This window comes from Rattus norvegicus, chromosome 15 (assembly GCF_036323735.1).
Source record: "Rattus norvegicus strain BN/NHsdMcwi chromosome 15, GRCr8, whole genome shotgun sequence".
In the NCBI taxonomy this organism is placed as follows: domain Eukaryota; kingdom Metazoa; phylum Chordata; class Mammalia; order Rodentia; family Muridae; genus Rattus; species Rattus norvegicus.
In genome coordinates, this window is record NC_086033.1 from 9,951,400 (window position 1) to 10,007,228 (window position 55,829).

Consider the following 55,829-nt stretch of genomic DNA (forward strand, 5'->3'; position numbering starts at 1 on the left):
GCTTGCTGACAGTAACCTAGTGTGGCAGGTCCTGAGGAAGTCCAGCCAGTACCTATCCAATGCAGATAGGGAACCTAGTGGGAGAGCTGGCTGAATGACTGGAGGAGAGGAAGGCAATTGCAACCCCACTAGAAGAACTGCATAGGCTGGCCTGACCACCAGATCTTCATCCACGTCCACGTTTACCTGCCAGCTGCTGGGTCTCGCTGTTCTTCCCTACAGACCTAATGGATGCTATGGTGGTTCTATGCTTAGAATTCCAGCCATTGGAAGGTGCATGCAGGAGGACCTGGAGTGCAAAGTCATTTTCAGTTATATAATGATCTAGAGGCCAGCATCCATGAGATTCTGTCTTAGGAAATAAAAATAAACAAATAAAAAAAAACAAACCAAAAAGATCTTGTCATGTTTCTCAGGCTAGCATCACATGCCTAGAGTCTCTTGCCTCAGTCTCAGGAGTTGGGAGATACATACCCAGCTGCAGTTTGTGGGTGGGTGGGTGGGTGGGTGGGTGGATGTCTGTCTGTCTGTCTGTCTGTCTATCTATCTTAGGTACCTACCTATCCATCCATCTACCCATCCATCCATCCATCCATCCATCCATCCATCCATCCATTTTATTTTTTTCCTGACAGGGGTTCTCTATCTATATATTTTAATTTTTTCCAGACAGGGTTTCTTTATGTAATAGCCCTGGCTGTCTGGCTGTGCTGGAACTCACTCTGTATATCAGGCTGGCTTCAAATTCACAGAGGTTGGATTCAGTGCTGTGATTAAAGGCACGTGCAACTATGCCTCAGATGGTAACTTCTGAGGACGGCATCAATTCATTCAGCTGAGTCGTGGTTAGAAGACAGCATGGCTAATGGAATAAACACACACCTGCTTGAGTAGTCTGAGAATCTAGAGGCTGAGCCACAGACACCACGGTGTTAACAGCTGAGGCTTGGTGCAAAGACAGCACAGTGGCAAAAGCAATTCCCATTGCAGCCTGGCACTCTGGGAACAACCTGGTGCGGATGCTGATTCCCGTGGCCATTAGTGTGTGATCATAGGCTGTGCTTGGAGTTCTCCGTCTTTGATAGTAACTGCAGACCTCTGGAGGAAAGAGTCAGGCTTCTCCATTTATTTATTTTTTTATTGTAGGGTATTGCCAGTTTATGTGTGTGCCACAGCCTTGCAATGCACGCAGAGGCCAGAAGAGGGAGCTGGACTCCCTGCAACTGGGGTCAAGCTACCGTGTGGGCACTGGGACTCAAACTCAGGTTTTCTGGCCGAGTGCTGCAAGTCTGCAGTCTTAGAACACTGGAGGCGTAGGCACAGGTTTTAGTTTTACCTATATTATTATTGATGGGTCAGGCTTATTTTCCTGGGAAATATTTTCAATTTTGATTATTTTAAAATTTAAATGTGTGGTTTCATATACTTTTAAGTTTGTGTGTGTGTGTGTTAGAAAGGCACCTCATGTGTTCTGGGCTTGAGAATTAATGTCCTGTCCTATCTATCTATCTATCTATCTATCTATCTATCTATCTATCTATCTATCTATCTATCTATCTATCTATGTATCTGTTTTCAGAGCAAAAGTGGATGGAAAGTGCCCAGAGTTCCTATGTACCTTCTGTCCCCACAAAGATGAGACTTACCGCACAGTCAGCATCCTGCTCCACAGTGGCACACGAATACATTGTTACCACCAAAGCCCTCCTTAACTCCCGATATCAGACCTCCCTGTTATTTTGACAGACACATTCGCAAGCATTCAGTGCAACAGTGTCTTACAGAATGAGCTTCCCAGACCTCTCTACTTCCTTTGTGCTCAGTGTATTAAACTCTTTTCTGATGCTGCCTAGCAACCAGTGATCTTTTTCTTCACCTACTTGTAGTTTTGCCACTCACAATGCCATGTAGCTGTGATCTCACACTAGATAGCCCTTTAAGAGCACCATCCACTTGTGATTTTTCTTTCTAGACTGTTTGCATTATTTTACTTGAGGTAGATAGTAGTTGATACCTCATATGCAAAGGCAAGGTGCAACAGAAGCTGGAAACTTGTACTGACATCACGTGGGGAGGATAAAGCCCAGAGGCAAGGAAGTAGAGGACGTCTAGGTCAGAGACCTAATTGAGACTCAGGCAGAGTCCTTACATGTCTGAGCAGATTAGGGGAAGACCGTGGAGTTTTTTTCGGTGTTGAGGCAGAGTCGTAGGGTCTGTTTATTGTTTTAAAAATAACTGCTGGGGAGAAGAGACTGCTGGAGTCGACTCCAGAATTGTAGCAGCCCAGGATAGACAGGATCTAGGCTCACAGCCAATGCCCCCACCCCCGGCGTGTGTATGGGGAGAACAGCAGAGGGTAGACTAGCTCAGTTTGCTAAGGGTGGAATAGAGTACAAAAAAGTATAAAAAGAGAGAGCATGCTAGAAACTTTTAAATTGCTGATTTCAGGTTGATTCGCCAACATAAAAGATTGGCAGGAGGTGGGGGAACGTTCACATGTAAACTTGTTTATCTTACGACACGCTCCAACATTCTATACCGAAATATTTCAGCGCAAACTGAGATGCATTTTGCCACGGTCATACCCAAAGCCTAAACTTTACATCTTACTGTCCATCTGTAGGCGCCGACATCTGTAGTGCATTTAAAATGTATACCTCAAAGCACATCTTCCTGGATTCACCTGAGCACATATATTTGTTTCCATTTTCAGTTTGCTAGAAATTTTACGCGCAAGGTGAAATGCACCAATCTGTAGCATACACTTGCTGAGTTCTAAAAATGCGTGTACCTGTCCACATTCTAAAATGAGAGGTCAAAAGGCATAGCTAAGTCGATTTATGGATATAGGAATCCAGAGCTGAGGTCTTCTCAGGAAATGTGAATTTGAGGATCACCACAACACAGGTTTATTTAAGCGATGAGCTTGGATGGAAACACCTTAGGGGACAGCAGGAAAAGAAAGGGTCGGTGACTCCGGAAGCTCGGCGTTGAGAGCCTTGGGCAGGAGACGCTAGCCAAGCTCAGAGTCCTGGAAAGCTTGGCGGCAGTAACCTTGTGGGACCGCAGAGATGACCAGATTGGCTTGTGATGGGGAAGAGCAAGAAGCGGGGAGGGAGCGAAGAACCGCTAGCAACCAGAGATCCACCAGCGAGAGGCACAAGGGGCTGACAGAGTAGCCGGGAGGGAAAGAGGGTTGAGGCGAAGTGGGCGGGGCCAGAGCCGGGAGGAAGGCCGGGCCAGACCGGGCAGAGGGGGGCGAGGCTCGAGCAGAAGCATCAGAGGGGGCGGGGCCGACGGGGCCCAAGTCCAGGGAGGGAGGGGGCGTGACCAAAGGAGGGGGCGGTGCCGGACGTAGGGAAAGTCCAGAGCAAGAGTGTGAGGAATGGAGGAAAAAGGAGAGGGCGGGTCTAGGGAGGAGCTGGTGAGTTCACGGATTGGAAGGAGAGGTCAGGAACGCGCATAGTGGGCGGAACCTGCAGAGAGGAAGCGGGCGGAGCCAAGAGTAGGAGCGGGAGAGTCGAGGAGAGAGGAGCGGGCGGAGCTGGAGGTTGGAGCGGGAGGCCTGAGGAGGAGGAGCGGGCGGAGCTACCGCACTGCCCGCGGCGGCGGCGGCGGCGGCAGCGGCGGAGGAGGGGGTGTGCGCGGGTCACATGGTTGAGGAGCCCTCCCCGTCAGCTGCCGTGCCCGCTGCCGAGCACTGCCACAGGAAGCCGCTGCGCCGCGCTTGTGCCGTGCGGCCCGCAGGAGCCGCCCGCACCCGGTGCTCATGAGGCGGGCCCGCGAGCCCCACCGCCTGCAGCCCCGGGCGGCGCGGTGAGGGCCGCACCCCGCTGAGCGCCATGGAACTGAACGCGGGTAAGAGCGGGAGGGAGGCTCGGGGCGCAGGATCGCGTGTCTGTGCGTCCGTCTCGCGTGGGGCTGCTGGAATCCCGCGCTCGGGCTCCCCGCGCGCCGGCCGCCCCCCTCACATGGCCTTGCCGCACGGGCCACGTGCACGGTGTGTTTACGTTCGGCGGCGCGGGCGCCGGTTGGCTGCGCGAGCGTGTGACGCGGCATTACATAATGCGCGCTGGGCGGTGGCGGGCGGAGACACGTGAGGCCGCGCGGTGACCCACATTCCCCGGGGCTGGAGGGACACGTGGGGGCGGCGCCGCTGGGGAGCCCACAGTCTGCGCGAGTCCCCGCCCCCGGGGCCTCCGCCGTGACGTGGCCGTGGTCCCGGGTCTCCCGCTGCTGTCCACTGCGGGACCGGCTGCGCATGCGCACGCGCCACAAGTTCGGGAGTCTGTCCCGCCGCAGTGCGCGCTGCAGCCGGCGCGTCCCGGGGTGACCCCGGCAGGGCTGACCTTGCTAGGCAGGGAGTGCGTGGGTCGTTCTCGCTCAGAGGCCTGAGGGAGTCGTGCAGCACCCTCCGGATGGACGGCGTGTACAGAGCAATCCGCCTCCAGGGGGGCTTAGCCCAGAAGTCCTTTCAAGCATGGAGGGGAGGGGCTTTTCTGCATGCAGCTCCCTGTGATCAGAACACTGGTGATTTAGGATTTAACAACCTTACATAAAAGTTTTATTTACATTAAAAATCTTTTAGCTTCGCACCCAAGTGTTTGAGGCAGATGGCCGCAGAAAGTTGCAGAAATGCCAAAAGAACAACAACAAAACCCAACCGTTTTTTTTTTTTTTTTTTTTTGTTCTGGACCGACTTTGTCTGAAACCAAAGAAAGATAGTACATTTCTTGCAACATGGTCATACCACCTTCCCAGCTTCTCTTTAGTCGACCCCAGTGATGGCCTTTATACCTGAAGCAAATGAAGTTTTCATTTGGAATTTTTTGAGTTCTTTGCACTCTTAAAAATCATTCTTGTTCTAACAGATGTTTTATGACTTTTTAGACCACTGGTCAAAATAGTTTCATGATCGATATGATTGCCTATAGTTTTTCCTAATCATTGCTGCATATAAATATTCAGTCACCATTCATGGGGGTGAACCTTTTTTTCCACTCAAAATTGAGGTAGATTCAGCCAGCCTCTTCTAACCCTGCCCTCCACATGGATTCTTCAAGCTTTGTAACTTGATAATGTAATTGGATCAGTTGGGTTAGGTTCCTCTGATTTGAGCCTTTGGAGGACAAGATTGTTAATATTTAGTCTTGATTTTGGGAGCTCCAAAATGTGAACATTTTTTTTGGTGACTGTTGATTGCTTTTTTCCCCTGCCCGTCCCTGTTGCCCTCTGGGATGTAGGAAGTGGGTACTGTGGAAGTGGTTGGGCATTTTCCATGGTTCAAGTTGGGTTCTGTGCTTTGGACCCTGTTGTAGATTAATTCTTTGCAGCACCCCTCGCCCCCCACCCACACTTTGGCGTATTGCTCTGCTGACTTGGGGGCAGCTAGGAACCTTTTCATGGGAAGTATATGAAATTAGTTTTCATCCGTTGTTCAGAAATTGTCACCTGGTCTGAAATACATAAATTTGCAGTTAGTCATGAGTTTCTTCTTGATCATTTGACAATGAGTTTAGGTTACAGTTTCTGCCTTCCAGATGAAGCTGATAGCATTCCTTTTACCTTTGTTTTGAGTGTTGTAAACATTATCTTGTTGGCAAATTCAGTGGTATCAGTTGACACTTTGAACCATAGGTCATTTATCATACTGCCCTATGAATCATGGCATGCTGTCTCTGCTTCCCGTGCTTGACTCACAGAAATCCACTCTGCATTTTTGTCACGGAAGGATCTCGATCGTGTATACTAAACTCTCCAGAGTATTATAAAAGAGATGTCATTGCAGCCATTTCACAACCACAGCTTTGGCTCACATTTTGAAAATTAGGAAAATGTTCCTGTATGGTGTATTCTTAGGTTTCAGTTTGGTGGCAGAACATCAGAGGGACACACAGACAGAGGCTGCTCTTTGGAGAGAATCTGCAGGACAGTGGCCCTGGTCATGGGTGGAGTAGAAAGTGTTGGAGCAGTTAGTGAGGTGAGTGGGCTCAGAAGAGAGTTTGAAAATAACATCTACAGAGAAAAGCCCTGGACCTGTATTAAGGGACAGCAAAAGACTGGGCAGAGGAGAGGTGGGTAATGAGGAGAGGGGTAGTGTCTTTCCAGTACTCTGATAGCTTGCTCCCAGCACAGAGATGGCAGAGTAGTCATCACAGTGTCTTGTTAGTAATTTCCCTGGGTCAGGCCATATGCCCCTCATGTTAAGTCATGAAAGAAGGTACTGTTGTCAGCTTCCTAAAAATGAAAGGCTGTGTAAATTAAAGTTAGGTAACTTACCCAGGCAAACGGTTTAGTGAGACATGGAATCTACAAAGGCCACGTCACTGCTGTGCTGTAAGGGAATGTTGGCAAGTCCTTCTGCAAGGGGTCGCATATCAGATATCCTGCATATTAGATATTTACATTACAATTCATACAGTAGCAAAATTACAGTTATGTAGCAGCAACAAATAATGTTATGGTTGGGGGGGTCACCACAATGTGAAGAACTATATTAAAGGGTCACAGCATTAGGAGGGTTGTAAGCCACTGACTTAGAGGATCTTTAAAGTATAGGGATCTGTTGTGTGAGGTTGGAGACAATGTGTAGATCCACTCAATAAAGAAATAGGCTTGTGGCTGAGAAAAGGGTCAGGTGCCCCTGTCAGCGTCCCTGATGTCATCATTTTGCTGGTTCCCTTCTTTTAACCCTGTTGTTAGTGAAGCTAGCTTACTTTGCAGACCCAGATTAGCTCTTGTCTCCCCTCCTCTAGTGCTTTACATAGAAACCAAAATACTGCTAGTTTATCATATTAAGACCTCCTTTTTGTAATCCTACTGAAAAGTATAATCTATCACAGGATACATCATTTAGCAGTGGATGCGTTATTTACCCCTCCTGACCTCTGCCCTCCCTGCTCGTGGAGGGCCTCAGCCTTCTGCCCTTTCTTGGGTACCACTGCTCACAGTTCTTCACTTCATCGTTAAAGCTTTTTAGGAGGGAGACCAAATTGCTCCAGAGCCATGGACCCGCAGACACACCTGTGAGGAGGAATTACTAATAAATGAGGCACAAAACAGGAGAGTATAGTTGTGACTTGGTAGTGAGCCTCCTTTCCAGGAGGGTAGATAATCCCAGAGGAGGAGAGAGTGGACCCCAGCCCACAGGAGGGCACTGACTCCTGGCTTACATGAAGTTGATGCCTGGGTAAGCCCTGACTGGGAACCTGGCCCAGCTCCACTCCCCTTCCAGCTAAAAATAGAGAGGACTGCTGCCCGAGTTAATTTTAGCTCAAGGCTCTGAGAAGTGCATTCTGCTTGTTTCTGGAAGTGTTGGGATTTGCTGGATCAGGGATTTTACATTTCTTGCTTTGTCATCAGAGACTGTGTGCACAAAAAATATGATAACCTCTTTTATGTACACTTTCATTTTAAGTCTTGCAATTACTGGCAGATATTTCTGTTTTATGGGTGATGACTCAGGGTTGGTGAGGTGGAAAGAAACTTGCTTGTTCAGGTCTTCTCTGTAAGAGTGATCTTGTGTACTCATTCATTGGGTGGCTGGGTGACTTTTGTATCTGGTTCTGCTGCTTACTAGAATTCTGCCTCCTTACTCAGTGTTTTTCAGCTCCAGTTTCCTCATTTGCAAATGGGCTAATGGAACTTGGAAGGCTGAGATGTGACCTGGAGATTGAGTAATTTTATGGTTGGCTTTAGTACTGCCTGAGGACTTAAGAGTTTCACTTTTCTTTCTTCACAAGAGGAGCTGCTCAGTAAGCTTTACCTTCTAGGAAGTTTACATTTAACCTCCACTTTGCTCACCGGATTAGTAGATAGGTGTCTAGAGGAGAAAAGGAAAGAAAATCAGTATTGAAGATCTTACCAGAAGAGGCAGCTGCTTCTGGATGGGTCCCAGAGACTTCAAGGTGTTGAATACAAGCACTTGAACCTGCTAGAGACTGGAGATAGATATGACCTGGATTGGTCCAGGACATTTTCTTTTCTTTTCTTTTCTTTTTTTTTTTTTTTTTTCTTCGGAGCTGGGGACCGAACCCAGGACCTTGCGCTTGCTAGGCAAGCGCTCTACCACTGAGCTAAATCCCCAACCCCCAGGACATTTTCTTATGTTTTATTTTGGAGCTTTTGTGAAGGAAGTTTTAAAACTTACCACGGCCCAAGCAGCACTTTTGACTAGTTTTAAGTAATCTGGATTTGCTCAGATTTCTAAATTTATTTAGTGTGTGTGGTATGTGCAGTTGTGCAGAGGTCAGAGGAAGATGCTGACTTTCCTCCATTGCTGTCCTCCTAATTCCCTTGAGACAGTCTTTTCTGAACACAGAGCTGCAGACCGCCTGTCCCTCACACAAGTGCCGTCACTCCATGCCATGCTGCTGCCTGCACATGCCTCATTTGCTTGGCTGGCTGGCCAACCGTCCTGAGTCATCCTCCTGTCTTGAACCCTTCCTCCCAGTCCTGAAGTCACAGAGTTACATAAAACCACACCTGACATTTTATGTGGGTGCTTGGCATCTTAGCCTGCCCTACCCTGACCCCAGTAAGAACTGGCCTTGGACTTGGGATCTTCCTGCCTCAGCTTCCTGACTTCTGGCATTATGCTCTAAATGTTTATTTCTCAGCAGAGGTACTCAGAAGACCTCGGGAACTTCCAGTGTTGGTCCCAGGAAGGTTTTCAAGAGCCTAGTTTTTAATCTTCTCAGGTTGTGGGTATGCACTGAGTGCCTAAGGCTGTATTTCTTATAGACGCAGAGTGAGATGCTCCACTGGGAACATATTCTTCTTGGTGTCCTACTCTGAGCAGAGACACCTGTAAACCCAGTAGCAGTTTGCTAACCCTGGAGTTTGTGATGTTTACTTCAGATCTCCTAAGTCCTCTGCAGACAGCTGGTGCAGTGAATAGGCTTCAAGGCTCTCACTGAGATACACGGTGTTTCAGTGGACTGCACAGTTGTGTGTAGCAGACTGCAACCTCTGTCACTGGCCAGTTAATGCCCCCTGCTTGTTTTGTTTTAGTTTTGAGGCACACTTGTCATGTGTAACTCAGGATCCCTCTTGCCTTGCCTCTCAAGTACTGGGACTTAGGGGCATGCCCCACCATGCTCAACTTGCCAGTTTGTGTTTGAATTTTCTGATTGTAGCCATTGTTAAATTTCTATAGACAAAGAGCTTGTGAAAGTGCCCATTTCTGAGGCCATATTGTCCAGTTTGGGCAGGGACTGGGAAGAGTAGTTTACACTCTCGACCATCGAGCATCTTTTCAGTTTCTTACCTAGGTCACTTGCCTGAAAGGCAGGATAGCAAGATCCACGTTTGCTGCTGCCCTCCAGATCAAGAGGTTGCAGTGATCATTTCAGCCTCTCCATGGTTTTGATGCAGTAGAACTGGGGTGGGCTTGAGAATGTACATTGCCAACAAGTTCGCAGACAGATGCTGATGCTATTGGTCCAGAATGATTGACTAGGGACCACATTACAAGAAAAGTACAAGTTGTGGGGTCCTAGCTGCCCTTTGGGTAGATGAGAAGCACACATCAAATAGCATGTGGGTAGTGGGCCTGACCAGGAAGAGCAGATTTACACCTCCAACCTTTACAGATGTCAGACATGGGTTTAATGGGTGGCATGGGGATGGAGTTTCCTACATTAATGTGTGTGCATATATGCATTTGCAATATATAATGTATGTGATTTGTTTGAGAGAGGTTCTCATGAAGCTCATCTGGCCTCAATTTGATATGTGCCTGAGGATGACCTTGTACTCCTCATCCTCTTAACTTCCCATGTAAATGGAAATACAGGCATATGTCATCATGCCTGGCCTAGTAAATTATTGCTTTTGTCTTAAAAGTGAAGTGTAGAGGCTGGAGAGATGGCTCGGTCATTAAGAGTATATCCTGTTTTACTTAGACGACCAGATTTTGTTCCCAGCACTCATATTGGGTTGTTCATAACTGCCAGTAGCTCTAGCTGATCTATGTCTTCTTCTGGACTCTGTGGACACCCATGCGTACTTGGCATACATTCATGAACACAAACTCAGGCACATAAATGAAAAAAAGAATCTTGTGAAATGAGTGCAATTTTAACATACTAAGAAGTTCCCTAGCCAAGGAGACACTTGTCTCCTCTCCCAGAGAGCTGTGGTTGTGCCTTTCTCCTCAGAGGTTTCCAACGTGCATGTGGGTGATTAGTGTGAATATACAATAGAGCGAAGTGGCTGCAGGTCCTGTGCCTTCTTTTTCTTGTCTGTAAATGAAAGTATCTGGATGTGAAAGGTTGTTTGAACCTCAACTTTTTGTTGTGTAGTTTGTTTATATTGTATTATTACTATATTATTGTGCATATAGGTGCAGGTGTGTTTCTGTGTGTATACGTGTTGGCATGTGCACAGGTATGCATGTATGTGGAGGTTGGAGACTGGTGTGTGGTGTGTCCCTTGATTGCTGTCTACCTTATATAGTTAAGGCAGGTAAGTCTTCTTACAGAACTGTGTGGGCTATTCTGATTCCAGGGATTCACTGTCTCCTCCCATGCAAGCACAGTGATTACAGGCAGGCCATATGTCCACCTGGCATTTATTTTAAGGTGTGTATGTATGCACCTATGTACTTACAGTATGCAGGGTTCCCTGTGGAGCCCAGAAGTGGGTGTTGGCTTTCCTGGAAGTGGAGTTAAAGGTGATCGTGAACAGTCGATGTGTGCACTAGGAACTGAATTTAGGTCCTCAGCAAGAGCAGGGAAAGTGCTCTTGATGGCTAAGCATCTCTTTAGCTTTTTCTACCTGTCTTCTTCCCTGGGTTCTAAGAATCTGAATCCTGTCTGATCCTCACATGTGGCACAAGTCTGTGTCTGCGGAGCCGCCTTCTACCTCGTACTTAATTTTTTTAAACAACTGATAACACAGATCCATCTTTACAAAAATTGGGCCAAAGAACTATTATCTTTTGGACATTTATTTTCTTTTTTATTAGTACTGAGGATTGAACCCAGGGTCTCATCCATTCTAGGAAAGTGGAATTCTCTGAGCCATATCTTATCTCCTACATTTTATTGTCAAGTTAATGCTCCCACTGCACTTGAAATTCTCCAGGTCCTTATGTATACTATCATCTAGGTTGTCAGGGGCCCCCTGGCTTCCCACTTATATTTTAGTGCTTGGAATCTGTTAGTCAGTGTGGACTTCAGAAGTAGATGTTAAAGTATGTGGTGGGACAGGCTTCATCCCTGTAAAGTGTGCCGAGAATTACAGCACTGCCCAGGTGCTTATGGTTAACAGAAACATAGGTGGATGCAGGCAGATGCTGGGTGCATATAGTGCTGGAGAAAGGTGACCATTGTCTCTTGTCTCTGCTGTACATTGAGGAACCATTGAGTATTTGATGATGGGGGCAGGAGAAACACAGTGGACCTTGGCAGAGAAGAGGACTTATTTGGTCTGGGAAATAATTACTTATTTGGGAAAATTATATGTTTGGCCTTGGTGTTACTCTTGTAGCAGTTTATCTCTTTAAGGGAAGAAATTTAAAATTATACCCTAAGAATGACTTTAAACACTGTTGCTCATTCTGAGAAGATTACAGTTTTGCAGAGGCCAGGCCAGTTTGCATAGGGGTTGTGGTGTGTTTGGGGCCTAATAATAGGGTTAGTCTTTACCTTAATGTTGTTCTTGCACAGTTGTGTGTCTTCTGCCACTCTTCAACATGACCTGTAAATGTGTTAGAAGGGCACATAGTGTGTCTGCATAAAGATGAGTGTACAAGTGTAATGGTGTGTGGGTCCAAAAGGGAAGTGGACTCCCTGGGGAGTCCTGTCTTCAGTGCATGTCAGAGCAGCAAGATTCAGAGACCTTGTCTGCTGTTCCAAATGAAATCCCTGTCCCCTATTAGCCTGTGTCTCAGCTGAGTGCCAGGGAAGCCAGCTCTGGAATGATGGGGAGGCTGAGGCTCAGCCAGTGAAGGTTTTGTGTGTGGCAGTTTGCTGCTGTGAGCCGGGAAGGTACTGAGATTAGAAAACGGAAAGCCTTAGGTCACCTTAGGTCAGTGTGTGCTTGTGACAGACAAGCACTGAGGGTTTTCTCATGCTCAAATCAGTAATCAGTGGGTATAACATAAGTGTGACCTTTGTGGAAGGAGTAATATGACACATAAAGAATCTCAAAAATAGTGTCAATCACTTTTTGTTTCTGGAATTAGTGACATCTCTTAACAATTCAGTAAAGGAGTCTATTTACATGAGAAAGTCAGATGTGCGCATCATTCTGTATCTGTCTGCTCCCACTGCTTCCTAGGAGGTGTGATTGCCTACATCAGTTCCTCCAGCTCTGCCTCCAGCCCTGCCTCCTGTCACAGCGAGGGCTCTGAGAACAGTTTCCAGTCCTCGTCCTCGTCCGTTCCGTCTTCTCCAAACAGCTCCAACTGTGATGCCAACGGCAACCCCAAGAACACGGATGTCTCTAGCATTGACGGTGTTCTCAAGAGCGACCGCACAGACTGTCCTGTGAAAACAGGCAAACCTGGTGCCCCTGGCATGACCAAGAGTCACAGCGGAATGACAAGTAAGTCCATTAGTACTACACCGTTGTCACTAATGCAGGTAGTCTTTATGTCCCAGGCTTGTTACTTGGTGCCTCAATACTCTATTCCCTCTCTGGTAACCATGGTCAGTGATGAGGCAAAATATCAGTGATGCTTTTAACTTTCTGTTGGGTGCTGGCCGTTATGTGGTCCTATGGGGTTGTCTTAGTTAGGGTTTTAATGCTGTGAACAGACACCATGACCAAGGCAAGTCTTAAAAAAAAAACATTTAATTGGGACTGGCTTACATGATCAGAGGTTCAGTCCAGTATCATCAAGGCGGAACATGGCAGCACCCAGGCAGGCCTGGTACAGGAAGAGCTGAGAGCTCTACATCTTCTGAAGGCTGCTGCACAATACCGACTTCCGGGCTGTTAGGACTAGGGTAGCTGGGCTTGGGAACATTTGGGATTAGGAGACCCAAGCGGGATTGCACTGGTAAGTGAGGCAGCTTCCCTGAGCCGTGCGGGTGGAGCAGGTCTGGTAGGTCAGGCAGCGGAGGCATGGGGCTTGCCTGGCTCTTGCTGATTGGAAGCAGCGTAGCTCAAGACCTTGGCACCTTTAAGTTTCTTACTGATGCTGGGGTTCGAGCTCAGGCCTCATGCTCACTAGGCAGGCACTCTTTACTAATTATGTCCCCAGCCTTCTTTACATTTTCTTTTTTTGAAGAGATTTTACTTACTTGCTTGCTTTTTAAATTTATGTGTATGTATGTGAGCCTGGAAATATATGTGCACCACGTGTGTTGGAGACCTGATGATGCGGGACTGAGTTCCGTGTTATTAGCCACCACGTGGGTGCTGGGAGCTGAACCCTGGACTCTGAAAGTATTCTTAGTCATTGAGCCATCTCTTCAGCCACCATCACCCCTGCATTTTCTATTGGTTCATTTCTCTGTTTAATTCTTAATTTTTTTTTATCTAGAATTGTTTTTTTAATTCTTGTTGCGTGTCTGACATAAGGTAACTACAGAATGATAAAATTTCCACACATGCTTAAAATTGTCAAAAAAGTAAAGGTCAGCTCTTGCTGGGGCTGCAGTTTGGTGCACTTGTCCTCATGTGGGCAAGGGCCTCTGTAGGGGCTGGGGGGGGGGAGGAGAAAGGACTGGTTTTCCTTTGTTAATTTTTTTTTTTTTTTTTGGTTCTTTTTTTTCCGGAGCTGGGGACCGAACCCAGGGCCTTGCGCTTCCTAGGCAAGCGCTCTACCACTGAGCTAAATCCCCAACCCCCCTTTGTTAATTTAGTAGAGATTCTTTTTTTCTAGCCTACAAAGGTACTGTTTCAAAGCACTTGCAAATCGAATGAGATAAAATATTCAGTTGGAAAAAGTGTTTGAGCGACTCCTCCAGCTTTTTATTTCCTGTCTGTTTGTGCCCTAGAATTTAGTGGCATGGTTCTGCTATGTAAAGTCTGTGGGGATGTGGCCTCAGGATTCCACTATGGAGTTCATGCTTGTGAAGGCTGTAAGGTAAAGAAAGCTTTTATTTCTTACTAATAATCTAATTCTGGGAGTAAAGAAAGTGGGCTAGGTTTGTGAATGTCCAGTTTATTTAGAAGGGAGGGGGTGGGAATCTGTTCCTCTTCAGCTTTAAGAGTCTCGTAAAAGTAAATTGTTGTCTCAGGTTAGTCACTCAGGATGGAGCAGTCAGTTCTGGCCCGTTCACTCTCCAGTCAGGTAGGGGCCTTGATGGGCAGGAAACAGGGATAAGCCGGACAGATAGGGCAGTGTACTGCCTTGTTGGAACAGTTCTTTTCTTTTTTTTTTTTTTCCTTTTGAGGCAGAATCTGAGGTATTCTAGGGCTGGCCCAGAACTTGCTTGTACAGCAGTGGAGGATGACCTATTGCTTGCTGAGTATGGCAGTGGAAGATGTCCTGGTGTTTGTGATCCTGCCTTCTGCCAAGGGCTGGGATTACAGGCGTAGGCACTGCACATATAAACCAACATTTGAGTTAGGTTTTAGTCTGTTTGTTTAAGCAGAGCATACCACAGGTGGAGTAGTTTGAAAGTTAATTTGCCTCAGAAGTTTGGAGACTGGGGCTGCATCTTGGGAGCCTTTCTGTTGGAATGTGGAAGGCATTGAATAGAAACACAGTGCTCATGTGGAAGAATGTGAGCTTGAGTGTGTATAGCTCACTTTGTTTTGTTTTGTGTAAGGCAGGATTTTTCTATGTAGCCAGGCTGGCTTCAAGCTCACAGAGGTCTTCACCTGCCTCTTCTGGAATTAAAGGCACCACCATGCCTGGCTCCTGTAGTAGTCATAACAAACTCATTTTCATATTAACATTAGCCAATTCAAGAAAGCATGTGACCCATACAACACTGTATGTTGGGTGTTGGTTTCTAGAACATGATCTTTGGGGAACATAGACCATATCAGATCTTATCCTGTTAGGTGCTGTGGACAGGTAATAACTGCTAAGTTTTTACTTAAATGTACTGTGCTGAGAAATAGTGCTTGAGGCAAGAGGATTGTAGGCCAGCCTGAGCTACTTAGCAAGATCTTATCTTAAACACAGCACAAGCAAACAAATAACAGCAACAAACATAGAGCACAAGTGAGTCAGGTCGTTTTAAGTAGAACGCCAGGAAAGAGTTGGTTCTGCAGCCGGAATCTTAGGTAGCCTCCTTGACGTGGCCCTGCCTCCTCACCTACCTCCAGGAATCTCTCTTAAATCTGCCCAACTCTTTTTCCTGTTTCCAAAAAGTTTAACAAGATCACCATGTGTTCTTGCTGTTTTCTTGCTGTAGGCTAGAGTAGGAATCCAGTTTGCCAGATGTGGCAGGGTGAATAAGATAAGAAAGAGCAAGTCTTTTCTGGGCCAGTTCTGAATGAGTCGTATAGTATATATTATATATTAAAGTGAAGTATTTCAAAGTGAGATTCATGTTTGTTTACAGCTAGAAAATAAAACAATTTGAATGAAATGTATTATATATTATTCTCTTTTAAAAAAAGTATCTTGGGGTTGGGGATTTAGCTCAGCGGTAGAGCACTTGCCTAGTAAGCGCAAGGCCCTGGGTTCGGTCCCCAGCTCCGAAAAAAAGAAAAAAAAAAAAGAAAAAAAAAGTATCTTACTTTTTTATGTGTGTTCCTGTTTTACCTGAATGTATGTCTGTGCACCACTTGAGTTCCTGGTGCCCGTGGAGGCTAGAACAAGAGCTGCAATGGTTGTAAGCTGCTATGTGGGTGCCGGAAGAGCGGCTGGCGCGTCTAGCCACTGAGCCCTCCCCACCGCTGTAGATAAATACAAATAACTGATCAGTATCTTGTACAGATAAATATAAATAATTGATCAGTATCTTGGTGGTGTATGTTTGAGACAGTCTTGTGATGTACCCCAGGCTGGCTTAGATCAAAATCTGCCTCAACTTCCCAAGTTACTGTGATACAGGTTTGTATCACCAAATCATGCTAAATGTATACTTTTTGGGGCAGTGCCCTGCTGGGAGTGAAACCCAAGGTCTAACACAGGCTAGGCAAATGTTTTACCCGATCTACTTCGTAGACTCTAGTACCTTTTTATTAATTTGTTTGGTTTGTTTTTGAGACAGGGTTTCTTTGGGTAGCACTGGCTGTCCTGGAGCTCGTTCTATAGACCAGGCTGGCAGAACACACAGAGATTCACCTGCGTCTGTCTCCAGAGTGCTGGGATTCAAGGCATATGCCACCATCACCGTGCCCTTAGTACTCTTAAAAATGCATTTTTCTTAGCTCTTGCATAAATCGAACCAAGTGTACAGTATCAAAGTAGTAAAATGCAAAAGTCTTATATCTGGTTAATATTTAGTTAAGATGTATCATGTGTAGTCAGTTATAATATTAAGGGGATATGCAATTCAAAGTGATTTTGTAGTTGTTTTTATTGAGTTTTCTATTTTTCTTGGGGACCTTGAGCTAGGAGTAGATGAAGACCTGGCTTAGGACATGTGCTATTGGTTTATGTAGTCAAGATAGTTGTTCATGGTCATCAGTCTGGGAACCCTCTTTCCCTAGATCATTACTTGGATGTGGGCATGTGCTATAACACGTGCTGTTGACTTTTGGCCAGGGACGTCTAGAATGTGTGTCTGTTCTGTTGGTGTCAGCAGAGAATGTTCCAGAAATGACCAAGCTCTGCTATTGTAACATAAGGTTCTAGTGATAGAATTCAGCTATCAAACTGTCAGCTTTTATGTTTCAAAAGTTTTGAAAGCTCGATATGGTGGCATGTGATTGTCATCCCAGCACTTGGGAGGTAGAGGTATGAGGATCAGTAGTTCAAGGTCACCTTGGGCTAATTAATTAAAATCCATTCACCGTGCTCCCCTGACCCCCCCCCCCCCCCCAAAAAAAAGGAAGTTTTTTGAGCCTTGCTTTCAAGGTAAAGCTTGCGGCTGCTGCCGCTGAGGTCTAGCAGCAGGAGTGCTTATAAAAACAGTGCTTTGGAGCAGCACAAAGAACCTTCCGCTGGAAGAGGAGTTTTGTTTGTTTGCTAAGTGCAGTACCTACTGATTGGGACCAGTGAGGATCCAGTTGCCTTCTTGGTCAGGACTCTGTTTCTTTGATGTAGGTCTAGCTCCACATGTTAGCGTATGTGCTATGGGAATGTCCTGGTGAGGACATGATGCGGCTGTTTTTATGTGGACGGATCCATCTTCCTTTACTCTAGGGCTTCTTCAGGAGGAGCATTCAGCAGAACATCCAGTACAAGAAGTGCCTGAAGAACGAGAATTGCTCCATCATGAGGATGAACAGGAACCGCTGCCAGCAGTGCCGCTTCAAGAAGTGTCTGTCCGTGGGAATGTCGCGGGACGGTAAGCGCCTGCCCAGGGAGAGTGTGCAAAGGAGGTTGGTCACTGATGGTCAGCAGGTACCAGGCTCCTCAGGGTGGTTAGTCCAGATTCAGAAAGCACATTGTGACCTCCTCTAGACTTAAACTCATTATGGTGGAATGAGCGCTGTCATCTCAGAGGCAGCCATTGGTACGGTTGCCCTTTATGTTGCTTTTTGTAAATTGACTCACATTTTTTCGTAAATGATTTTTTTTTTCGAGACAAGGTTTTTCTGTGTATCCCTGGCTGTCCTGCAACTAACTTCGTAGACTAGGCTGGCCTCTAACTTAAGAGATCTGCCTGCTTCTGCCTTCTAGTTCTGGGATTAAAAGGTGTGTGCCACCATTTACTGCTTCTCCTAAATGATTTTAAGTTTTCTTTTTCTGGGGATGAAGGGCAGGATTTACTTGGTGCAGAAAGATAGCTCAGTTGAATAAAAGCACACACTACTCTCGAAGAGAATTCAGATTCAGTTCCCAGTATTTACAGGGTGGCTCACAAGTGCCTGTAACTCCATACCAGGTGTCTTAGTTAGGGTTTTAGTGCTGTGAACAGACACCATGATCAATGCAAGTTTTAGGGAGCATGGCAGCACCCAGGCAGGCATGGTGCAGGAGGAGCTGAGTTCTACATCTTCACCCAAAGGAAGCCAGGGACAGACTGAGCATCCTCAGGCAGCTAGGAGGAGGGTCTCCAACCTGTCCCACCCCACAGTGACACACTTCCTCCAACAAGGCCACACCTTCTAAGAGTGACACTCCTTGGATCAAGCATATGCAAACCATCACACCAGGGGATCCTGATGCTTTCTTCTGTTATCTGTGGCACAGTATGTGCAATATATATGCATATACACATGCAGGCAAAACATCAATACACATAAAAATCATATATATATTATTTATTATGTACTGTATTATCATCACCTCGGGTCAGGTACTTTTACTTACTGAGCTGTCTTCTCATCGGTCTTAGTTTTTTTTAAACTTTCTTTTTGAGGTGGGGTCTCCCTGTGTAGTCCTGGTTGGCCTGGAGCTCACAGAGATTGTCCAGAGTGCTGTGTGGCTTGCCTGGCTTTAGTGAAGTGCTGGTATGCTTTCTCTTGCAGGTCTTATATTTCCATGTTGCTTAGATTTTTGCTTAAGTAAAATCATGTTTTTCTTTGTTTTGGAAAGTTTTCTCTTCTTTCCCATATCCTTTACTGGATCTACATGCAAAGTTAGAAAAACTTAGGCTGAGGACATGTAGATACTCTGTACTTATATGACAAGAAGCCATGGGTCTCAGAGCAGTTTTGTGTCATTTATTAGGATATAGAGGCTAATTAGCTTTCTCTTCATAGCTGTTCGATTTGGCCGGATTCCCAAGCGTGAAAAACAGAGAATGCTAATTGAGATGCAAAGTGCAATGAAGACCATGATGAGCACCCAGTTCGGTGGCCACCTGCAGAGTGACACCTTAGCAGAGCCGCATGAGCAGTCAGTACCACCGGCTCAGGAGCAGCTGCGGCCCAAGCCCCAGCTGGAGCAAGAAAACATCAAAAGCACCCCTCCTCCTTCTGATTTTGCAAAGGAGGAAGTGATTGGCATGGTGACCAGAGCCCACAAGGATACCTTTCTGTATAATCAGGAACATCGAGAAAACTCATCTGAGAGCATGCCACCCCATAGAGGAGAACGGATTCCCAGGAATGTGGAGCAATATAATTTAAATCATGACCATCGTGGCGGTGGGCTTCACAGCCACTTCCCCTGTAGTGAGAGCCAGCAGCATCTCAGTGGACAGTACAAAGGGAGGAACATGATGCACTACCCAAACGGGCATACCGTTTGTATTTCGAATGGACACTGTGTGAACTTCTCCAGTGCTTACCCTCAAAGAGTCTGTGATAGGATTCCAGTAGGTGGATGTTCTCAGACTGAGAGCAGGAATAGCTACCTGTGCAGCACTGGAGGGAGGATGCATCTGGTACAGTGAAATCGATTCTTTGCTCACCTTGTATCAAGGAAAGCTTGGAAGGTTTTCTTTTGGGGGGCTGCTGAGTTGGGAGGTGGGTCAGAAAGTCCAAGAGATTTCTAGAAGCCTCTTTGTGTAGTGTTTGTAGTGAAATGTTAATAAGCAGTACATGAGGAGTAACTCAATTTCACTCAACAGTAGGTACAAGCTTGTGCTTTAATTGCTACTGTGGGAATAAGATTTGTATAAAATATGATTGACACAGAGGGGCTGGGGATTTAGCTCAGTGGTAGAGCGCTTACCTAGGAAGCGCAAGGCCCCGGGTTCAGTCCCCAGCTCCGAAAAAAAGAACCAAAAAAAAAAAAAAAATATGATTGACACAGAACTGATCCTATAATTCCTGGAAGTGTCTTTGGAAATGTAGGTGTTCTGATCGTTTAGTATTTCATTAGCTATGGGATCTTTCTCCAAAGGGTTGGTTCACCTTCTTTGATTTCTTTTTGTTGTTTTTGTGGGAACAATCTTGGGATATTGCCCGGGCTGGGCTGGCTTTGAGCTCCTGAGTTTAAGTGATCTTGTGGATCATTGGACTTCAGGGTGCATCACTGCTAAGCAGAGAGGTTTTACTAGTCATGTGGAATAGAAAGAGCTTTGGTGATAGATATTTTATAATTTGAGAATGAAGAAATAAATAACATAAATAATTTTTTTTTCAGATAGGGTTTTTTTTGTGTAGCTCTTGCTGTCCTGGAACTCAGTCTAGACAAGGCTGGCCTTCAACTCAGAAATCTGCCTGCTTCTGCCTCCAGAGTTCTGGGAAGGAATAATTTAGTAGACTAATTTCTAAGATTTTTATCCTGAGATCAGTTAATATTCATATCAAATTCATTTCATCATGATCAACATTCTACACAAAAATACAGTGTGTATGGTCAGCCAGAATTTCATCAGAACAAAAGTGTCCATGTCATTTCCAGTTTAAACCATGAGGTCTTTTGGTGTAGTGCTTGCTTTCAGCTGCCAGGTAATTAAAGTTATCTTTTTTCTTAATCTTAAAAACAGTTGATTCTACTACAGTCTTCATGTTCTCTTCCCAGTGTCTGAGGTCTGAGGGTGGCCTCCGGGTGCTTCAGGTGCAAGGACTCTCTCTCCTTCAAGCACTTGTAGGCTTTTTAGGCACTGGTTTCATAGCAGTCTCCAGGCTTAGGGCTCCTCTCCGTCCTCTGTTCCTATGGGTTTAAGGGAAGTTTAAGGGCTAGTTCTACTGATAGACCATGTTCCATATCTTTATAGCAGTCCTGCAGCTTCCCTGGCTTCCTCGCTCATGTTTAGAAGGTGTGCCTCATATCCACAGTCAGTTTCCTAACTGCACGGCTGGAGGTCCCTAAGTCTCAGCATTATTAACAAGAGAAAGGATCAGTGATCCCCCCCCCCCCAATAATTTATTTTCACTTACTTTATACCCTGACCACAGCTCTACTCCCTTCTCTCCTCCCAGTTCTGCCCCTACAAGCTCCTCCTGTCATCCTCCCCCTTTTCAGAGAAGGGGAGCCCACCTTGGGTACCACCCCACCCTGTGACATCTAGTCCCAGGAGTGAGCCTCTTAAATCGAGGTACCTTACACTACCTTTCTTCTTGAACTTGAAGTGTTTTTGTTTATTGAGAATAAATAAGCTCTGAAATCAGAAGTAAATAGAGGTTTGTAACCTCACTGTGTTTGGATAAGGCACTGAGCCTTTCAGAGGATCATGTACTCAACTAAGAGAAGGTAATTATGGACTGAGCTGTAACTTTTGTAGAGGAGCTCTTTCTTAACTTGTGCTAAAAGACTCTGGATTTCATCTACTAGCAGAAAAGACAAAGATTATATGGGTATAATTGACCATAATAGCCAGGGTGAGAAGTAAATCTGTTTTCAAAATTCAAGGCACTGTACATGTGTACGTGTGTGAGGTGGCAGCTGTTGCCCGTGCAAGAGGTTTTCCAAGCTCTTGTTTATGCAGTGTTTTCCTCCTATAGGGTTACCTCCTACAGTCGGGTCCATAGCTGTTTAAATTAGGTTGCCATGAGGCTTTTAAAAGCACATTTGAGACAGGGTCTCATGTAGTCATGCCTGGCCTAGAACTCATAGAGATCTGCCTGTCTCTGCCTCCTAGTATTGGGATTAAAGCTTTACAAGGCTTTTAAAGTGTACAGGATAAGTGATTTCTATTTATTTTTAATTTTATTATTAATTGCTTTTTGTTTTGAGAGAGGTTCTTATTACACACTTCTGGTTGGCCTTAAACTAAATGTGTATGCCACTTGGTCTTGAACTCAGAGATCCTCATGCCTTTTCCTCCTTTGTGCTGAGATTAAACTCATGTGCCATCACATCTGGCTGTTTTAATTTTAATTACGTGTATGTGTGAGTAGTGTGGGTATGTGCACATGTGTGACGGTGCTGAAGGAGGCCCCTGGATGAGCCCCTGCTGTGTGTGCTGGGAACTGAACTGCAAGAGCAGTTTACTACTGCTAAACCCTCTCTCCAGCCTGAATATGTGATTTGTAAACCTCCATTTTAAAGTATTTACCCACCTTTCATTGCTTAGAACTCACACATTTTCTTATGTACATTGAAGATGTGTAACTGTATTTACTGTGGTGAGAATTCCTGTGTGGAGGAGAGATGCATTCAGAGAAACGGTTAATGGAAGACCTTGATTGAGTTAGAAGTCACTTCATGTTGTGGTTTCTCACGATTAAACTGAAACTTGGAATTCTATTTAAGAGTTTTTCTATTTCCTGTAAATTAGGTTTGTCCTATGAGCAAGTCTCCATATGTGGATCCTCAGAAATCTGGACATGAAATCTGGGAAGAATTTTCAATGAGTTTTACCCCAGCAGTAAAAGAGGTGGTAGAATTTGCAAAACGTATTCCTGGCTTCCGAGATCTGTCTCAGCATGATCAGGTCAACCTGTTAAAAGCTGGGACTTTTGAGGTAAGTTTCATTTATCCTGACTGTTGATGCAAAGCCATGTATTTAATTCTTCTTTCTTTTCTAAATAAATGTTGATAGTTCAGAGTCTCAAACTAACAAAACAGTAACTATCACAGGGTTCCAAGAAGGGAGGGACAGGTACATTGAGCTACTTGGGACTGGAGTATTGAACTCACCCCAGTGAGTTACAAGTTCTGCTGGTAGTTTCAGGTGTAGACATATTGTTTTTTTGCTTAAGACACTCAGAAGCTGAGTCTACTGTTTTCTCTATTGAGTACAGAATAAGTAAGGAGAGTGGGTTGTGTGTGGCATGGTGGCGCATGCCTTTAGGCCCAGCCTTTATGAGGTAGAGATAGGTGAGTCTCTGAGTTCGAGGCAAGCCTGGGCTGCATAGTGAGATCCTGTGTCTCCAAAACAAACAAAAGTGATACCCCAAAAACCCAAGAAAGGAGATTGCCTTATGGTTTCTACTTTTACAAGTATATAGAATATTTAGGACTCAGTAGACATCTCTGTGCTGCCCTTTCTTGGGATTCTTGGCTGCTTGTCCTCAGTCACTGCTTTTGAGATAGGGTCTTGAGTAGTCCAGATTGCCTCAATTTCCCTCTCTTGTCTCGCTCCCAGTTGATGAGTTTGAGGTGTGCCACCGTGTCCTCCTGAGTTTGGGATGTGCCGCTGTGTGGTTCTGCCACTGCCTTTTCACTCTCCACTCCAGCTTCTCTTGAAGACATGCTTCATTCCTGTGCTTGGACAGCCATGACTGCCCCTCCTGTAGGTGGGCTGGCCAACTGCTGCCTCCCAGTGGTGACTTAGAGGTCGCTTACACATAGCTCTGAAATTTGAGGGGACAATAAGAGTTGAACATCTAGTGGGCCAGACCTTTAAACTCTGAGTGGAAAGAACGTAATCTTTAAGTCCAGGACTTGTGTTGGAATCCTAGGCGTGATATACTAGTCACCTCTGGGCAAGAATTACTTCTCCAAAACAAGTGGACTGCATCAGCTACTGACTTGAAACCCTCTGACTTGAAAACCTAAGTTTCATTGGGTTCCTTTAAACTGAAAGGCCCAGTGTTGCTGGTTACTCTAGGGATGGTGTATTATCAAAGTGGTGCTTTTTATGTTCCAGTCTAGATAGTCCAGGCAACAGAGGCTGAGGCAAAGGCTTGTGTGGAAGTTGGGTAAGGAAAGAGGAAATGAGACCCAGGAGAGTGAGCAAAGACTAGAGGTTGCTCCAGCCAGGCACAGTCTGTGAAGGCCAGCACTTAACACCAAGAGTACCTGATAGTTGACATTTGTGCAACTCATCAGGGTCTAACATATGTTTGGTCCCTTATCACCCTGCTCAAGAGTTTAAAGGTCTGGCCCACTATTCAACTCTTACTGTCCCTTCAAATTTCAGAGCTTTGTATAAGCGACCTCTAAGTCACCACGGGGAGGCAGCAGTTGGCCAGCCCACCTACAGGAGGGGCAGCCTTGGCTGTCCAAGCACAGGCACAAACAGAGCATGTCTACAAGAGAAGCTGGAATAGAGAGTGAAAAAGCAGTGGCAGGCGAACAGCGACTTCAAATTAGCACCATTAGCAGAGGAGATTCGCTTCCCTTTGGGTGGTCTGGGCAGTCCACTTTTATTTGGGCATTGTAGAAGAATGGTTTTGCCCAATGTAAGAGAGGCATACAGACTGCATTGATGTCACAGAGAGATATGGACTCGTGCTGCAGTCCTGTGATACGGTCAGTCAGCACTGATGGGTGTCCTGAGCAGCGACTGTCCGTGCTGCAATGGCGGAAATAGAACTTGTCTTACACCATAGACACCCAAAGCATGCTTCAGACCCTAGGCAGTTTCATAAATGCCTTTGGCGAGCCTCATTTTTTTCCCCTAATAATTTTTTTTATTCACTTAATATCCTGCTCACAGCATCCCCCCTCTTCCCAGCCCCTCCCTAACAAATCTGTCTCCCCATTGACCAGAAGGGGAATCCCTCTTGCATATTACCCCCTAAGACAACTAGATCCAGCAGAACTAGGCACATCTTCTCACAATGGACCCAACCAGGCAGTTCAGGTAGGGGGAAGGGAATCCATTGGCAGGGACTAGAAACCAAGACAGCCCCACTGTACTTGTTAGGTGCACATCTACTACATGTGTGTAAGGGGCCTAGGTCCAGTCCAAGCATGCTCTTTGGTTGGTGGTTCAGTCTCGGTGAGCCTCCATGAACCCAGGTTGACCCTGTAGGTTTTCTTGTGGTACCCTTAACCCCTCAGCCTCCCTTAGTCCTTCCCCCTACTCTTCCACCAGCCTCCCTGACCTGTGCCTGATGTTTGCTGTGGTCTCTGCATCTGCCTCCATCTGCTGCTGGACGAAGGCTCTCAGGAGACAGTTACGCTAGGTTCCTCTCTGCGACTGTAGCAGAGTTCATTAATAGTGTCAGGGGTTGGCTCCTTCAAATGGATCAGTCTCAAGTTGGGGTAGTCATTAAGTTAAGTGTTCCTTCAGTCTCTGCTCCATTGTACATTTTATATGGAAGACAGATTTTGGGTTGAAGGTTTTATGGGTAGACTCATGTCCCCTTCTCTCCTCTGGAAGTCCTGCCTGGCTCCAGGAGGTGGTCACTTCAGTCTCTGTATTCCCCACTGGTAGGAGTCTCAGCTAGGTCACCCCCACAGACTCTCTGAACCTTCGTCCCCATCCAGGCATCCAGCTGGTCATCAGAGGTGCCCCCCAGTGATTTCCATTCTCATCCCGCCCTCTCCTGTCACTCCTCTCTGCCATCTGCATGCCATCCCCTTCCCCTTCTCACCCCTTCTTCTCAGTTCCTTCTCCGTCCACCTCTGATGACTATTCAGTTTCCCCTTCGGACCGAGATTCATGCGTTCTCCCTTGGGCCTTCCGTATTACTTAGTTTCTTTGGATCTGTGCATTGTAGCATCATTATCCTGCACTCTATGGCTAATGTCCACTCCTAAGTGAATGCATACTATACATATCTTTCTGTAGGCCACATTTTTAAACTCAGTAATGTCATTGCTCACTTTAATTTTATACTTGAATTTCTGAATCTTTGTTTATAGGATTTAAGAGTCTTCAGCATCTTGGCATCGCAGATTAGATTGTCTTTTGATGTTGGGATTTATTTTGCTTTCGTGGAGAATTTGCTGCCTTAAAGTGGTTCTAGATATACATTCAATTTTCTTTTCTATGAAATTTCTTTTGTATGAAGGATGTTTCTTAACTGACTTCAATAGTTACATCGTAGTTCAGTGAGAACTGAACTTCCTCTAATACATCTGAACTTTCTGTCTCTCAGGTTTTAATGGTGCGATTTGCTTCGTTATTTGATGCAAAGGAGCGGACTGTCACCTTCCTGAGTGGTAAGAAGTACAGTGTGGATGACCTGCACTCCATGGGAGCAGGCGATCTGCTCAGCTCTATGTTTGAGTTCAGCGAGAAGCTGAATGGCCTCCAGCTCAGCGACGAGGAAATGAGCTTGTTCACAGCTGTTGTTCTGGTGTCTGCAGGTAAGCAAGCAGGCCGCCCTAAACCTGGCCATGCCGACTGATCGTTTCATCCTTCTGTTCTTCACATTCCAAATTCTGCTAGAGAAAGGGGCTGCCCCATATGAACCTAGTGTGGGATTACTTACTGTTTGAGTAAGTGTCTTAGTCCATACATGGTGTTTCCTCCTGAGTCACATGATGTATTTAGCCCGCTTTCTTGTATTTAGGTTGTAGCAACTTTCTCTGAAGGTCTCTCATTCAGATAGTAGCCATCATGGTGCAGGTTTTTCCTCTCAGTGGTTACATTCATTGTGTGGCAATCAGTAAGTAGCCCTTTCAAGAGGAGAGGACAATAAGAGGTGTGAGTAGGGAATCTACTGTGCATGGAGTGGAAACGTAGTTTGCATGTGGTAAAGATATATTTCTGCACTATATTGTTTTATCTTGCCAGTTAGAAGCAGTTGAAGTTAGCATCAAATTTAAAGAAATGGGAAACTGGGTTGGGAAGCTGTCTCAGCAGTTAAGAGTAATGGCTGAATTTTCCAGAGAACTAGGGTTTGATTTCTAGCAGCCACATAGTGGCTCATAACCATCCTCCAGTCCCAGAGGATCCTACTTGGCATCAGGCATGCACGTGGTGCAGGGACATACTTGTAAGCAAAACACCCAAACATGTTAGAAAAAAAGAAAATCAGAACCTCTGAACTTACATGAATGAAATTGCAACTCACTGAAGAATTGTGATTTACCAAGTGTGAGATTTATGTAGAATCTCCCATTGAGAATTTTCCTTTCCTGTGATTCGACACAGGGTTTGCCTGTAGCTGTAGCTGTAGCTGCCCTGGAAGCACCCGAGAAGGCCAGGCCAGCTTTGACCTCTGACCTCTGCCTGCCTTTGCCTCCCAAGGTTAAAGGCGTGAGGCGCACAGTGCCTGGCTGGAATGTTTTTCCCCCAAGGCAAGGTTTCTCTTTGTAGCCTTGGCAGTCTTGGAACTTGCTCTGTAGACTGGGCTGGCCTCAAGAGATCCAGCTGCCTCTGCCTCCGAGCGCTGGGATTAAAGGCGTGTATCCCTGGCTCGTTTTTTATTGTTATTGATGTTACTTTAGCTGAGAATTTTTACAGTTTATGTATGTTGCAGTGTATAAAACCCTATTTTAAATTTGGTAGTGGTCAGTGAGTAAGGAATCATTTATTGCTAACATGTCTTCCCTTCATATTTCTCTTTTCTCTACTTCCCATTAGATCGATCTGGAATTGAAAATGTCAACTCAGTGGAGGCTCTGCAGGAAACACTCATCCGTGCACTAAGGACCTTAATAATGAAAAACCATCCAAATGAGGCCTCCATTTTTACAAAATTACTTCTAAAGTTGCCAGATCTTCGATCTTTAAACAACATGCACTCTGAGGAACTCTTGGCCTTTAAAGTTCATCCTTAAGGCCTTTGAACATGAACTGATGCTAATGTACATTTTATGCTGAGATGTTTATTTATATGTGTATACCATATTGTGAAAATAGAAAAGGACTTAGCGCCAGGTCCTGGACTGTCTGTAGTCAGTCACCAGTAGCTGTTCAGATGAGAACTCATTGTCTTGTTAGACATTGGCCCACCCTCCCTGTAGACCAACCAGCTGTGTTGCACTTAGACTGGAGAAGTTACACTGAATTATAATCACACTGAATGTTAGACTTTTTCATCTGCCAAAGCCAAAATACCATTTGATCTCCCCGTGGTATAAATCTAGCGCACATTGCAGATATAGGAGGACTTAGACATTAACCCTTTGTGCCAGGAATTCGGTTGTACCACAAGACTGAAATGTGGTAAAGGAGACTGAGAGCCAAGAGGTTTGCTCTGCCACTGTCAAAGTACATGGTCCTGGCAGTCCCTGGGTTGTGGGAAATGATAATTGATAGTGTCCCCAATGTCCTGCCTCACAGAGATACTGAAAAAATGTCCATAAAGCGTCTTTACCTCTTGGGAGATAGGCACTATGTAAATAAGGTGAAGTTTTTATTATAATTGCTCATAATAATATTCTTGTCTTATTTCTAAGCATTTCTGGGAAACTTTGACAGTCCACACCAATTTATTCAGGGTTCCTGCTCAAGTGGGGTTCCCTACTGATAAACACATATTCCAGGTTTATGGACACCTCAGATAGTATGTGTACATAGTGTGTATGTGAATATAATTATATATAAAATCTTACTTCACAATATTTTAAACTGTGAAGAACTTTATCATACAATAAACTTAAACAAGAGGTGTCAAGGACCCAAATTAGGTGCATTTTACCTGTTGCTGCTGATGTATAACCATTGCTTTATGATGTTTAGATGGTAGAATACTGAAGTTAATTCTCATATTTTTGTTTAAGCAACATTTAATGTAAAAGTGTAATGAGCAGTCAAATCCAGGTCAGAAAAAACATGGATTTTAGAATACATCTTTGATACAATCTGCAGTTGAAGGTAATAGATGTTTCAGTGTTTCAGATTTCTACCTTGCGCTATTAATAGAGGTGGTGTTGCTGCTTCTTACCTGCTGCAGGTGGATGGCAGATTTGGATTCTGTGTGGAGGATGTTTTGTTTGGGAAAACTTTGTGACCTATTGGCATGTCTGTGCCAAGTCCACTTTTCTTTCTTTCCTTAAATAACACTACAGGGATTTTGTCAATTTAGATTTAATATAATTTGAAAAACCTTTAATAAGTGACCTACCTACAGGCTTAGAGATCGTGGTAGGAGAGGTAGCCAAAGTTAAAGATTCGTGAACAACACCCCTGTTCCCCCCTGAGCTGTAATTCATTGTATTTTGGGGGCAAAATTATTTTCTGTGTAATGCTAGATTATGTGAAATTGTAAAGACATTAAGAACATGCTTTACTATTTAAAGCATGCCTATTACTTTTATGACATGTAAGCAGAATGCCTTATTTTGTAGTTCTAACTTGTTGCTACAGGATTTGAACTTCTGTGGTACAGTTAAGAGAGCTTGAAAAAGATAAACCCCTGTTGTCGAAGAAGAAAGCTGATGGTGCGTCTGTTATGCAGTAGGGACCATAACTGCTGTTTACATTCAGTGGGTATGGCTTTCGTGGGATACACAGCTAGGGTTTGTGAATTCTTTACATGATAGCATTATCATTTTATATTTTTTTCAAGGATAAACCAATGCATAGTTTTCTTCTATGGGGGATAGAGAGCTTTGTGAAGTAATACTGAAAACCTCAAAGGTTATGTTGATTCTTCATTTTTGCCTTTTTCATAAGTGTCTTTATAACATGTATCTTTAAAGCAGTTTGCGTCTTTGGAAATATGTAACCAGAGCTGTTAGTGTTGCTTGTGATGCTTGAGTTAGGGTCAGTATATACATGTACACACCTAGATAGAAGCATGTAGATTTGTATTTTGTCTCGTAAAATTTTATTTCAATAAATTCTTCCTGAAGTAACGGGAAACAAAATCCATAGTTCCTATGCCACCTGTAGTATTCCTGTATTTGGAAGTAGCCCAAGGATGAGCATTCTGATTCTACAATGAAGCCAGCAGCCGCATACAAGCACATTCTTGATTGAGTCATGGTCTAACAATAGATGATCAGCCAGATAGGGAACTTCTGGGGCACTGTGGATAATTAACAATGTACTGTATGGATTAAGTGACGCTTTAACTCTGACTTTATGTTTCAAGGCTAAAATATGGGCATTATCTCACCAGACTTACGGGCATTATGTTAACAAGATGAACCATTTTTTTTCCTGTGCTTTTAGTATGTCTTTACATGATATGAGAAAGGATTCCAGCTTCCAGAGAGAGAACACTGAAGAAAAGGAGAGACATCTTGGGATGAAGTATGGTAATGGTTAATCGCAGATAAAAATTTTTGAAGATTATTTCAGTAGATTAGTATATAGATTTCATATCTACATTGTAAGAAATTGCCATTGTGATTGGGTCAGAATTGATACGTGTTATGTGAACATTGCAAAGCAAAGCTGTGAGAGGAGCTCAGGTAGATGTATTCTTGTGCAGGAAAGCAAACACCTGTCTCAGTTGTTCTTTATCTTTTTGCAATATAAAGTTTGCTGAATGTATAAGAGTTTATTGTTTTGTTCTCTGTTCCCCTAGCAGACCCAATCCCTTAGGCTTGCCCCTAACACTGTAATAGAACACCAACTTCAGCCTTCCTTCCCCACTACCTATACCCAGCACATCCCCTTCTGGCCTCCCTCCCTTGAACTGTCACCATGTCCCAGCCCTCAGCTCGGATGGACACCCCTTAATCAACTACAGGCCACTCCTGCTAGAAGACCAGGTACTCTGCTCTCAGACCTCCTCTGCTCTCTGTGTTCCCCTAGAAAACCCAGTCCTTCAAGCTCATCCCAACTACAGCCTCCCTTCCCTGTTCACACTTCCTGTTGATCTCACAGAACATCCCCTCCTGACCTCTGTAAAATCTCAACTTTCACCTGTAATCCCCCTAAACTCAGATGTTTAGATACCAGTGTAAAAACACAGTAACAGCGAGGACAATGTTTCCATCAGAGTCCAGCTATCTTACCACAGTAGACCCTAAATATTCTAACATAGATGAAGCACAAGAAAAAGACCTTAAAACCACTATATGAAGATGATACAGGTCCTTAAAGAGGAATAAATCCCTTAAATCTAGGAAAGCACAGATAATTGAATGGCATGAATAAATCCTTTAAAGCCAGGAGAAAACAAAATAGTTGAAAGAAATAAAACTGTTAAGATCCGCAAATGGAATTAGAAGCAATAAAGAAAACAGAATTCTGGAAATGGAAAATATCCTGTTGTTGCCCTGTGTCCTGGAGATACTACAGCTTTCCATCTCCAGGACCGGACCTATCATGAGCTCCAATAGTTAATAGTCCAACGGAATAGATGTGTGGTGGGTCAATCAAAGCCCTGGATTTGGTGCAGGGTGGTAGATATCTTGTCAGCTCTCCTGCACTCGTGCTACCAGGGCCAGCTCTCTAGTACTACCCCTCAATCAGCTTACCCTAATGCAATAGCCTGTGAGGGGAGGACCAGCTCTCCCACCCTGCTCAATTTGGGAGGCATGGATAGCTCTCCTGTACACACTCCTACTCTTTAGGGCTGGCTCACTTAACCCCGCTCCCCAACTAAGGCCCACTCTACTGCACTGTCCAAGCAACATGTGGGTCTGTTCTGCTGAGTGCTATAGCAAGGGACGGGGCCAGCTTTCCCACATGCCACAGGTCTGTGTCCATACTACCATACAGCCAGTAAGAGGCATAGCCAGCTATTCTGTGCTCATGCCCTCTGGGGCAACTCACCCGGATCCCCTCTTCTCAGTCCTCCCCACATACACACTCATATTCCAGGACCTACTCTACTGTTCTGCCTGGGCAAGGTGTATGGACCATTCTTCCCAGTATTGAGTATCGAGTCCTTGGACATCAACATGGCCCTAGGCAGTAGCCTAGACCAGGGACATCTGCTTGGCCTCTAGTGGTAACATGGGTCATGGACATGGATATAGGCCCCCCCACTGTTGCAGGGCCTCTGTGGCAGCATGAACCATGACCTCACCATGGCCTAGGTGGCAGGGTTCTTTACTACCCTTGCTAGTTTCTTCTCTCTTCATTGTGCATACACCATTCTGATTCTCTTTTTCTCTTAATCTCTTCACCACTTACTTGCTCATCTTAGTGTTTCCAGGGCCTCTGGGTATTTTCTACCCTGCCCATGCTGAGTCGTGGTGGATGGGGGTAGTTTGAACAAGCTATGTGGGCAGGTTGGGGGAGAGGTCTAACATTTCAGTTCTTAACATTTATGCTTCAAACGTAAGGGCACACACGATTGTAAAAGAAACACTACTACAGCTAAAATCACACTTTGAGTGTTTCACACTGATAGTGGGAGACTTCAATACTCCACTCTCACTCGTGGACAGGTCATCCCGACAAAAACTAAACAGAAATAACGGAGATAACATGTTATAAACCAGATGGACCTAACATACATAACATTACATAACATTCTACCATGGACACAAAAAAAAGATACCTTCTCAGCACCTCATGGAGCTTTCTCCTAAATCATCAACATACTGGGACACAAAGCAGGTCTCAACAGGTACAAGGAAATTGAAATAACATCCTGCAAACTGTCAGACCACCACAGGTTAAAGCTGGATATCATCAACAGCAAAAACCAAAAAGCTTACAAACTCATGGAAACTGAATGACTTTTTCCTGAGTGAAAAATGGGGCTAGACAAATAAAGACTTCCTAGAATTCAGTGAACATGAATACACAGCATACCAATACTTATAGGGCACAATGAAATTGCTGCTAAGTAGCAAGTTCATAGCACTAAGTGCCTACTTAAAAAGCAAACCAGACATCTCATACTAGCTACTTAATAGCCCAGCTTAAAAGCTGTAGAACAGGGGCTGGAGAGATGGCTCAACAATTAAGAGCACTGACTGCTCTTCCAGAGGTCCTGAGTTCAATTCCCAGCAACCACATGGTGGCTCACAACCATCTGTAATGAGATCTGATGCCTTCTTCTGGTGTGTCTGAAGACAGCTACAGTGATTCATATACATAAAATAAATAAATCTTAAAAAAAAAAGCTGTAGAACAAAAAGAAGTACATTCAAGAGTAGGAGACCACAAGAAATAAACCAAGGGTTAAAATAAATAGAAACAGAGAACTACACAAAGAATCAGTGAAACAAAGAGTTGGTTCTTTGAGAAAATCAACAAGATAGACAGACAAACCCTTATGCAAGCTAACTAAAAGAGGGGGAGAGACTGTCCAACTAACAGAATGAGAAAAGAAAAGGGGGGGGGGCATAACAACAGTCAATGAGGAAACCCAGAGATTGTAAGAACATACTTTAAAATTTTACACTTCGGGGTTGGGGATTTAGCTCAGCGGTAGAGCGCTTGCCTAGCAAACGCAAGGCCCTGGGTTCGGTCCCCAGCTCCGGAAAAAAAAAAAAAAAGAAAAGAAAAAGGAAAAAAAATTTTTACACTTCACAAAATTGAAAAGTCTAAAAGAAATGGAAAATTTTCTTATTAGATAACCACTTACCGAAATTAAATCAAGTTCAGACAAAGATTTTAAATAGACCTATAATCCTTAGTGAAACAGAAGCAGTCATTAAATCTCTCACAACAACAACATAACAACACCCTTCTCCCAAAACCCACCCACAAACCCAGGGCTAAATAGTTTTAGCACAGAATCCTTCTAGACTTTTAAAGAAGAGTTAATGGTAATACTCCTCAAATTATTTCAGAAAATGGAAACAAAGAACATTGCCCATTTTATTTTATGAGGCCACAGTCACCCTGATACCCAAACCACATAAAGAATCAACAAAGAAAAAGAATTAAGACCAATTTTCCATATGAACATAGATGCAAAAGTATTCAATAAAATACCTACAAATCAAATCCAGGAACACATCAAAAACTTCATCTTCCAATGACTAGGTAGGCTTCATCCCAGAGATACAGGGGTGTTTCAATATCTGAAAATCAGTAGATGTAATCCACTATATAAACAAACGGAAAGAAGCTGGAGAGATGGCTCAGTGGTTAAGAGCACTGACAGCCCTTCCAGAAGTCCTGAGTTCAATTCCCAGCACCCACGTGGTGGCTCACAACCATCTGTAGTGGGATCTGATGTTCTCTTCTGGTGTGTCTGAAGACAGCTACAGTGTACTCATATATATAAAATAAATATTAAAAAAAAAAAGAAAAGAGAAACTTAAAGCCTGGAATGACATTAAAAAGGTCTATGCCTCTCAGAGAATGAGAGCTGGCAAGGGCAAAATGAGAAAACAGGTGGATCCAGTGCAGGGGACCCTGCATCATCTATAATGAAGATAATGGTATCATCAAGGCCTTCAGAAACATTCCTGCTACCGCTCTGCAAGCAAGCCGAACATTTAAAAAAGAAAAAAAACAAACAGAAAGAAAACACACAACTCATTAAATGCAGAAAAGGCCTTTGACAAAATATATCACCCCTTCACCATAAAAGTTCTGGAGAGATTAGGGACACAAGAGACATACCTCCAAGTAATGAAGGCCGTATACAGCAAGCTCAGAACAAACATCAACTTAAAGGAGAGGAACTCAAAGCAATTTTACTAAAATCAGGATCAAGACAAGGTTGTCCACTCTCTCATACCTATTTAATACAGTACTTGAAGGCTTAGCTAGAGCAATAAAACAACTGAAGGAGATGAAGGGAATACAAATTGGAAGGGAAGAAGTCAAAGTTACTTTATTTGCAGATGATCTGTTATGGTTTGTATATGCTTGGCCCAGGGAGTGGCATTATTAGAAGGTGTGGCCCTGTTGAATAGGTGTGGCCTCATTGGAGTAGGTGTGTCACTGTGGGTGTGGACTTTAAGATCCTCATCCTAGCTGTCTGGAAGCCAGCATTCCTCTAGCAGCCTTCAGATGAAGATGTAGAACTCATCTCCTGCAACATGCCTGCCTGGATGCTGCCATGCTCCTACCTCTGTGAATCTCTGAACCTATAAGCCAGCTCCAATTAAATGTTGGTCTTATAAGAGTTGCCTTGGTCGGGGGTTGGGGATTTAGCTCAGTGGTAGAGCGCTTGCCTAGGAAGCGCAAGGCCCTGGGTTCGGTCCCCAGCTCCGAAAAAAAGAACCCCCCCCCCAAAAAAAAAAAAAGAGTTGCCTTGGTCATGGTATCTGTTCACAGCAGTAAAACCCTAACTAAGACAATATGATAGTATGTTTAAGTGACCCTAAAAGTGTCACTGGGAAACTCCTACAGCCAATAAACACTGAGTGAAGTGGATGAATACAAGATTAACTAAAAATATTCCTGGCTCTCCTATATACAGGTGACAAATGGACTGAGAAAAAAAATAAGGGAAACAAACACCTTTATCAACAGCCTCAAATAATATATCTTGGGATAACTCTAACCATGCAAATGAAAGACTCGTGTAACAAAAATGTCAAGTCTTTGGAGGAAGAAATTGAAGATATCAGAAGATAGAAAGACTTCTCATGCTCATTGACTGGTAGAATTAACGTAGTAAAAATGTCCATCCTACCAAAAGCAATTTACAGACTCAATGCAATCATCATCAAAATCACATCACAATTCTTTACAGACATTGAAAGGATATGGAAAAAACAAAAAACCCAGGACAGCTAAAGCAATCCTAAACAGAGTTACAGTAATAAAAACAGATTGATTAATCTGAATTGGATAATCAGAATTGAATTGAAGTCCCAGACAAAAGTCCACACACCTATGGACATTTGATTCTTTTTTAATAAAGAAGTCAGAAATACACATTAGAAAAAGATAGCATCTTCAACAAAAAGTGCTGGTCAAACTGGGTGTCTGAATGTGGAACACTACAGATAGATCCATACTTAACACCCTACACAAAACTCAACTACAAATGGATCAAAGACCTCAGAGTAAAACCAGATACATTGAAATACAAATAGATCCATACTTAACACCCTACACAAAACTCAACTACAAATGAATCAAAGGCCTCAGAGTAAAACGAGATACATTGAAATTTCTAGAAGAGAAATTAGGGAATGACCTTGAACTTACCGCACAGGATACTTCTTTCTGAACAGAACATCAGTAGTGTAGATTCTAAGATCAACAATTAATAAATGGGACCTCATGAAACTGAGAATCTTCTTTAAGGCAAAGGGCACCATCAATTGGATGAGGTGGCAGCCTACCGAATTGGGAAAGATTTTTACCAACTCCGCAACTGATAGGGGACTAATATCCAACATATATAAAGAACTCAAGAAATTAGATACCAAAAAAAAAAAGCCAATTAAAATGGGATACAAACAGAATTCTTAAAAGAGGGATCTCAAATGGCTGAGAAACACTTATAGACATGTTCAACATACTTAGCCATCACGGAAATGCAAATCCAAAGCCTCTAGATTCTGTCTTATACTATTAGAATGGCTAAGATCAATAACACAAGTGACAGTTCACGCAGGCGAGGTTGTGGAGGAGACACCCATCCATTGCTGGTGGGAGTGTAAACTTGTACAACTACTGTGAAAATCAATATGGGAATCAACTGGGAATCAATCTACCTGAAGACCCAGCTATATCACTCTTGGTCCTATACCGAAAGGATGCTCCACCTTACCATAATGACCCTTGCTCAACTATGCAAATTGCAGCTTTACTCACGATAGCTCACAGGGTCTGGAGGATCTTCAGAAAGCACAGGATAATGCTAGGACAGAGGGTTACTTTCCACAAGGACAGCAGAGTGGGAGTGGGGGAGTGGGGGAGTGGGTAACTTTGCTGAGGAATATCCAGACAGTTAATTGAACATGGAAAGGTGGAGTCAAGTGCATGCATGGAGCCTTCAATCTTTAGTCTCTTTGGTGTGGGAAGGTGCTTTGCAGGCTATGAAAAGAGAAATGTGGCCACCAATCCAGACACAAAACCATTGAACTGCAGTCTGTCCAGCCAAGAAGATGTGCTGGGGCAATGGTGGTGCAGAACTTGCCGAAGTGGACAACCAAATGTCTGATTTAACTTCATACTGGCCACTGCATAGATGGCCAAGAGCTGGAGACTGGATATCCCAGAGACTTGGGGTAGAACCAAATTTTAATGGTGAAAAAAACAAAACAACGCCCTCCCCAACTCAATGAAATGATTCTTAATGATATTTGGGGCTTTGTTCAGTTGTCATTAGAGAGACTTCACCCAGCAGCAGATAGGAACAGAAACAGACCCACAACCAGACATTACATGTAGAGAGTCAATAATAGCGGTCTCCACCAGGTCCCTCCTTTCGAGTTCAGGGAACCCTGCAGAAATGAAGGCAGAAAGATTGTAGAGAAGATGGAGCACGTGGATAAAACCTTCATGTTCCTGAGAACTGATGTGCACATGGGAGGGGAGGGTTAATATTATATCTGACCAACAATGGGGTTTGATGTCTCCTTATATAATGTTTTTGTAAAGCCATTTCTATTTATTATTTTATTTTACACTTATGTATTTATGTATTTATTTATGTAGTATGTATGTATGTATGTATGTATGTATGTATGTATGTATGTATGTATGTATTTAGAGCAGTATCTCACCCCAACCTGGCCTTAACTATGTTACAGATCTGAGGCTACCCTTCAATTGCTGATTGTCTTGTTCTGGGATTACAAGTGCGTGCTACCATGCCTGGCCAGAATACATCTATGTCATAGGTCCTCCTCTCCCTGAACATGGCTGGATCACCCATTTTAACCTCTGAGTTGGTATCTTTTTTTTGAACGGAAGAGTTTACTGTCTGAGGGGCTTCTGTAAGTACTGTTGCTAGTTTCATCATGTTAAATCAGTAGTCATTGCTTGGTCTACAGAGCTCATCTTCGGAGGTGGTAAGAAGGAGGGTGAAGTGCTTCAGCAAGACTTCTCCCTAAGGCGGCTGAATGAGGCGGCCTTTGCAGCTGTGAGGACACTGACGGCAGACTGGAGAAGTATTCCTCGATTAAGAAAACAATGTGCTTGGCTTGGCTAGAAATTCTTCATGTTCTGTTTTCTAATTAGCATTTCTTCCTTCCTTCCTTCCTTCCTTCCTTCCTTCCTTCCTTCCTTCCTTCCTTTCTTCCTTTCTTTTATTTATGAGTACACTGTAGCTGTCTTCAGAGACACCAGAAGAGGGCATCAGATCCCATTACAGATGGTTGTGAGCCACCATGTGATTGGTGGGAATTAACTCCGGACCTCTGAAAGAGCCGTCAGTGCTCTTAACTGCTGAGCCATCTCTCCAGCCCCTCTAACGAGTAGTTTTAAGGAGAATTTACTTACCTATTATGCGCACAGTATTTTGCCTGCATACATGCCAGAAGAGGGCACCAGATCTCACTATAGTGGTTGCTGGGAATTGAACCCAGGACCTATGAAAGAGCAGCCATTGCTCTTGACCTCTGAGCCAACTCCCTAGCCTGTGTTCTGCATCTTTTAAGGAAGGGCTTAATAGGTTGCCTATCCCCTAAACTTTATCCACTATTTAATCCCCTTTTAACCTTATACTCAGTATGATCATATTCTGTACATTACTGCACACATTTGCGATTTCTTTCCTTTGCATGGGCAAAGCTTAATAACACTGTGCTCCAAAATAAATGTGTGATAGACAGGGAACAAGATGCATAGAATTTCTAGATTTTGGAGCTATCGTCTAAGTAAACGAGTAAAACCTCAGTTCATGAATCTCGTTAGGGTTTTCACACTCATTTCAAACCTATTAAAATTTGTTTTATGGGGCTGGAGAGATGGTCTAGCAGTTGAGAGCACTTGATACTTTTGCAGAGGACCCCGGTATTGTTCTTAGCACCCACAGACAACTCAGAGTTGTCTGTAATTAGTTCCAGGGGATCCAGTGACCTCTTCTGGCCTCCAAGGGCACATGGTACACATACATGCAGGCACGCATGTGGAAAAGAATACCTAAAAAGAGCTTGTTTCTTTTGGTTCCTCTCGAGTTCTAAGTGAGGCAGCAGCCATGACACGTGTTACCGTGACCATGTCAGATTTGCCCATCACGCTGGGATGCTGATGATTTTCAGACAATAAAGTGTCAGGTTCAGTCATGGCAACACTGAGTAGGCATACCCACCTAGACGGTGATCCTCCACGAGCTTAGTACCTCTGCAGAGGCCGTGCCCAGATTGAATGAACTCAGCAATGTCTGTCTGTCTGTCTCCGTCATAACCACTCCCCACCTGTCTGTCCATGCGTGCGTGCGTGCGTGTGTGTGTGTATGTGTGTGTGTGTGTGTGTGTGTGTGTGTGTGTGTGTGTTTTCTTAAGGGCCATTTGATCCAGGTGAGGTGACATCTCAGTTTGAGTTTGCATTTCACTCACAACTAAAGATGTTGACTATTTTGTCATGCATTCATTGGTCGTCAGACACGATTTAATTCTTTATAATAACTACATTAAGACTTCACTGTGGGCCTAGTATGGTAGTGCATGCCTTTAAATCTAGCACTCAGGAAGCAAAGATAGGCAGATCTCTGAGAGCTCAAGTTCATCTTTCCAACACAGTGTGTTCCAGGCCTGTCCCAGCAGTAAACCCAGCCCGCTTGTGTGTGTGTGTGTGTGTGTGTGTGTGTGTGTGTGTGTGGGTGTCTGGTTGAACACCTAGGCTAGTTCACTCAGTTGGCCATTGTGATGGTTGCCATGGCTGTGCAGGTGTCCTTTGGATGCGTTCTGTTGTTCCTTAGACTGCATTTTAGGGTAGTTCTACCTTTAATCCTTTTCCTTCTTGCATCTATGGTAGAACTTGTAATGTTTTGGGGGTTGGTGATCGTCACTTCTGAGTGGGGTAAGATGAAATATCTGGCTAAAGATGTTTGATATTTTTCATGTATGATTGGTTATTTGGACTTATTGTGAGCTCTGTTTACTACCACTTACTGTTGGGACGGTTTGACTTGATAGCAGAGAACATTTTTCCCCCCACTCCTCTGCCTTGCTTCAGTTAAGAGCTGCTGGCCTAACTTGGCAGAATCTAGACCACTCATCCGTAGGCCACATTTCAGGAGTGGACAGAATAGCTTTCTAGCATTGACCACTCACTGTTCGTGGGCACACATTATAGGAGTCTGAGTTGGGATGTTTTCCATTGGAGGCTCAGGCCTGGAGAGTGTGAGGGCTCCTGGCAAGAGTGTTAGCACTAGATGCCCTTCCAGCCTTGATTTGGGCATCCCAGAGTACTGCTTCTCAGAGGTGGTCTTCCAGCTGCTACCCAGTTTTACTCAGTTTGTCAGAAGTGCAGATTCCAGGGCCCACTGTCACATTCCCCAAGGGAAGCTAGGCATCTATAATAGGACCCTAGACTAGGAGGCTTAAAACAACCAAAGTTAATGTTCTTATATCTGGGAGGCTGGCTGTTGGTGTCAAGGTGTGTGCAAGGCTGAATGGAGCTTTATTCTAGGTCTCTCTCCATGGCTGCTTCTTCTCCTGTCTTCATGCTATTTACATAAATCTAGACCCAACTTTCTCTTCCTATGGGGACACTACTAAACTACTAAACGAGGACCCACTTTAATCACTTAAAGATCTATCTCCCAAGAAGGTCATCCTCTGAGGTTATATGATAGGATCTTTCTTTCTTTCTTTCCTTCCTTCTTTCTTTCTTTCTTTCTTTCTTTCTTTCTTTCTTCCTTCCTTCCTTCCTTCCTTCCTTCCTTCCTTTGCTTTTTCCTTTCTTTCCTTTTACTTTTCTTCTTTTTGGTTTTTCAAATCAGGGTTTCTCTGTGTAACCCCAGCTCTCCCGGAACTTGTTCTGTAGACCAGGCTGATCTTGAACACAGAGACCTGCGTGCCTCTGCCTCCTGTGTGCTGGGATTAAAGGCGTACACCACCATGCTCAATCCTCAGTGGTAGGATTTCCACGTCTGATGGAGGAAAACAACCACGTCGCTGGCTGTCTCCTGTTCAGCTCTGTCGCCATTGTGGCTCTCCTATTCTGAACATTGAGAAGGCTTTTGGGTGGGGGACATCTATACAGCTTACTGGGCTGGCTATGCCCGAGATCTGAGGAATGATAAACCCTGACATTTCCGTGGCCATAATTAGAGGGCTCTAAATTATTTAGAAGGACCATTTATCTTTTGCCTTTTAAAATTATTGTACATTTATTGTTTTATTGAGACATTTTCTCCCCCCCAAAAAAACGATTTATTGAAAGAACAAATATCAAAGCACAAAATTATACTTTTTCAAACAAAAGTCAATTAAATTGCCCTGTCCTGTACTCAAGGAAATTTCTTCCAAATTATAGATTAACTCAATCTATTAATTTTAGCTTCTAAAGTCTCTCTCCAAAGAAATGAATATTTTTTCTAGTTAGAAGTTTTTCTTTTTGACACAGTGTTGAGTTCTCATCTTAAAATACACACTTAAAAAAATCTAGTCTCGTCATTTATATACATTTGGTATATTCGGAATTTTGTGTATTAAACTTCTTTCTGATACCTGTAAGGATCGGTGTTTCGTATTGGTTACCGTATTACTTGGTGCGGCCAGTCTGTTCAGTGATGTCATCTGGCCTTGGACTTTCTTATATTTGGAAGTGTACATAAACACCATGGAAAATTATTCAGCTGTAAGGGAAAAATGAAATTCTGAGATCTGTATGTGAGCGGATAGAACTAGAAAAGATCCTATTGAAGGAGGTGACCCAGACCTAGAAGGACAAACATCACATGTTCTCTCTCACGAGAGCTCCTAGCTTTAAATCTTCACATGTGAGTATATATCCTGGAGCAACTGCAGAGACCAGGAAGGTAAAAAGGGAGAGAGGAATAGTAGGATACAAGCCATCTGCTAGGGGGTGTGGGGATGGTAGAGGGCGCTAATTAGAAAGGGGGGAAGGAAGGAGGAAGGAGGAAAGAAAAGTCAGTAATAATGTGTGAAAAGGTCGTAAGGAATCATAGCATTCATTGGCTATCAGCCTAAAATACCTACAATTCATGTAAGTCAGTGTATACATATACATATATGTTTAAACAAAAACTTCCCATCTGGCCTGACAATGTCCCCTATAAGAGCTAAAGTTTATTTAACAAAAACGGACACCAGGCATGAGAAGTCCTCTTTCCGGCTGTCAGGTGGTCAGGGCTGTCCGAGAGACTCTGAAAACATTAGAGACTAATGCCTTTGCCCTTGGCTGCTCTCCAGACGTGAAAGAAAAGTCCTTATTGTTGAAGACACCACTCAAGTCAGACTCAAGGCTCGGAAAATTGGCCTGAAAGCCTTCTCCTTGTCGACTAGCTTACATGGTCCCAGAAAGTCCCATGCATATGTTCAGAGGGAAGTAACTAACAGTGACTATCCATGCCTGTGACCATCCGTGGTGCCTGGGGCCATCCTCGAAGCCTGTGGCCATCTGTGATGCCTGTGGTCATCCGCGATGCCTGTGAAGCACAAGGCAGGATAACCCTAAAGGCATAATAGCGGGACACACACTTTAGAGGTAACCACGCACTCTGTAATTGGACTTAGGACCTGCTTAACAAGAGAATAACGCCTAGTGCGGAAACTCGGCCAGCTGCCCAAGCCTAGTGAAGTTATGGGTCTTGGAGGAGAACCTACAACTGCCACTTTTATTAAACCAGTATAATTGCTAAGTACAATTTAAATATTTGCCCTCGTACCCACAGGTGAGTGTAGTGCTCACTTCTCAAGGAAACTCATATTTGCAACAGATAAAAGATGATTACAGAAATCAAAATGCACTGTTGTGCGGCCCATTCCCAGTTCTACAAAGCCATCTCCCCACCTAAGATTCACAGGACGTTATGGAAAAGGGGGGGGCAGAACGATTGTTAAGAGGCAGAAGATCAGGGGGTTTGCTGTGAGAGTGTCTTCCAGGAAGGTTAGAAGCTAAGCATATAACATCTTACCAATATGACTGCCCAAAAAAACGAGAGACCAAAGACAACAATAGACAAGTCGAAATGGATGGGGAAGGTCCAGGAGCTTCAACCCTACACAAGTAGCTACAGGCAACGGAGGAATGCTGGGAGCAGGAGAAATAGTTTGCCCCAGGGAAACATCAGCAACTGGCTATCCAGTACCATATGATCGGCCCTGAACATACATGTAGCATTATACAGACTGATCAGGTTGTATGTGTGGGAAAAAAAGGCTAATGAATTTGGAAGAGAGCAAGGAGGGCTATATAAATGAAGTAATTATAATCTCGAGAAATAAGAGAAATAATTAAAACCAACCGAACAAACGAATCCCAAGCGATTGGGAGGAAACTGCACTTTCTCTTGATGGAAAGAAGAGCCACGTTCAGCTGGAGCTATGCTACAGAGACAGCATCGTCTGTCCTCCTTCACAGAAACACTACTGAGTGGAGTTGAAGGCGTTTTCGTGATCGGCAACTCCCCACTCACAGCCCACTCAATTTGCAGCTCCTGTTGGCTGCAAGCCCTGGACTTTGCCCAGAACAATCAGCTGCAGGCACAGGGATTGAGGTTAGTGGCTCAGCCCGTGAGGGCAGGGTATTAAATGCAAACGTGAAGAGGGCATGGTAGGGCATGGCTGCAATCTTAGCAGGAGTGTCACAAGTTCAAGGGTTATACAGTGACGCCCTGACCCCCAAAGCCTCCTCTGGTTCTGAAGTGAGTGGGTCAAAGGTGAACTATGCCAAAGCCAAAAGGGACAGACACTCTGGGAAGCTTTAGGGAGCTCATCGATGTGTTGGAAACCTATGGAAAGAACGGCTGGCAAGTGTTGAATTAATCCTTTCCCCCGGAAGGGGTCCAGAGCAGCAAGGTCTTGAAAGCCAGGCCTTTTTCCTTTCCAGTGTTAGAGATTCCTCACTATTCGTATGAAAACACATTTTTAAGAGACATGACTCCAGGAACAGCCCTACCAACCTCTTTATTTTTTTCTTTTTTTAGTGTTAGATGGGATTTTCTTTTTTTCCCCATCTTTATTAAATTGGGTATTTCTTCTTTACATTTCAATTGTTATTCCCTTTCCTAGTTTCTAGGCCAACATACCCCTAACCCCTTTCTGTCCCCTTTTATATGGGTGTTCCCCTCCCCATCCTCCCCCCATTACCGCCCTCCCCCCAACAATCCCGTTCACTGGGGGTTCAGTCTTGGCAGGACCAAGGGCTTCCCCTTCCACTGGTGCTCTTACTAGGATATTCATTGCTACCTATGAGGTCAGAGTCCAGGGTCAGTCCATGTATAGTCTTTAGGTAGTGGCTTAGTCCCTGGAAGCTCTGGTTGCTTGGCATTGTTGTACATATGGGGTCTCGAGCCCCTTCAAGCTCTTCCAGTTCTTTCTCTGATTCCTTCAACGGGGGTCCCGTTCTCAGTTCAGTGGTTTGCTGCTGGTTTTCGCCTCTGTATTTGCCGTATTCTGGCTGTGTCTCTCAGGATCGATCTACATCCGGCTCCTGTCGGCCTGCACTTCTTTGCTTCATCCATTTATCTAGTTTGGTAGCTGTATATGTATGGGCCACATGTGGGGCAGGCTCTGAATGGGTGTTCCTTCAGTCTCTGATCTAAACTTTGCCTCCCTATCCCCTCCCAGGGGTATTCTTGTTCCCCTTTCTACCAACTTCTTTAAATGAGCATGCAAGAAATAAATGAAGAAGGAAGGCTTTTGAAAGAAGAAGGTTTTATTTTGTGGCCTCACAGTGTGAATCATCGAGGTTATAGTTAAATGTGCCTCCTGGCCGGATGTTCGTGCTTTCCCAATCAGAATCATCCAGTTATCCTCACTTTCCAAGGCTGGAAGCCCTTCAGAGAGGAGCCTCTCAAGCCCCTGTATGGCCATGCTAGATACCTGCTGGACTGACCTCTTTAGTCTAGAAAGTAGTAAAGCCGTTTTCTGCTGTTTACATTTTCTCACACTTCATCCAAGAGCCTTTCAGAGTTGAGAACATTCTATATTAAAAAAAAAAAAAGAATAAAGGCTTTCAAGACATATGTTACAAATGCAATTCAGTGAAAGTTGTGAAACATGGCAGGGGGCTGGTTAATTACAAGTTGAGTATGATGCATGGTGTAGCTAAATACACTGTTGCTGTGAAATTGAAAAGGCCAAGTGTGGGAATGATACAGTGCTAGTCCTCACAGAGCTCACTAGGAATGGGGCGACCAGCTGGCTGGGCAGAAAGTGCTCGAGGAGAGCAATGTGGCTACAGTGTACATGTTTGAACCTAGTTCTTCCTCCTCTCAGCCCTATGCTTCCGGAAAAGAAGACTCAGACTCAAAATAGATTTACAAATAGTGTGGCCATATAGCTAGGCTCTTCTCTGACTAAATCTTAACTTACTATAATCCATTTACTCTATTTCACCTTCTGCCCTGTGGCTGCTTACCTGTGCTCAGGTATCAGGCATCCATCTTGTCAGATTACGTCAGGTGAATCCCACACTTGGCTCTATCCCAGAATTCTTTGTGCCTCCCAGATGTCCCACCTTCTATTCTACCCTTCTCTACAGGCCATAGGTTTTCTTTTTTTAATTGACAGGTGATGCATCCATATAGCACACAAGACAGTCTCTCTACCCCAGGGGTCATAGCAGAACCATCAGCAGCACAGGCACAACGGCAGAGCAAGTCTTTGCAAGTGCCCTCAAGACTTCCCTGTGCATATGCATCCCCTTGAGCTCGAAGGAGAAAGAACTCTGAGGTGTGCAGTGCATGGTTGTACTTACAAACAAGAGCTTTGCATGCACCAAAACCAGGGAAAAATTAAATATACTCACGTTCCAGCACTGAACGTCAGTGTAAAAATAGAGTAAAAATGACGGTTGTGAAGGTGGACGCTGCCACACTAGCCTTCTAGAGGATCACATTTCTCTCTAAGGTGAGCGGAAATGAGTGTTCCTACTGTTTGACTTTTTCTCCAACGAGAAAACAGAGACCTCAACTCCAGATGCCTTCCACTGTCGCTGACCAGGCATTTATGTACACACTGATTTAAAAAAAAAAAACAAAAAAACATTTTTCAAATTATTTCCTAATCCAGGCAACTTAATGGCAAGTAAGCTAGTCTTTAAAGTCAGCTCTATGAGGGTGGCAGACCTGTCTAGCTCTTGGGAATTCTTCACGTGCACACACAGATTTTTAAGACAACCGTGTACCACAGTAAAGCTCTCTCAGTCTTGACAAGATGCAGCCCTTTCCCATCAGTGCAATCTTACGGTTTCCGACCACCTTTATCTTTTCTGAAAAAGACTTTTTCAGTGGCTTTGGATGTAGTTATACTGCCCTCGTGGGAGCCCACTGACGGGGAAAGAGGTACATCTGCGAACGAAGAGGGACCATTTCCTTCCTCCCTCATCAAATTCTCATCGGAAAGGTCAGGAGTGAGTTCAGCGGTTACATTGAAGCTGCTTTTGAGGGTCTTAATGTTATTCCATCGGTTAAATAGTCAGATGTTACCACGAATCCCTCAACTTTACCATCACAGTCACCTGCGGATGGCGTGAGGCATACCTCTGATTACTTGCTGAGAGCCTCCATCCAAACCTTATTACATACAGTGAGGTCAAGTGAAAAAGGAGGCTCCGGAACGCACAGGCTCAGAGCTCCATCAATCTGACTGCTGTTTGGAACCCAGATGTCTTCTTTGTCCACGAACAGTGAAGGAGCCAGCGGAGCAAAGATGAGCATTTGTAAAATGTCTAAATAACAAATTTTTCACAGTGGAGGCCGAGGCAAGAGCTCAAGCCCTGAGAGCTACATCAGGAGACCCTCCCTCCTGTATCAAGGAGAAAGGCTGCGTTACCTGCTAATTCTCAGTTGCCCAGCAGGAGGCGCTCCAGCACCAGAGATTTCACCGCAGGTTACAATCCAGAGACATGAGACCCGTTTTGGCTAGCGTTTGTTTTTCAGGCTAAAAAGGAAAGCTGTTAGGAAAAATAAACAGTTTATCAGGGACTGGACGAAGACGGTTGAGGGGAAAGACAAGCTGTCTCATCAAGGGCAGGGAAAATGTCCCTGCACAAGTAAAAGCCGAGCCGCCTATAAGCATGGTTTTAAAAAAACAAAACAAAACAAAACAAAACAGAAAAACAAAAACAACAACGAAACTTCAGAGGAGGAAGAAAAACAAAAGTTTGGAAATCAGAGGGAACCAGAGGACGTAGAGACCGTCCACAGGCCTTGGTAGATCAGCGGGAGCAGCGGAGGGAGTGCGCTTGGGAAATGAGATTGAGTTTGCACTTAGGGTGCTGGCAGGTCCCAAGTGCACAAGCCACGTAGGTCTGACCTGGGCTGGCTTTGACCTCAAGATCCTGGAAATCACCCTGGTATTGCCGGGAAGTGAAGTTAGTAGAATGAGACGGGGCTGGGGCTGTTTGACAGCCTAATTAAGTCATTTACGGCGGAAATGGTTGTATTTAGGGAGTGCCATTTGTGTTGGCCTATCGAGGGTTATGGCGATGCCCCGAAGGCCAGGGTTTACTCCTGCACTTGACTGGTAAAATAGCTTTTCTTCAGAATTTTTTTTTAAACGATTTATTTTACTTTTAATTCCGTGTGTGCGTGTGTGTGTGTGTGCGTGTGTGTGTGTGTGTGTGTGTGTGTGTGTGTGTGTGTGTGTGTGTGAATGTATAGGTGCTCTTGGGAGGTCAGAAGTGACAGATCCCTGGAGATGGACTTAGAAACTCTTGTGAGCCAACTGAAGTTGGTGCTAGGAACCAAACATAGGTCCTTGGAAAGAGAGAGCAGTCTGTGATACTGACCAGATAATAAATAAATAAATAAATAAATAAATAAATAAATAAATAAATGTGGGAGAGTTCAGGAGAGGTGGCTGGTGAGACGTCCTAGCAGACTGCAGAGTGCTGGGGTCATAGGTCTTCCGTATTTGGGATTCTTGGTGTGCGTGTCCATGTGTGCATGCGTGTTGTGAGCACTTGGCGTGCTCTCCCATGGTGGTTGTTTACGTTGTGCATCTTCTCACATCTTTCCTGTGACCGTGTCAGCTATGTTGATTGGTAACAACGCACAGGAGAGCCTAGCAGGGCCATGTACTTACTGGCTCGCCCTTGACAGACGGTTGGTCCTCCTCTGTTTGGGGAAGGGAGCACACAGCTTTAGGAGGGACACACGTGGAGCAGTGAGGGAGGGAGGGAGGCCTAACCAGCCAGATCAGCGGAAATAATCCTGGGGACATCTGGGGACATTCAGATCAGCTGAAGCAACAGTCGGGTGACAGATGTCTTTGAACAGCTGTTTGGAACCCCAGGTAGAGAACAGGTAGCTAGCTACTCTCCTGTCTCCACTCTTCATCATCGCACTGAGGTTATGAAACTGCGCACAACCCGGCTGGCTTTTTTGCTTGGTGCTGGGTTTGAACTCAGCTCCTTAGGATTCCACAGCAAGAGCTCTTACTCACTGAGACATCTCCATAGCCTACCAAATTATTAAGTTTTTAACTTAAAAACTTTCAAACTCGCAGAGAGGGAATTCTCAGGGTACTGCCCACTCCTATTTTTCCATCCCTCACTCCTCCCTCCCTCCCTCCCCCTCCCTCCCTCCCTCCCCCTCCCTCCCTCCCTCTCTACCTCCCTCCTTCCTTCCTTCCTTCCTTCTTTCCTCTTTTACTTCTTTCCTCTTTGGGTGGCTGTGCTGCTCAGATTTTTTGGCAATTTGACAAAGGTACAGTTCATTTGATGGTCCTTTAGGTAAGCCCAAGGGGGCGTTATCTTAACTAATGATTGATGTGGGAGACCCATAGCCCAAAAGCAGAGTGAGCCATTAGGAGCAAGCTGTGTCTGTCTAGGTCTCTGAGTTCCCGTGTAGGTTCCGGCCTTGAGGTCTTGCCCGGATTCCTTCATGATGGACTGTAAGCCGTAAGGGCGGTAAACCCTTGCCTCTCACGTCGCTTTTGGTCACTGTTTCATTACAGCAGCAGTGACTCCCTCCCCTCGTCAATTATGTGTCTGTATCTGTGTGTGGATGTGTTCACGTGTGTGCAGGTCCTTGTGTGGGCCAGAAGAGGGCGCTGGACTTCTTGGAGCTGCACTCACAGGTGGTTGTGGTGACCTTGTAGGTTATGGGCACATACAGCTTTGATTTTACTAATGAGATGTTGAGTCATTTTCTGGAATGTTGAACCCATTTCTACTCCTCGTGTGGTATGGAGTTCTGGGTGTCCAGCGGCACACTTAACTCTAATTCATTTATGGAAATAACATGTTTTCGTTTTGTCTTTTGAGACAGGGCCTTGTTTCTCAGGCTGGTCTCCGACTTGCTATGAAGTGCAGAAGGATAATGGCCTTGACACTCACCTCCCTCCTTCTTCTCTGGAGCTGAACCAACTGGCTGGCAGTGCTGCACTGAAGTTCATATATATTATTTATATTATATTTTATCATATACTATTTATGTATATATAATTTTTTATTTTTAAACTTTATTTTTTTTGAATATTTTATGTATTTACATTTCAAATGTTATTCCCTTTCCCCCGTCTCCCATACTCCCTCCCCCTCCCCCTGCTTCTATGAGGTGCTCCCACTCCCACCCACCCACTCCCACCTCAATGCCCTGGCATTCCCCTACACGGGGGAAACACGCCTTCAGAGAACCAAGGGCTTTTCTTCCTATTGATGCTGGACAATGCCATCCTCTGCAACATATGTGGCTGGAGTCAGGGTTCCTCCATGTGTACTCACTGGTTAATGGTTTCATCCCTGGGAGCTCTGGTGGGGTTTGGTTGATTGATGTTGTTGTTTTTCCTACGGTGTTGCAAACCCCTTCAGCTCCTTCAGTCCTTTCTCTAACTCCTCCATTGGGGCCTCCTTGTTCAGTCCAATGGTTAGCTGCAAGCATCCTCATCTGTATCTGTAGGGCTCTGGCAAAGCCTCTCAGGAGATATCTGGGTCCTGTCAGAAAGCACTTCTTGGCATCAGCAATAGTGACTGGGTTTGGTGGGTGCAGATGGGATGGATCCCCAGGTGGGGCAGTCTCCGGATGGCTTTACCTTCAGTCTCTGCTCCACTCTTTGTCCCTGTATTTCCTCCCATGAGTATTCTGTTCTCCCTTCTAAGGGGGAACTGAAGCCTCCACATTTTGGTCTCCCTTCTTCTTGGGCTTCATATAATCTCTAAGTTTTTCATAGATATCCAAGCTTTTGGGCTAATATCCACTTATCAGTGAGTGCATACCATGTGTGTTCTTTTATGACTGGGTTACCTCACTCAGGATGATATTTTCAAGTTCTATCCATTTGCCTATGAATTTCATAAACTCATTGTTTTTGATAGCTGAGTAATATTCCATTGTGTAGATGTACCACATTTTCTGTACCCATTCCTCTGTTGAAGGGCATCTGGGTTCTTTCCAGCTTCTGGCTATTATAAATAAGGCTGCGATGAACATAGTGGAGCACGTGTCTTTTTCATATGTTGGGGCATCTTTTGGGTATATGCCCACGAGAGGTATAGCTGGATCCTCAGGCAGTTCAATGTCCAATTTTCTGAGGAACCTCCAGGCTGATTTCCAGAATGTTTTACCAGCTTGCAATCCCACCAACCATGGAGGAGTGTTCCTCTTTCTCCACATCCTCGCCAGCATCTGCTGTCATCTGAATCTTTGAACTTAGCCATTCTCACTGGTGTGAGGTAGAATCTCAGGGTTGTTTTGATTTGCATTTCCCTTATGACTAAAGATGTTGAACATTTCTTTAGGTACTTCACATCTATTCGATATTCCTCAGTTGAGATTTTTTGTTTAGCTCTGTACCCCATATTTTTTGAACTGGGGACCGAACCAAGGGCCTTGTGCTTGCTAGGCAAGCGCTCTACTACTGAGCTAAATCCCCAACCCCTGTACCCCATTTTTAAATAGGGTTATTTGATTCTCTAGAGTCTAACTTCTTGAGTCCTTTGTATATATTGGATATTAGCCCTCTATCAGATGTCGGATTGGTAAAGATCTTTTCCCAATCTGTTGGTTGCCATTTTGTCCTAATGACAGTGTCCTTTGCCTTACAGAAGCTTTGCAGTTTTATTAGGTCCCATTTGTTGATTTTTGATCTTAGAGCATAAGCCACTGTTGTTCTGTTCAGGAAAATTTCCCCTGTGCCTATGTGTTTGAGGCTCTTCCCCACATATTGATGATTTTCTAACCACATTTTAGTATGTTTATTATTATTATTATTATTATTATTATTATTATTATTATTATCCTTCCAGAGGTGTCTATATGTGTTTGTTTCCCATTTTTTAAATAATTTTTTCTCTTTTGCTCATTGGTCTTTTGCCTACGTGTATGTCTTTGTATGTAGGGAGTGTCAGATACACTGGGATTGGAGTTACGAACAGGTATAAGCTGCCACGTGGGTGCTTGGAGTTGAACCTGGGTCTTTTGAAAGAACAGCAGCCAGTGTTCTTAACTGCTTTCTGCTTCTGCTCTTTCTCTCTTTCTTTCTTTCTTCCCTCCCTCCCTCCCTCCCCCCCTCCCTCCCTTCTTTCCTTCCTTCCTTCCTTCCTTCTCTCTCTTTCTTTCTCTCTCTCTCCCTCTCTCTCTTTCTGGTACTTTAAGAATATTTATTGAGCTGAACAGTGGTGGTACACACCTTTAATCCCAGCACTCGTGAGGCAGAGGCAGACAGATCTCTGTGAGTTCAAGACTAGCTAGGTCTACAGAGGGAGTTCCAGGACAGCCAGGGCTACACAGAGAACCCTGTCTTGAAAAACTAAATCTATCTATCTATCTATCTATCTATCTATCTATCTATCTATCTATCTATCTATCTATCTATCTATCCATTCTTGGGCTGGAGAGATGATGCAGTGGTTAAGGCTGAACTGGCCGAGAGCCAAAGTTCCATTCTCTGCTCCCATGCAGGAGAGCTCAGAACCTCCAGCATCTGACTCTCTCCTAGCATCCATGCACACCAGTACACACACACTCACATACCAACACACACACACACACTCACACACACTCACACACCAATATACACTCACACACACTCACATACCAACACACACACTCACACACTCACACACACACTCACATACCAACACACACACACTCACATACCAACACACACACACTCACATACCAACACACACACACACTCACACACTCACACACACACATTCACATACCAACACACACACTCACTCACACACACTCACATACTAACACACACACTCACACACACTCACATAGTAACACACACACTCACACACCAATACACACTCACACACACTCACACACACATTCACATACCAACACACACTCACTCACACACACTCACATACTAACACACACTCACACACAATCACATACTAACACACACACTCACATAGTAACACACACACTCACACACCAATACACACTCACACACACTCACATACCAACACACACACACTCACACACACTCACACACACACTCACATACCAACACACACACACACTCACATACCAACACACACACACTCACATACCAACACACACACACTCACACACTCACACACACATTCACATACCAACACACACACTCACACACACACTCACATACTAACACACACTCACTCACACACACTCACATACTAACACACACACACGCTCACACACCAACACACACTCACATACCAACACACACACTCACACACCAATACACACTCACACACTCACATACCAACACACACACACTCACATACCAACACACACACTCACACACACTCACATACCAACACACACACTCACTGACACTCACATACTAACACACACTTACACACACACACTCACACTCATGCAATGCACACACATACTTACATACCAACACAAACACACATAAACTCACACATGCACAATTAAAAATAAAATTCCTGAAAAACCAGATAAAACTCTTTTTATTTTTAGATAGGTTCTCTCTCTGTGTAACCCTTGCTGGCCTGTGGTTCTCCTGCCTCTCCCTCCCAGAGCTGGGTCAAAGGTGAGTGTAAAGCCTTCTTTATAAGATCCTACGTACTCCTTATGCATTTTGTAGTCATCGAATGTCGCATGCTCTGTTCACTGTCTTGCCCTTCTTGCTTCCCTGCAATCTTACAAACCTCACTCGATTCCTTCCTAATTTCCAGGAATTCATTAACATTTCTGGTAAGGATCCTTTTTGTTCCTGCCAATATTGTTATAGAGTTAATTATTTAAGAGTATCTCTTCTGCTACTTTTAAGGCATTTGGGGTCTGGCAGACTGTAGCACGTATGTTCACTTTGTCATTTTGTCCAATTTTAAGCATTTTATTCATTTATTTAAATTACAGAATTATATGTATATGTACATATTGAATGCATGCATACAACAGGCTGTTTTGAAAAATGACTAAATTGTGAAGTGGCCAAGTAGGGCTTATTATCTTATTTATTACCTTACAAAAGTCTGCTCCTTCCCTCCCTCCTTCCCCTTCTCTCTCTCTCTCTCTCTCTCTCTCTCTCTCTTTCTTTCTCTCTCCTCTCTCCCTCCTTCTCTCTCTCTCCCTCTGAGAGAGAGAAGGAGAGAGAGAGAGAGAGAGAGAGTGTGTGTGTGTGTGTGTGTGTGTGTGTGTGTGTGTAATACGTGGCCTGTGCCTTGCCAGGATTGATCAAACCTCTGGGAGTGGATTGTTCTTGAGGTGAGCTGCTATCATTGTGAGGTGGATCCCTGGAAGATCTGAGACGAGAGGGGTGCCCAGCAGGGGTATGGGAGAGGAAGTCTGTCTACTAACCCCAGCCAGCACCCATCTGCCTTGAGTAGGAGCACTGGCCTTCTGTCCTGACGTGTCTGTTCTGTCATGACTCCTCCCTGCTCATGAGTGACCTTTGCTCCAACGGTGGAACACAGAGCGATGCTGTTCACAGACCTTTTTTAGCCCATTTGCTGGCTGCTGGTCAAAGTGTGATCTGATTGAATTGCCCTTCAACTCGAGGTTTGCTGGGGAGTGGCTTCTAGATGGTTTTTAAGGTGGAATTAATCTCTTCTTTTGTTTTTTTTAGTTGGTAAGTTTTATATCAACTTGACACAAGCTAAAGTCATCTGACAGCAGGGAACCTCAATAGAAAAAATGACTCCATAAGACTGAGCTGAAGGTGGACCTGTAGGGCATTTTCTTGATTAGCGATTGATGGGAGAGGGCCCAAGTTGTGGTGGTGCCAATCCTGGTCTGCTGGCCCTGGGTTCTATGAGAAAGCATGCTGAGCAGTGCCCGTAGAGCAAGGCAGTAAGCAGCACTCCTTCACGGTCTCAGGATCAGATCCTGCCTCCAGGTTTCTGCCTTGCTTGAGCTCCTGTCCTGATCCCCTTTGATGATGAGCAGTGCTGAGGAAGTGAAAGCCACATAAACCCTTTCCTCTCAAGTTGGTTTTGGTTGTGGTTCATCAGAACAATACTAACCCTAAGACAGTTGGTATACAAAATGTTTATTATGACATTTTATACATATATGTCAGTGTTCTTTGTTCCCGTTTGCCCCTTATCCTTTCCACTGTGAATACTCTATCACTGGGCTCACCATAGATGGTGCCCTAGACATACATACATACATACATACATACATACATACATCATACGTATGTAACACACACACACACACACACACACACACACACACACACACACTCCCCTAATGAGAAGGAAGAGTTATTAACTGAGAATAAGCCTTAAGGAATCATTTGAATGCCTGTGTATGCCAAAGCTCTCCATGTGACTATGGCTTTGCTTGCAAGAGGAGGTGTTGGTTTTCAAGCTAGCTTAGGAAAGGGCCAGTTCAGACTGATTTGGACAGGTTTTAGTGGAGTGGACAGGTCTCATAGAAAGCTTTCTTTCTCTTTCTCTCCCACTCTTTCTCTTTCTCTCTTTCTCCCTCTCCCTCTCACCTTTTTCTCTCTCTGTCTTTGAGACAGGGTTTATCTGTATGGCCCTGGTTGTTCTAGAACTCACTCTGTAGACTACTCTGGCCTCCAACTCAGAGATCCAGCTACCTCTGCCTCCCTAGTTTACTTTAAAGACATGTGCCACCACCAAATGTAAAGAAAAATGTTCCCTTTTATTTAATATTAAAAAAACCCCTAAATTTATTTCATTTACTGAAGCTAAAAAAAGTAAAATAGGACTCAGTCTTAAGATAGAGGTTTCCTACCCACAACTACAGAGGAAGCCGCCTGTTCCACCAGAGACTACACTGGCCTCCAGAACTACAGATAGGCTGTCTGCATAGAGACCCCTCCAACTCTCTCAGTGCTTGCCTACCCTGCCCCCAATTCCTCTCCCTTCCTTCCTGCAGTGTTCGAGACTCCAATTCTGGTGGGGAGTTCCCTGCTCCACCAGAGGCCACTCTGGCCAGAAGATGATCTAGGAAACAGAAACCAAGGAACAAAACACCCATACAACAAAAACAAACTCAGAATGTGCCTCCTGGCCCTCAATCACCCCAAACCCCGATGTCTGCACTCAGTGTAAGAACACAGTCAACAGTGGCCAGGGCAATGTGTTACTGTCGGAGCTCAGCTACTTTACTACAGCTGAAGCCCACAGAAATGACCTAAACCAATCTTATACAGATGAGAGGTTCTTGAAGAGGAAGGGAATACATCCCTTAAAGAAAGCCAAGAAAAACAAACAATGTGAGGAAGTGAATAAATCTGCTCAAGACCTGAAAATGAAAATAGAAGCAATTAAAAAAAAAAGAAAAACTGAGGGAATTTTGGAAATGAAAAATTTAGGCACATGAACCAAAACCACAGGCACAAGCATCACCAACAGAATCCAAAAAATGGAAGAGAGAATCTCAGGCTTAGAAGATCCAAAAGAAGAAACTAATACATCAGTCAAAGAAAATGTTAAATCTAAAAAAATGACTAGCATAAAACATCCAGGAAATCTGAGATAGTCTGAAAAGATCAACCTAAGAAAAACAAGAACTTAAAGAAGAGGAATTCCAGCTCAAAACCCAGAAGACTTTTCAACAAAATCACAGAAGAAAAATTTCCTTAGCTTGAAGAAGGAGATGCCTATAAAAATACAAGTAGCTTACAGCACACTACATAGACTGGACCAGAATATTTCTAGGCTTCATATTAACCAAAACACTAAACATACAGAAGAAAGAAGAAATATTAAAAGCTGAAAGGGAAAAGGCCAAGTAACATAGAAAGGTAGATGTATTATAATTGCACATGACTTCTCAATAGAAACTCTAAAAGCCAGAAGGGACTGGGCAAATGTGCTACTGACTCCAAGAGACTACAGATGCCAGCCCAGCCTACTATACCCAGCAAAACTTTGAATCACCATTGATGGAGAGAAAAAAGATATTTCTTGATAAAGTTAATTTTAAACAATATCTATCTACAAGTCCAGATCTACAGAGGAGCTAACAAGAAAATTCCAGCCCAAGAAGTTTAACTACACCCATGAGATCACCAGAAATAGATAACCTAACACCAG

The 55,829-nt window shown here is 44.3% G+C and overlaps 1 protein-coding gene across 1 annotated transcript; it reads left to right on the forward strand.

Moving 5' to 3' along the window:
* Positions 1–3,634: 3,634 nt before the first annotated feature.
* On the forward strand, positions 3,635–29,930 carry Nr1d2 (nuclear receptor subfamily 1, group D, member 2). The gene is made up of 8 exons (NM_147210.2): positions 3,635–3,858; positions 12,286–12,552; positions 13,953–14,041; positions 17,225–17,369; positions 18,730–19,355; positions 22,140–22,325; positions 25,636–25,846; positions 27,069–29,930. Exons 1-8 carry the CDS (start codon positions 3,843–3,845, stop codon positions 27,263–27,265), a joined length of 1,737 nt encoding a protein of 578 aa, NP_671743.2. The 5' UTR covers positions 3,635–3,842; the 3' UTR covers positions 27,266–29,930.
* Positions 29,931–55,829: the final 25,899 nt, after the last annotated feature.

Bases quoted from the DNA above. Each gene is read 5' to 3' on its own strand.
- Nr1d2 (NM_147210.2), top strand. The intron at 12,553-13,952 runs GTAAGTCCATTA...TTTGTGCCCTAG, and splicing joins GAGTCACAGCGGAATGACAA to AATTTAGTGGCATGGTTCTG. The intron at 17,370-18,729 runs GTAAGCGCCTGC...TTCTCTTCATAG, and splicing joins CGTGGGAATGTCGCGGGACG to CTGTTCGATTTGGCCGGATT.